Genomic DNA, 72,089 nt, shown 5'->3' on the forward strand with positions numbered 1-72,089 from the left:
GTGGAATCTGAAAATCAGAGAAAGCAAAAACTGTCAACAATAGGAAAAGGGGAGGGCCAGGGGTGGAGAGTGAGCACATTTGGGCTCCATTAAACTTTGTTTAGACTCAGTCAACACAAAGCAAGACAGGAAAAGCAACGTGGACACTGTCTGCTTCTGACAGAGTGAGTGAAGCTCAAAGAAACTACAAGGTCTGTAAGTCATCCGTTTCAAGCTGGTTCTGAATAGTTACTCAAATTATAATGTCCATGCCAAATGTTAACGTCTTAATTCGCTCTGAAACCTTCATTCAAGAAAAACAGCCTATCTGTGTGGGAAGACAGATGTGCTGAGGGCGGAAACAAAAAACTGAGTTTTGGAACATTTTTAGTTATAGGAAGGCGGCGGTGGGGTGGGGAGCAATTTCTTTGCTTAATGTTGCTCTAATTTAAACTAAGAATTGAGTTTCTTTTCTCTCTGGTGTCACTTTGCCCAAGATAAAGCGTTGATTCCACACGTTATCATTTCCCCAGTAAGAAAAACAGCGAGATCCTTCTTTAGGTGAGGATAAAAATGATTTCTCTCAAGTGTCTATCATAAAGGTAATAAATCTTTTCCATTAAATTAGTGGGAAAGTAGTTCAAAACCCAGCTGGGTGATTAATTATTTTAATGACTTCCTGCTTTGCTGCACGGCAGGCCCTCTCCTCATTTGGTGTTGGCAGTTAGAGGCTTTAGGCTCACAATGAACCTTCTATAAATTTCTGGATCTTTGTCCCGCTGGCATGTAGGTCATTCTCCCTGAGGAATGATGAGGAGGCTGGAAACCAGCGCCTCAGGGAGAAGGGGACTGTTTCAAACCTGAGCCGGCCCAGCCTCCGTGAGAAGCCCTGCGGACTGCTGACTCAGGAGCCCACAGAGGAAGCCCAGAAACTGGCGCAAATCTACAGACCCTCCTGCCAGGTCCACCCCGCCAGGTGTCACTAAAAGGCAATTTTCTGAGCCCGCTGAGGGGAGGGAAGGAGAAGAGGGAAAAAGGACCCAGTGCTCCATTCAAGGGACAGGCTGGGCTTTTCTCCACTGATTTTTCTCCCGACCCCTTTAACCTGGAATTACCAATCAGTATTTCTCTGAAGCTCTTGCTTTCTTGGCTCACATGTAATGTGCCGACTTGATTAGGATCTTTACGGTCCTAGCCAGACGGTGAAATCATGAAAGAGAGCAAAACTCAGAGACAATTGAAAAAGGAGACTCTGATCTAGGAACTAGGGAGGGTTTGGAGGGAAGGAAGATGCTGATCACATGGCAGTGTGGCAACATAGGAGGCCAGGCAAAAATGCTACAGAGACACTAATTTTCCTCATCACTCAGAGAAAGCCTCGCAGCGTTCTACAACTTGGGGTTTGTTTTCTTTGCAGTGGAGGGAAGCGAAGTGGAGGAGACTCTGATTTCAAACTTTAGGATGTTGTTCCCTTATACCTCAGGTTGTCTACCCCTCACCCCTCCAAGAATTTTAACACCCTTGTGCTTTGATTCAGTCCTTCTGCCGAATTTAAAAAATTGTTTTTCTTTATTTAAAAAAATATTTATTTATTTATTCCCTTTTGTTGCCCTTTTTTTATTGTTGTAGTTATTATTGCTGTTGTTATGTGATGTCCTTGTTGTTGGATAGGACAGAGAGAAAATGGAAAGAGGAGGGGAAGACAGAGAGGGGGAGAGAAAGACAGACACCTGCAGACCTGCTTCACTGCTTGCCAAGCGACCTCCTGCAGGTGGGGAGCCGGGGGCTCGAACCGGGATCCTTACGCCAGTCCTTGCACTTTGCACCATGTGCGCTTAACCCACTGCGCTATTGCTCCACTCCGCTGCCAATGTTATTTTAAAACAGAACGATTTGCTTTTTTGCTATTGATTTGGATGAGTTCTTTTTGTATGTTTTAAAGAGTTTTAAGCTATGCTTTATTTTTCTGTTCTTTTAAAAAATATTTTTCCCTTTTTGTTGTCCTTGTTGTTCCATCATTGTTATGGCTATTATTATTGTTGTTGCTGTCGTTGGATAGGACAGAGAGAAATGGAGAGAGGAGGAGAAGACAGAGGGGGAGAGAAAGACAGACACCTGCAGACCTGCTTCACCGCCTGTGAAGCGACTCCCCTGCAGGTTGGGAGCCGGGAGCTCCAACAGGGATCCTGAAATTGGTCTGTGCTCTTTCCACCATGTGCGCTTATCCCGCTGCGCCACCACCTGGCTCCCCATTTGTATTTTCTTTATTAACTCAATTTGCATAGAGACAGAGAGAAATTGAGAGGGAATGGGGAGATAGTGAGAGACGCCTATAACCAGCTTCACAGCTCATGCAAGCTCCCCGCCACCACCCTTGCGATTAGGAGCCAAGTACTTGAACCCAGGTCCTTGCACCTGGTAACAGGTGCACTCAGCCAGGTGGGCTACCACCCAGCCCCAGTGAGGTATTTGGCTAGTTATGTAATGTTGAAGTAAACCATGGTTGCCACAGGATTTGGAAGCAGTGCCCCGTATTAGTCTCGAATAGCTAACCTGCCAGTTGACCTTTCTTTCTTTGTACAGACACCTCTTCCTTGCTTTGGATATCAATCCTGCTCTTTACTTTTTTAGAGATTTTATTTTATTTTATTTTATTTTAACCTGCTGCGCTACGACCCGACTCCCTAGAGACTTTATTTTTATCTTTAGTATTGTGGGTATTTCTTAACATTCATTGTACTAGTCATTTCCCTCTGAGGCTGGTAGCTTTTTTAAAGAATTGAATTTGTGATTTAATATTGATTTACAAAATGACAAGTTAACAGGGATACAACTCAGCCACCAGAGTTCTGGACCCCCAACCCCTCCTTTGGAAGCTACAGCAGTTCTCCCAATGTTGCAAAGATGGGATAACTATTATTTCTACAATTATCTGTCTATATATTTGTCCATTTTTTTCCTATGGTTCTATCTTCTCTCCATTCCTAAGTCAAACATACACCTATTACTACATCCAAACGTCCCTCGCTTTTTCCTCTTCTCTCTGGGTCCTGATGGAATCAAGAGTCCAGAGGTTATCTTCCCCCCATCATTGCTTCCCTACTTGGAGTATGGACCAAAATTCTTTTTAGGGGTGCAGAAGGTGGGAGATATTTGTTGTTTTGGGAGAGATCCATTCTATTCCCTGTTATTCCATGGCCATGCCTCCCAGAAGTCCCTGGCATATATATATATATATATATATATATATATATATATATATATATATATATATATCTCTTTTTTTTTTTTTTCTAATTTTATGAAAGGAATGGGAAGAGAGAGAGAGTAAGAGAGCTCCAAGAGGATTGTACCGTCATATGTGATGTCTGGTCTCTAGCCTGGGGCCTCTGGCAGGCAAGGAATCTGCTCTACTGCCCAGTCACCTCCCTGGCTACAGAGAATGGTAGCTTTAACTGGGTCAAATTCAAGTCTTTGGCTTTCTCATTTAGTAAGTCACGTTACTGAGGAAATGTCACTTTACAGAATTGCTGTTGTCAGAGGCCCAGCTCCACCTCTCCCCAAGGTGGCTGGATGCTGAACACCTTCAAGGTCCCTCATTTCTTTGACCATTTCCTGTTCTCCTTTCCATCTGTTCTCTGTGCGATTCTTCCTAGTGAGGGATTCGAATTGCTAGGCCTAGTATCTTTGTGACTTGTCTTTTCTCTGATAACTTTGTTTAGCTATTTTTACTTTGCTCTCATGAACAATTTCCGTACTATCTTTCTTAAACCCACTTGATGGAGTGTGTTCCTTTTGGCATTCATCATCTCCTTAGCTCTTTCCTGCCTGGAGTTTCTTCCTTAGCTCATTTGCTTTTTATTTTCTGGCTGTAATAGCTGTTCAAATGTCTTGCTGATAACTTATTTATTTATTAAAGATTTTAAAAATATTTATTTCCTTTTTGTTGCCCTTGTTTTTTATTGTTGTTGTTATTGATGTCTTCGTTGTTGGACAGGACAGAGAGAAAAGGAGAAAAGAGGGGGAGAGAAAGACAGACACCTACAGACTTGCTTCACCCCTTCTGAAGCGACTCCCCTGCAGGTGGGGAGCCGAGGGCTCCAACCGGGGTCCTCACACTGGTCCTTGAGCTTTGCGCTACGTGCACTTAACCCGCTGTGCTACTGCCCGGCAACCTATTATTTTATTTTATTTTATTTTATTGCCCCCAGGGTTATTGCCAGGGCTCGGTGCCCACACCACGAAACCACTGCCCCTGGAGACCTTTTTCCCCCTTATTCTTCCATCATTGTTGTGGTTATTACTATTGTTATTGCTGTCGTTGGAAAGGACAGAGAGAAATGGAGAGAGGAGGGGAAGACAGAGGGGGAGAGAAAGATAGATACTTGCAGACCTGCTTCACCGCCTGTGAAGTGACTCCCCTGCAGGTGGGGAGCTGGGGGCTCAAACCGGGATCCTTATGCTGGTCCTTGAGCTTCCTGCCATGTGCGTTTAACCCGCTACACTACCACCCGACTCCTATTTTATTATTTTTTTATTTAAATTAAAAAATTTATTCCCTTTTTATGGCCCTTGTTGTTTTATTGTTGTAGTTATTATTGATGGTGTCATTGTTGGACAGGACAGAGAGAAATGGAGAGAGGAGGGAAAGGCAGAGAGGGGGAGAGAAAGACAAGACACCTGCAGACCTGCTTCACCACCTGTGAAGCTACTCCCCTGCAGGTGGGGAGCGGGGAGCTCAAACCCGGATCCTTATATAGGTCCTTGCGCTTCGAGCCATGTGTACTTAACCCACTGCGCTACCTCCCAACTCCCCCATTAATTTATTTTTAAGTTCCTTGAAATGTGTCAGTTGGCTCTGGAGACTTTCTTTCTCTCCGCCCCCACCCCCATTTATGTTACTCTATTTAACTTGACTCTATTGTTGTCATACACATTGTCTTCTTTCATATTTTAAGCACTGATTTTATTTTATTTTTTCCCTGCCAGGGTTATCATGGGGCTTGGTGCCAGCACTATGAATCCCCCATTTTCAGTGGCCTTTTTTTTTCTTTCTAATTTTTATTAGATAGGACAGAGAGAAATTAAGAGACGATGGGGGACATAGAGAGGGAGAGAAAGAGAGATCCCCTTGCAGGTGGGGAAGCAGGGACTCAAACCCTGGTCCTTGCCTTAGTGTTATGTGTGCCCAACCAGGTGCACCACTGCCCAGCCCCCAGCACCAATCTTTTCTTCAATAACTATGAGACAACGGCACCGGGGACAGTGAGCTTGTGTGCACCGCTGGACTGCCTCCCCACTCAAGATAGTTTGGAAGTGTCTTTTTGGGAGGTGTGTGGGGGGGTCAATAAATTTGAGAACACAACTGGCTTGGTCTCAAACATGGCTCTTACCCTGCCGTAGACCCTTGCAAAGACGTTACGGCATCCCTTTGGACAAGAATGCCTGCGTCCGTGCTTGCTGATAACTTGGAGTATAGACAGTCAAAGCCAGTCCACCATTTGCATTTGCAAACAGCTCAGCTCTGCAAACACAAGTCACTTCTCATTTTTTAAAAAATAATTATTAGTGATTTAATAACGATGAACAAAACTGTAAGATAACAGAGGCACGATTCCACACAGTTCCCACCACCAGAGTTCCGTGCTCCATCGTCTCCTCTGGAAACGTCCCTGTTCTTTATTCCCCTGGGAGGATGGACGAAAATTCTTTATGGGGAGCAGAAGGTGGGAGTTCTGGCTTCTGAAATTGTTTCTCCATTGGACATGGGTGTTGACGACCTGTCTCTGTCTTTCCCTAGTGGGGCAGGGTTCTGGGGAGATGAGGTTCCAGGACACATTGGTGAGGTCGTCCGCCCAGGGAAGTCAGGTTGAAATCATAGTAGTATCTGCAACTTGGTGGTTGAAAGGTGGTCAGAAATAAAACAGGACAATTTGTTTAATAGACAGGAACCTGAAAGTAGAAATAGAGCAGATGAAACTAGAGGTCTTTGGGTGGGAAGAAGCTAGGACGTCTATTTTGGCGTGAGCAGGAGCGAGAGCTTTGAGCAGGGACCTATCAGCCTGACCTCCCACCTTGCGCAGACTCTGGGCCCCTTGGGAAAAACACTTGTGCCCTTGAGAGGGGATGTGGAGAGGGGGGAAGCTGAACTGGGCTCCCTGGTATAGGGAGAGTACTGAGTGCATAGGTTTATGAGTTATTCTATTTGAAAGGACATTCAGAATAGAAAGAAGTTAAAAGGCAAGAAATTATATACTAACAATAGCAATCACTGGGAGAACATTTCCTTTTTTCTTTTTTTTTTAAATTACTTTCTTGGGGATTTAATGTTTTACATTCGACAGTAAATACAAGAGTTTGTACATGCATCACATTCCCCAGTTTCCCACACAACAATACAACCCCCACTAGGTCCTCTGTCATCCTTCTTGGACCTGTATTCCCCCCACCCACCCACCCCAGAGTCTTTTACTTTGGTGCAATACGCCAATTCCAGTTCAGGTTCTACTTGCGTTATCTCGGGAAGAACATTTTTCAAATATCTTCTGGAAGGTTAAAAAACTGAAAAGTGGGGGGGGGGGGGGCTGGGCAGTGGTACACCCGGTTAAATGTACTGTGTATAAAGTGCAAAGAGTCAGGTATGAACCCCGGGCTCCCCACTTGTGGCGCGGGGTGGGGGTGGAGGGAAGGTGTTTCATTGTGTAGGCACTGAGCTCCAGCAATCACCGTAGAGGCAAAATAAAAACAAAAATACAAAGATACGCCAGCATCTATGGAATGTATTTAATCGGCTTGCCCTCCCACCCTGCATGGACTTTGGGTCTCTTAAGACCTGAACCTGAGGTTTGGTACTCAGTGAGGTCTCATCATAATTGGGGAGAGCTATCTCCTGGAGCCCTTCAAGTTATTTTTAAAATGTCATGTCATAACCCCCAATATCTAGAAGTTAAAGATAAATAACAAAATAACGTGTCTGGGTTTTTTTTTTTTTTTTTTTTTTTTTTTTTTTCACCAGAGCACTGCTCAGCTCTGGCTTGTGGTGGTGAGGGTTGAACCTGGGCCTTTAGAGCCTCAGGCATCAGCGTCTCTTTGCATAACCATTATGCTATCGGCCTCCATTTTCTATGAGGAAATTGAAGAGAAAACTACCAGCATTGGGGTGTTCCCAAGAAAACAAACATGGGTCCTACGGACCCTTGACTTTAGTAATTTTTGCTCAAGTTTGACAGCTAACATGTAGGTGAACTAAAAAATACTGCCTGGAGAGACGGTGTCAGAGTTTTATAGGGCTAGAAAACTGAATTAGGGCAGAAAGTAGCTCCCAAACTTGAAAAAAGTCTATAAATACAATTAACTGTCTACCCCATCGATCTGACCCAGGGCCCATGTCTATTTCTATTTAGCACAGGGGCCTGTGTGGCCTCTGACTCCCTGTCAGTCTGAGCTCACAGTCCATGGTCACAGCTGAAACATTCTAGGCTGCTTTCCTTCAGGACCCGTCTTCCTCGAGGGGCAGAGGAGGCTGACCAGCCTCCCTTCAGAGAGTGCTTGTAGGTTTTGTCTTGTATTTATTTTATTTTATTTTATTTTATTTTGTCTTCAGGGTTATTGTTGCAGTTTGATGCCCTCAGTACAAATCCATTACTCCTGGCGGCCATTTTCCCCATTTTACTGGCTAGGACAGTGAGAAATTGAGAGAGGAGGGGGAGACAGAGAGGGAGAAAGAGAGACACCTGCAGACCTGCTTCACCGTTCATGAAACATGCCCCCCCCCCACATGTACGCACCACATGTGGGGAGCCTGGGGCTCGAACCTGGGTCTTTGCACTTCATACACGGTACACTTAACCAGACGCACCACTGCCCAGCCCCCCACTTTTCATTTTTTTAATCTTCCAGAAGACATTTGAAAATGTTCTTCTCCCAATGATTGTTGTTAGTATATAATTTCTTACCTTTTTACTTCTTTCTGTTCTGAATGTTATTTCAAATAGAATAAGACATAAGCCTATGTGCTCACAATACTAATACACACATACTGGTTGGAAGTTGTTTTGAATATGCCATGTATATTTTAACCTTATTCATGAATGTTCGCTTATTAAATACATTCCATAGATGCTGGTGTATCTTTCTATTTTTGTTTTGCCTCTAGAGTTATTGCTGGGGCTCAGTGCCTACACAATGAATCCACTGCTCCTGACAGCAATTCCCCCCACTATTTTTTAAAAAATTATGACAGAGGCAGAGAGAAATCGGGTGAGAGAAAGGGCTAGAAGCAGGTAGAGGAAAAGAGACATACCCACAGTAAGGCTTCACCACACAGGAAGCTTCTCCCTTGCCGGTGGGGACCAGGGGCTTGAACCTGGGTCCCCCATATGATGACTTGTGTGCTTTACTGGTTGCACCACCATCACCACCACCACCTCCTCAAATCTAGTTTTTAACTTAGAATTTTACATGACCCACAGAAATGTACCCTCCTCCCAATTTGGAATATCTACTTTAGCTATAATACAAATTTTCAGATTCTTAAAATCACTGTTTAAATGCTTCTTCTATAGGAGTCACATAAAGTGATTGTTCCTGTAGTGTTTTCTCTCCCTATCTGCCCTCCTCTCTCAATTTCTCTCTATCCTATCCAATAAAATGAGGGGGGGGGGAATGGCCACCAGAAGTAGTGGATATGTAGTGCCTGCATCTAGCCCCAGAGGTAATCCTAGAGGCAAAACAAACAAACAAACAAACAAAACCCAAAGAAACAGAAAGAGAGAGAGAGAGAGAGAGAGAGAGAGAGAAATAGAGACACTTGTAGCTCTGCTCCACTTTTTGCATAAGATCCTCCCTTTCTCAAAGGCCCAGGTGGAGACCAAGGCCTTGAACCTGCATCCTCTCACCTGTGTTCCCTACCAGGTGTCTTACCACCTGGTTCCATCACAACCATCCTAAGTCACGTCAGTAATGGTTTCTTAACATATATCTAATGTTGACTTAGAGGCCTGTGCCCTTATTACTGTTTTTTTATTTATGTTTTAATATTGATTTACAAAATTATAAGGTAGTATATAACTCCATAATATTCTTACCGCCAGAGTTCCCGCCCACTCCCACCCCCAGCGCCTCCACTGGGAACTGCAGTAGCTCTCCCAGGGTCACAGACATGGACTGACTTTATACCTGTAACTATTTCTATATCTAGACATACACTTTTTTTTTGGGGGGGGTCCATTTTTCTATGGTTGTTTCCGCCTTCTTGTCTCAGTCATAACTCCATGTATTACTACTTCTGAGTAGTAATAGGGAAGAGAAACAGTGACAGGCTCCTTTTGCTGTCATGTCTGGGGTGACTCACACCTCTGCCTGCCATGCCTGCTTCTGGATCAGGATACTCTAAACATGCAAATCTCTTAAAGGACAGGAATAAGAACCTCCTAAATGTTAGAATGGAGAACTATGGCACGATACAGTGTGTGTGTGTGTGTGGGGGGGGGATGCCGGGGGGATCAGAGACATCGGAGTCTCATCAGCCGCCTCTGTGCTCGCTTCTGCAATGACTGCCTTTCTCATTTCTCGAATTCATGGTTACAACTGTCCACATTTTATAAGCCGCTAATGTCAGCATTCTGACTGCTGAAGCCTCCTGCTTTTAACGGCTCTGACAGAGCCTGCTCACTGCCTGAGCACTAAACCGCACTCATCTGTGCGCTAGTCAGATGTGCTAAGTGGCACACAGCGTGACGGATTTGCATGACTCTTTGAAATTGTTCATGTCTCTTCAGAATCTTTGTGGGAAACTTCTCCTGCTCCCTAATGGGATTTTCCCAAGTCGGCTTGACACATTTGAGGACTGTAGCTTCCTTGGGAAGAAATTCAGGGCCCACTTTTCTGGAATCATAAGCCACACATTAACAAATAACTTCAGGAGGTCTGGGCAATGGCTCAACAGATTGGGAACACACGTTACCGTGCTCAGAGACACCTGTTCAAAGCCCGCTCCCCACCTGCAGTGGGGGAGGAAGCTTCACAAGCAAGTGGTGAAGCAGGTCTGCAGGTGTCTCTCTACCTCTTTCCCTCTTTACTTCTCCCTCCCCTCTCCATTTCTCTCTCTCCTATAAAGTAAAATACATTTTTTTTAATGGGAAATATGGCCACTCAGAGTGGTGGATTGATTCTTTGTGCAGACACCGAGCCATAGTGGTAACTGTGATGGCAAAAAACCAAAACCAGCCAACCAGATAAAAACAAGTAACAAAGGGAGTCGGGCTGTAGCGCAGCGGGTTAAGCGCAGGTGGCGCAAAGCACAAGGACCGGCATAAGGATCCCGGTTCGAACCCCGGCTCCCCACCTGCAGGGGAGTCGCTTCACAGGTGGTGAAGCAGGTCTGCAGGTGTCTATCTTTCTCTCCTCCTCTCTGTCTTCCCCTCCTCTCTCCATTTCTCTCTGTCCTATCCAACAACGACAACAACAATAATAACTACAACAATAAAAAACAACAAGGGCAACAAAAGGGAATAAATAAATAAAATAAATAAAATTTAAAAAAATTTAAAAAAACAAGTAACAAGTAATTTCAAGTATTTCTAAAAATAAGAATGGTTAGAGAAGATAGTTTACACAGTCTTTAGATGATCTCAATTCTACAGCTCAGGAGTCCTTGAATTTTATGACATCAAAATAAACAGATGTGAGAGACCCCACCAATGTGTCCTGGAGCTCAGCTTCCCCAGAGACACACCCTACTAGGGAAAGAGAGAGGCAGACTGGGAGTATGGACCGACCAGTCAACGCCCATGTTCAGCGGGGAAGCAATTACAGAAGCCAGACCGTCTACCTTCTGCAACCCTCAATGACCCTGGGTCCATGCTCCCAGAGGGCTAGAGAATGGGAAAGCTATCGGGGGAGGGGGTGGGATATGGAGATTGGGTGGTGGGAATTGTGTGGAGTTGTACCCCTCCTACCTTATGGTTTTGTTCATTAATCCTTTCTTAAATAAAAAATTAAAAAATAAATAAAAAAATAAACAGATGTGAGGCTTAAAAATATCTGTTTATTCATCGGGAAATGTGAGAAGGGGAGAAAGACATCTGGAGCAGAGCAGCATGCTGGAGTGCGCCGTGCTAGGGATCGAACTCCAGACCTCGGTGCTTGAGAGTTCAGAGTCTGATATCTTTGTTCATAGTACCACCTTTTGGGCACGAGACAGAAGGCTTTTTATGTCCAGTTCCTTTCTTCCTCTCTTTCTAATTTTTTAAATGTTTTATTTATTTATTATTGTATAGAGACAGAGAGAAATTGAGAGGAGTAGAGAGAGAGAAAGAGAGAGACCTGCAGCCCTGCTTCACCACTCATGAAGCTTGCCCCCTGCAGGTGGGAGCCACAGTTTGAACCTGGATCCTTGCACTATAATGTAAGCGCTTAACCAAGTGCGCCACCGCCTGGCCCCTCCCTTTCTTCCTTTCCCTCCCTCCCTCTCTCTCTTTCTCTCTCTCTCCTTCCTCTCTTTCTTCCTTCCTTCCTTCCTTCCTTCCTTCCTTCCTTCCTTCCTTCCTTCCTCCCTCCCTCCCTCCCTCCCTCCCTCCCTCCCTCCCTCCCTCTCTCTCTCTCTCTCTCTCTCTCTCTTTCTTTCTTTCTTTCTTTCTTTCTTTCTTTCTTTCTTTCTTTCTTTCTTTCTTTCTTTCTTCTATTAACCAGAGCACTGATCAGCTCTGGTTTATGGTGGTACAGGGGATTGATTGAACCTGGGACTTTAGAGCCTCAGGCATGAAAGTCTCTTTGCATAACCATTTTGCTGTCTACTCCTACCCTATCTCCAGTTTCTACATGGCCAGGCCTGCATTGCAATGAAAACACGAGTGCTTCTTTCTAAATTAAATGATTAATTAAACTTGAATTTAAACAGCTCATGCCTCTTGTCAAACCCAGAGTCAGGTAATTAACTCACTGGCTAGAGAGACCTGTCTTGCCATTAACAAGGCCTTGGGCTCTGGTCAGAGCACCACAGACAACAAGGGGAGCCTCATGTAGGGTGGAGCCGAGCTAATAATGTGTGTGTTCTCTCTCTTCTCTTCATTCTCTCAGATAAAGAACAGGACAGTGAGATAGAACAGAGGTAGTATGCCAGACTTGTATGTCTGAGGCCCCAGAGGTCCCAGGTTCAATCCCCCTGCTCCATCCTATGCCAGAAGTGGGCAATGTGTCCTCTCTCTCTCTCTCTCTCTCTCTCTCTGTTTCTCTCCCTCCAGGGGTAACACTGAGGCTTGGTTCTGGCACTACAAATCCACTGCTCCTGGAGGCCATTTATTTTCTTTCCATTTTTTTTTTTTTGGATAGAGACAGAGAGAAACTGAGAGAGGAGAGAAAGAAAGAGAGAGGGAGACAGAAAGACACGTGTAGATCTGTTTCACCTCTTGTGAAGTGATCCCCCGGAAGGAGGGGAGCCAGGGGTTTGAACTGGGATTCTTCCAGGGGTCCTTGAGCTTTGTACTATGTGCATTTAACCAAGTGCACCACTGCCCAACCCCCCCCCCCCAAGTCTTTAAAAAAAGAGGAAAAGGAAAAAACCTGCACCAGGGAAGCATCCCAGATTTGGTTTTATGCATGTTCTAGACATTTGGTTGAATCTCCCAGATGATTTTTGTGGTTGTGTGTGTGTGTGTTATTGTTATTTATTGAATAGAGACAGTCAGAAATTGAGAGGGGAGGGGGAAATAGAGAGGAAGAAAGACAGAGCGACACCTGAAGCCCCGTTTCACCACTTGTGAAACTTTTCCCCTGTGGGTGGGGACTGGGGGCTCGAACCCTGGTCCTTGTGCACTGTAACATGTGCGCTCAACCAGGTGCACCATAAACCGGCCCCTCTTGTATCTCTCTTTGTGCCATAACTTCTGTTCTGTAAATTGTTAACAGCTTTAGCAGTTAGTTTGTTAATTTAGCTGCTTAACGATTTTGGTAAAGACAAGACAGAAAGCCATTTGAACTTTGTGTCGCGTCCAATATTATTAACTTGTCAAGCAATTAGCAACGTTTAAGCATTAAGTGATGAATCCCTCTAGATGGTCATACATTGCTGAAAATTTATCATAGATCTGTATGGATTTGTAAGGTTAAGATTTCCCTTGCATGTACACATTACTGGCGACATGGTCAGGTTCCAATTTTTAATTAGTATCACAATCTAATGTAGCACCTTTTAAGCTTAGTATCTTAAAGCACACAAGTCATTAAAACGAATTATAAGTTAATTGGAACGCTTCATGAGAATCCAGCCCAAGAATGCTATATAAATGCCACTTCTCAAAAAAAAATTGCCATTGTTTTTTTATCAAACTTTATCTTCTTATAGTTTTATAACTACTTGAATAACATGAAAAATAAATACCGCCTTAGCCAGCATCTCAGGATCTGGGCTGGTAATCAAATAATCAAACATTTCATTTCATTATGCAAAGCACAGACCTTCATGAATACATCAAATGTATCTAAACTCACTGACCAGCATCTCAAACTTCTAATTTATTGTTAATCCTAAACAATGCCAAAGCACTAATATATATATTATGTGCATTTCCTTTATTGGGGGATTAATGGTTTATAGTCAACAGTCAAATACAGAAGTTGGTGCCTGTGTGACATTTCTCTGTTTTCCACAGAACACTCTAATCCCCCACCTAGGTTCTCCTCTGCCATCATGTTCCAGGACCTGGACACGGCCTCCCCCCTCCAAGTCCTTTACTTTGGTGCAATACTCCAAAGAGCTAGAAATATTTTCTCCTAGGAGAGGGACTTATCTCTGCATTTTTTAAGGCATTTGATTCATTTGTTTCCTTACCACATTGTTAGATGCCCTTTCTATTTACTTAATATGTGTGATGACTAGTGATAATTAACAACTGAACTCCCTTTTACCTAATTAATGTGTGTCAACTACCAGTCTGTCATGTTTTTTGTTTGTTTGTTTGTTTTTAAAGGTAGGGTGGGATTTAGTTAACTATCCCAAGCTCCCCACGTTTTTACAAATAAAATTTTATGGGGGCCGGGCAGTGGCGCACCCAGTTAAGCTCACAGTACTACCAGCAAGGACCTGCTCAAGGACCTGGGTTCGAGTCCATGCTCTCCATCTGCAGCAGGGGAGCTTCACAAGTGGTGAAGCACATCTGCAGGCATCTATCTCTCTCTTCCCCTCACTACCCCTCCTCTCTCAATTTCTCTTTGTCCTGTTGCATGAAAAGAAAAAGCGAAAAAGGACCACCAGAAGTGATGGATTCCTAGTGTGCTGAGCCCAAGTGACTGGGAGGAGGGGGAGGGGGAAAAGAAAGGGAAAGAAGGAAGGAGGAGGGAGGTGGGGAGGAGGAGGAAGGGAAGAAGGAGAGGGAGGAGGAAAAAGCCATTGACTTTAAGTATTGATTATAGCTGTTTTTTCCACTGAAATAGTAGTCCCTGCAGAGATCATCTGACCTACAAAGAATCAAATACTTGATCATGACTTACTGAAGGCTCTGTAGCAAATTCTGTTTGGGGGACCATGTTTACTTTACTGAAATCAATGAGGTTTTATAGAAGGCACTAGTTTATTTATTTTTGTCTTGCGTCCAGAGGTAGGGATATTATTAGAGTTGGGCTTGGCTAATTATTCTTGAACAATTTTCATTTTCTACTAGTAAGACTTGAACCAGGGCATAAGGAAAAGAAAAGAAAAGAGAGACAGAGAGAGAGAGAGAGAGAGAGAGAGAGATTAACTTCTGCTCAGTTCCAGGAGTTGCTTATTAGCGAGTAATTACATTTGCAAGCAGGGCTGGGTAGTGACACACCGGGTTAAGCAGACTTAGTGTGAAGCACAAGGACCCACTCAGGGATCCCAATTCAAGCTCCCGTTCCCACCTGCAGGGGCTGGTTGCTTTACAAGCAGGTGTCTCTCTCTCTTTAATAGTGTATTTATTAGATAGAGACAGAGAGAAATTGAGAAGGGAGGGGGAGATAGAGAGGGAAAGAGACAGAGACAGAGAGACACCTGCAGCCCTGCTTCACCACTCATGAAGCTTTGCCCCTGCGGGTGAGGGGGGCTTGCACACAGGTCTTTGCTCACTGTAATGGGTGAACTTAACCAAGCGCACCACCGCTGGGCCCTCAGGTGTCTTATCTTTCTCTTTTCTCTTTCTTCCCCTCCCCTCTCAATTTCACTATGTCCTATCAAGTGAAAAGTAAAAAAAGAAAAAAAGGCTGACAGAAATGGTGGATTTGTAGTGATGGTCCTCAGCCCCAACGAGAGGCAAAAAAAAAACCAAACCAAAACAAAGAGAAAAACCCCCATACAGAGTCTGTTTACAAGCATACATTTAACTTAAAAAAATAAGTAAAAGTCCCGTACAAAGGAATGCCCTGATTCAGATGTCTTTTGTATCAACTCTTTTTTTTTTTTTTTTTAAGATTTCATTTATTTACTAATGAGAAAGACAGGAGGAGAGAGAAAGAACCAGACATCACTCTGGCACATGTGCTGCCGGGGATCGAACTCGGGACCTCATGCTTGAGAGTCCAAAACTTTACCGCTGCACCACCTCTGGGACCATAGCTCTTCTTGTTTTAAAATACATATTTGTTTTAGTGACTTAATAATAATTTGCAAGATTGTCAGATAAGAGGGGTATAATTTCACACTAATCCCACCACCGGAAGTTCTGTGCATCCCCCCCAGGATAACCACTATAGTTCTCTCAAAACCATCGATAATGGGATATATATCTATATCTATCTATATTTATATCTCCTTTTCTTCTTTTCAAGTTCATGTGTTTCAATTTTCTCTTTTTTTAATTTTATGTTATTTTGATTTTATTCATGATTGGATGCAAACAGAGAGATTGAGAAGGGCAGGAGAGGGAGAGACTGACCACTTGTGAGGCTTTCCCCCCTGCAGGTGGGGACCAGGGGCTCGAACCCTTGAACTGTAGTGTGTGCTTCACCAGATGAGCCGTCTTGCTCCTGTTCCAGTTCTCTGCATCCTACTTCAGAGTGGAATCACCCTCTAGTTGCTCTTCACTAACCATAATCATGGTCAGTTCCTTCTATTTAGTCCCCAAAGATGCCTTCTAGTCTTATTTTTAACTGCTCAGTAGTACTCGACTGAGTCTATGTCCCATGGCTTTTTTTTTCTTCTTTTGCGTGTTTATGAGTCCAGTTAGTGATTTTTATTATTCCCTTGCTGAAAATCCCTTCCCCCTCCCGGAGCAGTACATGGGCCTTTGGGGCAAACATGGCTGACCCCATGCAGAAGCTGTTGCCCATTTTTATTTAAGTCTAAGGCCCCCACCTTCACTTCCTTTGTAAGCCACATCTACGACTATTACAACTTCCAGGTGTGCTTCCTTTTTCTTCTTCCCTCTCAGATAAGGGAAACAGTCCCTGATTTCCTTAGGTGTTCTCCAGATTCGCTTCCCTCTCAATGATGGTGCAAAAACAAAAGTTCCTATATACAAAAGTTCCGGGTCCCAGTGGAACTGGGGTTCAGAACCCTCTGGTCATCTTTCTTTAATATTTCCCCCTCAGGGGGTATGGACCAAAATTCTTTTTTTTGGGGGGTGGGGTGGGAGGAGTGTTGCAGAGGGAAGGAGTTGCAAAGCAAAACAATACTTGAACAGTGAGCCCTGTGTTCAGGGGCCCTGGTACTTGTCCACCTGACCACGTGCCCAGACTTCACGGGAAGGATGCTGGAGGAAGGTAAGGATAGGCACAGATAAACAGGCGAACGGTTCCTCTGCCTACCCGCTTCCTTTCTGATCACACAAGTTTTGAGGAAAAGTGTTGTCAACCACATATAATCTTACCTGGACATGGAGGTGAGACTTGGGTCAAACCAGATACAAGAAGAAAAAAAAAAACTCAATTAATGAATGAGTAAATGAGACACTGAAGATTTTATTTTTACTGGAATTATGGAAATATGACCGTGTCTTTCTTTACGTTTCAGCTTGGGAAAATTTTTGAAAATGTCAAGGTAGGTAAGGAGTTAAATGCTTCTAGTAATTACAATTTTACAACATAACCTATTTTTTAATAAAAAAAATTAAGGGTTCATCATATTCCCTGAAATGTAAGCAATGTATCTGTACACCAAATAAATGAAGAATAAAGCTGTGAAAATAGTATTCCGGTTATGCAAAAGACTACCAGGAGTTGGACTAAGAGTGTTGAACTAAGTGGAGAGGAGAGTGGGGAGGGAGGTCTTCATGAGCCCATGCTTATAAATACAGAGAAACAGGGTTGGGAGACAACATAATGGTTCTGCAAAAATACTTTCATGCCTGAGGCTCTGAGGCCACAGGTTCAAACCCCAGCACCACCATAAACCAGAGCTGAGATGGCCTCTCCCTCTCTTTGCCTCCCTCCCTCTGCCTTTCTGTCATTAAAATAAATATTAAAAAAAATTAAGAATAAACTCTATACTGATTAAAAACTGTGTTTTGTAGTTACATTAATGTATGGAACTATTTAGTATGTTGGGAAGCTTCCAAAGTAACAGTTTGGGTTCCAGAATACAATTGGGCCATTTGTTCTTTCATGCTCCATTTAAAAAAATGTAATATTCTTTTTCTTATTACTATTATTATTTTACTGGAACACTGGTCATCTCTGATTTATGGCGGTGGCAGGGTTGAACCTGGGAACTCAAAGCCCCAGGCATAAAAGGTTTTAGTGTAACCATTGTGCTAACTCCCTAACAATTCATTTCAAACTCTTAACTGGATTAAGAATAGTGTCTGCTTATCATTGATATACATTCTGAACATAGTTTCAGATGTGTTTACACTCTTACATAGAGTTTCAACAATCAAAGAAACTCCATCTTCATTCCAAACTGTAGTCAAATAATTACCTAAAAATTACTCCTCTGGTTTCCTCTTATCTGAAAATCTACCACATGGAAGAAGGTTTGAGAAATTCTAAGCTTTTAAAAAAATTTGGGAATCCAATGAGTACATAATTTATTTACTTTTAGAAGCGAAGATGTATTTGTTCTTATGACAAGAGAATTTTTTTCCCCCAACTTGTAGGGTATAATATTAGGTTTCTGATGACAGTATCCGATAGACTTAGTTTTAGTTTCAAATTGGCAATGTCGAAAATCTGAATTGTCAAAAGCAATCAACACCGATGGCCCAGCACATTGAGACTGTAGTTCACTCATTTACCCACAGTCTCTTGATTCTGGCAGAATCAGCTTTGACTTATGGTGATGTGGGGGACAGAACCTGGGACTATGGAGTCTCAGTCATGAGAATCTTCTGCATAACTATTATGCTATTCACCCCCGCCCTTACCTTCATTTTCTATCCTATGGTTGCAAAGCCAAAATAATAATTAGCTAAATTCTATTCTTGTTCTAAACTAGACATTTAATTTTATGTAAAAGACAAATGCTAGTTCTCATGTTTTTATTTTCCTTGGCTTGTAAACATCTTAACCTTGTACTTCTTTGCCACAACTTGGCCTCCAAGTTCTGTATTTAAAAAGCAAATAAAGAACACAAACTTGTTCAAACTCTTAGAATGTTTGAGCTTGCAACTCTAGGAGAGACTTTATCTGAAACCAGTGAACTTTTCAGGGCTGTTGAGAAATGACCAGAGGGGCCAATTAGCAGTTGCACAACTGGAATCTTCCTGACGCTTTGTCAATAATTTATAAAATGGAGAGGGTTGAGGGGTCACTGCTACGGAGGGGAAGTTAAAATTAAAATGTTTCCCTTACATACTGTGCTTTCAAAAGCAAAAGGACACACACACACACACACACACATATATATATTCCCCCAGAGAAAGTCCATTTTGATATGAAGTAGACAATGAATTGTATTTTATGGAATGCTAACAATTTTGCACCAGCCATAATCTATACTGTTTTTTCCATACTGACTTTCTTACCTTCCACATATTTCAAAAACCTTATAGCTAATGCAAATGTATTGCTTTAGTTTTTTTATTATTATTATTTCTATTGCCTTTTCTACAGATACTGGGGATCCTGCTAATTCCCACTGCTTCAGTTCCTGGAGAAATGTAATCAATTCTTGTTGTTTTTTCTTCATTCATTAATATGCTGAAGCTCTGTCAACTAAAGTGTTTTCCATTTTCCCTGGCTATCTGTCTACAAGTTCCATTTGAACCACAAAGGAACGAGGGAAGGATCCTTCACTCCACTCAAAGACAAGGCATGACCTGAAACTGAGATGACTTTCCGGCAGTACAATATTTGATTCTCAAAATGATTCTATGAGAAAAATCATATGAAGCTTTCATTGTTCAGTAAGTTCATAACAGGGCAGGAAAATTTAGGAATAACTAAAGAATACAAGCTAAGAGTAGATATGTGACAGTAAGACGCACTATGAAACTTTTGGATTTAAAATATTCTGATAGATAACAGCTTATGGTAATAAAAGAGAAATCCTGAGTTAACTAGAAACATAACTTAATGAAAAAAATAGAATAGAGTGGCCTGAGAATTGGTACAGTGGGTAGAATGTCCCAAAACAGAGATCAAACAAGAAATGATCCCCTAGAAATGACCAGATAGTTTCTCTTTGTCAAGGATACTTCACCAGTTACACTGTATGCATATGCCAAAAATTCACATTGGACACTTCAATTAACCTACAATTTTATACCTCAAATATGCCCATAATAAAGTTGGAAAGTTAAACAGCAAGGATGCTTTATCAAGCAGTCGAAACAAACATGGGAAAATTCAAATGCACATACCTTAAGTGAAATAAATTCAGTCTTAGCATCCTGAAGAACAAAAAAAAAAAAAATTGATTTCTTTCCCTGGCTTTTGAACAGAATTAACATTAATGATTTATTTCAGTCTTTGTCTTAAGTTTGATTGACTCTCCTATCTCCACTGGGACAAAAGAGCATAAAGAAAAAAAAAATTAGAAAGTAGCAAATATTAACACAAGTTTATTCAGTGACAATAATATTTAGACACCGAGAGAAACAGCATAACTCCTAAACTTTATCAAGTGGATTTGAACTTTGTAGGAATCACAGGGGCCCAGAAATGAAGACTGTTGTCAGGTATGCCTCTGAATCTAGTGCTTGTTGAGAAGTGAAGTCTCTAATTCACTCCTGAGCCTACACCCTTTCCATTAAGCCAGCTGACCAGGATTCTCTTTGGACTTCAGAATCTCTCTTTATGACTCAAAGTCATTACGGTTGACTCAATCAAATCTTTTTTTTTTTTTTTTTTTTTTTTTGTCTCCGGAGTGATCACTGGGGCTCAGTGCTGGCATTGCAGCTCCATTGCTCCTACTGACCCCTAGCATCTTCAGAGTAAAATATCCTATTTGAACACCGGCCTATGTGCTGGCAAAGCATGAACGTCTGTTGTCCAGGGAGGAAAACTTACCTTAGCTTTTGCCACCAGTTGAGAGATGCCAGATGACCTAGTTCTTGCTTCCTGAATACCGATTCTAGCACCACTCATTTCAAAAACAGAAAGAGGAGAGCCAGGTGGTGGCGCACATGTTATAATGTGCAAGGATGTAGGTTCGAGCCCCCAGTCCCCACCTGCAGGGGGAAGCTTCATAAGTGGTGAAGCAGGGCTGCGGGTGTCTCCCTGTCTCTCTCCCTCTCTATCCCTCCCTTCCCTCTTGATTTCTGACTGTCTCTATCCAATCAATAAATAAAAATTAAAAAAGTTTAAAAAGAAAGAAGCGCATGAAGAGAGGCCCCAGGCTCAACAACTCGACCATTTCTGCCCAAATGAACCACCGGCCTCTGTGTGTGTGTCCTTTCCATTTTCCTAAATAGAAATTTACAGTGCCTGTGACCATGGTTCTCTGAACTTCTCGGGGGAAAGAAATAGTGGCGAACAAGACACTGTCGGGAAAGAGACTCGGGTCTCATTTCCCTGCCAACTGTCGCGTTTTTATTTTTCCCCAGGGAAGCTGGTCACCAGCACAAAGCCTCCTCCACCAAACTGGCACCCTGCTCCACTCCACGGGAAGATCTGAGGTCCCCAAGCTCCTCTCCCTCCTTCTGAGTCCTCAGACACACTGCAATGAGCCACCAGTCACAGAGGTTCTCTGATATCCTAAGGTGGAAACTTCCATAATTAAGTTAAACTATTTCTTCTTTCCCATCATATACAGGTAATGTCATAAGTTTCCATAAATGATGCTTCCACAGACTTTCCTGGCATACTTGGATCTTTTTTATTTTAATCTGCTCACAGCTGAACCAAATGGAAGATCAAGTAGAGATCACTGACTGGCAGATGGCTTGGAAAGTGTCATCCTAAAGGCTATAAAACAAGAAGTCCATCTTCAGACAACACTGTGCCACATATCATAGAGTCAAATAGTCTTGATTCCTTCAGCCTTGTTTTGGCCTCCAAGGTTATCGCTGGGGTTGAGTACTGAAACTACGAATCCACTACTCCTAGTGGCTGTTTTTTGTTTTTTCCATTTTATTGGACAGGACAGAGAGAAACTGAGAGGGGACAGAGATGAAGAGCAAGAGAGACACCTGCAGCCCTGTTTCACTGCTCATGAAGCTTCCCCTGCAGGTGGGGAGCCGGGGCTCAAACCCAGACCAATTCATTCTTTATGCCTTCATTCATATCGCCCCAGAAACTTCCTGCTCAACAAATGCATTATTAAAGAATGGGATTTTGAGGGGCAGGGTGGTGGCATACTTGGCTAAGCTACTAAGTGCAAGGACCCAAGCAAGGATCTAGCACACCACTGGCAGGGGGACACTTCACAGGTGGTGAAGCAGGTCTGCAGATGTTTCTCTGTCTTTCTCCCTCTCTGTCTCCCCCACCTCTCTCAATTTCTCTTTGTCCTGTCCAGTAAAATGGAAAAAATGGCCACCAGGAGCAGTGGATTTATAATGCTGGCACTGAACCCCAGCAATAACCCTGGAGGCAAAAAAAAAAAGTGATACTGAGTTTCTAAGAATTGGGCTGTTGGAAAAGTTACATTTTAATATGCTTTTCAATGCAAAAACATGCATGTATCATGACTTTTCCAACAACCCAATATTTTGATTTTTTTTTTCCTACTTTAATCTCATTGATTTTGAGCAACTCACCATGTGGGCCTAGGTTACCTCCTCTAACAACCTGCATCAGGGAGCAAGGAGTGGTGCACCGGGTTGAACGCACAAGTTACAGTACACAAGGACCTGGGGTCAAGCCAAGGGAAAGAGAGACAGAGACACCTGCAGCCCTGCTTCACCCCTCGTGAAGCTTTACCCCTGAAGGTGGGGGTGAGGGTGGGCTCGAATCTGGGTCCTCAGCATTGTAACATGTGCACTCAACCAGGTGTGCCACCACCCAGCCCCTATCCTAAATTCCATAGCTAATCTGCTTCCCTTTAGCTTTAAGAGTTTTTTTGTGGGGGCTAGGCAGTAGCGCAGCGGGTTAAGTGCACAAGGCACAAAGTGCAAGGACCGGCCTAAGGTTCCCAGTTCGAGCCCCCGGCTCCCCACCTGCAGGGGAGTGGCTTCACAGGCAGTGAAGCAGGTCTGCAGGTGTCTGGTCTTTCTCTCCCTCTCTCTGTCTTCATTTCTCTCTGTCCTATCCAGCAACAACAGTTATAACCACAACAAGGGCATCAAAATGAGAAAAATAGCCTCCAGGATCAGTGGATTCCTAGTGCTGGCTGATAACCCTGGAGGCAAAAAATAAAGTTTTTGTTTTGCTTATATACAGTTTCCTGAGTCTTCATATGCATTTATTCGGAGTAACAGGGCACAGTATATCCATTGCATCTTTGCAGAAGCATGATATGAGCTTGTAATTGAGTGTCTCTTTCTCATCTGTTTTCCATCTACACCATGCCTCAGCCTCACGTGAGCTTAATGTGCAGCTTGACAATACGAGAATCCGGCACGAAGCCCAGCCAGTCTATCTTGGCGTTACTCTCGATCGCACCCTGTCATTTCACGAACATCTCATAAAAACTGCAGCAAAGGTGGGCGTGAGGAATCACATCATTGCCAGACTGGCCAGCTCCTCATGGGGCGCGAGCGCTTCCACACTACGATCATCATCTCTGGCATTATGCTATTCCGCTGCAGAATACTGTGCCCCAGTATGGTTCCGTAGCCCCCATGTCCACTTGGTCGATTCCAAATTATATTCCTCCATGAGGATAATTTCTGGAACCATCCGTTCCACCCCGGTTCCATGGCTGCCAGTTCTTAGCACCATCGCCCCGCCAGATATTCGTCCGGATGCGGCATCATCTAAGTTCATTTCCCACGTCTACGCTCGACCAGACCTGCCAATATACGCGGATATCTTTGCCCACCCTGTCCAACGCTTGACGTCTCGTCACCCAATCTGGTCCCCTATGCCTACACTGAACTTCTCTGTTCCAGACTCTTGGAAACAGAGTTGGCAGTCAGCTGAGGTCAAGAACAAACACCTCATCACAGACCCCTGCGAGTGTCAACCCGGCTTTGACCTAGCACGTTATGATCGGGCCCTCCTCAATCGCTATTGAACAGGCCATGGCCAGTGCGCCGCTATGTTCCATCGCTGGGGAGCCAGAGATGACCCGAACTGCCCCTGTGGCTCCAGACAGACTATGGCCCACATAGTCAAGGACTGCCACCTCTCCAGATTCAAAGGAGGTCTCGAAACTTGACATCAGGCTCAACCTGACACTGTTGACTGGCTGCGGAAGAAGGGCAAACGCTGGAAGAAGTGAAAATAGGAAGGCCTAGAGGGTGAAGAAAGCCTTCCTCTCAAAGGAATAGGAAAGCTTGGCAAAGTATTCTGCCTCTGGCGGAGGGACCTTCCTGTTAGGCTTTTTTTTTTCAGAGTCGGGTTATTCCTCCCCACCTAGACTCAACCTGGATGCCTTCCTGACTCCTCAGGGATACCCAGGGGCTATGAAAATGTGGGTGGGTGTGACTTTTAAACTATGGTTCCTACTACACACCTATAGGACCTCTGGCAGTTCTTCAAAATGACCTTTTAATTGCTCTGACTGGTTTCCAGAGGCATGGTACCTTCTGTTCTCAGGTCGCTCTCTCCTGGGAAGTTGGAGAAGTTCCTGTTTCTCCAGATTTCAAGGTGGGAGTCAGTCTGCCTGCTGCCCTGCTTTCTGACAGGTCCAGGAGAACTGGTTACGTTAAGCTAAATAGTTAATGAACTGCTTTGTTACTGTGGCTTAAAGAAGGCTTCCATGGACTTTACCTGCTGGAACAATCCTGGAAGTCCCTTGAATTTTCTGGACTTTCCTGATTTTGTTTTGTTTTGTTTTTAAAAAATATTTATTTATTTATTCTCTTTTGTTGCCCTTGTAGTTTTATTGTTGTAGTTATTACTGATGTCGTTGTTGTTGGATAGGACGGGGAGAAATGGAGAGAGGAGAGGAAGACGGGGGTGGGGAGAGAAAGACAGACACCTGCAGATCTGCTTCACCGCTTGTGAAGCGACTCCCCTGCAGGTGGGGAGCCGGGGGCTCAAACTGGGATCCTTATGCCGGTCCTTGAGCTTTGCGCCACATGCGCTTAATCCACTGCGCTACTGCCCGACTCCCCTTTTTTTTTTTTTTTTTTAAATCTCATGCCGCTTCCTTTAATCAGGTTTTCAAGCGGTATTTTGAGTTATTGATTGAATTTCTCCTCCCAACAGTTGCTGATCTCTAATGACTTCATCTCTTAAGACTTTTCAGATTCCAGGGCTGGGGAGACAGTGTCATGTTTCTGCGGAAGCCTCTCATGTCTGAGGCCCTGAGGTCCCAGGTTCAATCTCTAACACCACCATAAACCAGAGCAGAGCAGGGCTCTGGCCTCTCCCTCTCTGTATCTTTTTCTCTATCTTTCTCATTTTTTTTTTTTTAAGGAGTTTTCAAATTCCTAACTCAGGGGAAAAATGACCAAAGAGAATGAAGAAGCAGTCATGGAGAATCAACTCTTGAGTTAGGATGTAATAAAGCAGTGCTCACTTTTCAGCCTCCAGGTCTGGAAAATGGCATCATAAACCACCCCCCCTTAACACAATGGAGGGTGACTGACAGGTGAGAAGACAGCCCGAGGCCTCTGGACACCTGGAAAGACGATAGATGACTCACAGGAAAGGACTCGGTTGACTGGAAATGGACACTTGCAAGAGAGAACTACAGGACCTCCTTCTCTGGCCGGCCCCGCCAGCCCCGCCAGCCATGTCCATGGTTCCAGGTATTAGTTTGACTTCCATTTTGCCAGAGAAGGCAGTGCTGGGCCCAGTCCTAGCGGCATGTGGATTTTTTTTTTTCTTTATCAGTGGCACACGTGCTGCTGTTAGAGATGCCTGAAGTTTTGCGTCTCCATCGGAGGCCTCCCACACCGAGACTGGGCCGTGACACTCAAGAATGGGACTTGATGTTCAAGTATCACCGAGTTTTCAGGAGATGTGGATTTTACACAATTCACAAGGTGAATGTTTCCCTTTCTATTAACATGAGAAAGGCACAGGCAAAAGAATGAAGGAGAGAGGGAGTATTGCAGCAGGTTAAGCGCACATGGTGCAAAGCGCAAGGATGGGCGTGAGGATCCCAGTTCGAGCCCCCGGCTCCCCACCTGCAGGGGAGTTGCTTCACAGGCGGTGTCTGCAGGTCTGCAGGTGTCTGTCTTTCTTTTCCCCTTCTTGTCTCCCCCCCATTTCTCTCTGTCCTATCCAGCAACAACGACAACAATAATAACTACAACAATAAAACAACAAGGGCAACAAAAGAGAATAAATAAATAATGAAGGAGGGAAGACAGCTGTGAGTGGTGGACTCTCACATCTGCATGGCAGGATCCTAGGGAACCTTGGTGGGTTTTGACAGTAGCCAACCTGCTCTCACTTTTGATACCATCAGCACCTTGGTGGACTCTTTAACCAATCAGCTTGTGCTGTGCCCAGCTTGACAAGGCTGGGTGCTGAGAAAGAAAGGTCTTCAGGCCTGTTGGGAATCGACCTGACACCCACTGAGGAGACATAAGCATAACTTCCTGTCCTCCACACAGCCTTGGTCTCATTCTTTGGTTATTTTTGAGCTGTAACAATAGCGAGCTGTATGACAGATTTTTTTTTTTTCTCCCTGTAATACTATCAGTCATCTAGAGAGGTTCTGCAGTGACAATAATTCTGCTCCTGCTTGTAACAGTTTCAGTAATTCTGTTTGCCATGTTCCCCAAAACAATATTCTGTTTGCTATGTTTTGTTTTGTTTTGTTTTGACCAGTCCACTATTCAGCTCTGGCTTATGGTGGTACAGGGGATTGAACCTGGCATCTGGGACACAAGAGTCTGTTTGCATAACCATTATGCTGTCTCCCCTACCCAAGACAATATTCTCATACGTCCAAGTTTCTCACTCTTGGGAATCACTTTAGTTTTATCCACTGTGCCACCTCCCAGGTCTGGAATCATTTTAGTTTTAAAGCAGTTAAATCTAATTTTTCATGATCATTTTATGAATATTTTAAAATGTACTTTTATTTATTTAGGTAAACCCTAGAAATCATAAATCCAGCCTTAATGTAAATCACATCATTATGAATTACCTTATGTTTTGAAATGTTTAGGAGCTCAATTTTACCCTTAAAAAAGCACACACATAGGGCTGGGTGGTGCAGCACCTAATTGAATTCACACGCTACCATATACAAGGCCCCAGGTTCAAGTCCCCACTCCCCACCTGGTGAAACAGATCTGCAGGTGTCTCTCTCCCTGTTTCTCTCTCTCCCTCTCTACCCCCTTTCCTCCTCAATTTCTCTCTGTCTTATCAAATAAAAAATACAAGAATTATTTTTAAAAAATCACACACACCTTATGAGGGAAGGTAAGTGAGAGAGAGAAACAGACCATCATGCCAGTGTCTGTGCTGCAGGGTCCTCCCTCACGTGGAAGTCCTACCTCCCCGGTCTCCTGTTTTACTTTGCTGTGCTTTGTTTCACCAGGGCTGTTGTCTGCATGACTCCGCCACTCCGAGCAATCTTTTCTCTTTTTTCTGGAGGATGTCAGAGAGATGTTGAAGGACGGTGAGTCAGCTGCCACACTGCTCCACCATTCTTGAGGCTTCTTCCTTCGGGTGGGGACTGGAGACTTGAGCCGGGGCCTTTGGTAATGTGTGGTTACTCGGCCCCTGCCACAGATCTTCCTAAAAGAATGAAAATAAAATAAAAGCTCCTTGGGAATGTCTACTCACAGAATTAGCGGCTTAAAGAAGAGATTTTCCCAGGAGTTGGTACAATGGTTACAGCACTGTTAGCGAGCATAAATCAAACCACCATCCACTGCAAGGAAGTAAAGATGTTTATTGACGAATTGCAATCCGGGCCAAGATGGAGACTGGCAGCAGTCTACCAAGCTCGACCCTGAACAGGGCTCAAACCACACAATTTATAGAAATCCAGCACACTCAGGGAGGGGACACACTCCATTTTAACAATCTATACCCAATTATATGTCATAGAAAACGTGGAATCCAATAATTTCAAACCTAGCAAAAAGCGGGACCCATTCAAAGCAAAGCGCGGGCTAATTTCAAACATTGCAAGATCACACAACCAATAAGACTTAACCAGGTATTAGGCCCTTTCATCCCCCTTCCATCTCACCAGGCCATCTGGTGACCCGCATACTGCTAGGGCTATGCAGAGGTCTTGATAAAACCAGTCTCTAGGCAGGGCCTCCAGCCCTCCTACAGAACTTCTGCAAAATACCTGATGGCCTTCACTGATTAGTTCTGTTTCTCAAGGAGAGAGAGCAAGGGGCTCTCCACTTCACTCAGCAAAACAGCTCAACTCTAAAGAAAAAGGAACTTAACACTAAAACCTAAAAAGAAACTTAACCAAGAAATATATTAATAAATCATTAATATTGAAGAGGGGGTTCCAATGTAACAGCATGTTATTGCCTGTCACATTCCCCACTAGTCTTAGCCGCGAATCAAATCCTTGATTCTTCTTTACTTTTCCTTTCCTCTTCTGAGTCATAATCTGTGTCATAATAAATATGACCTCCATTAGCCTCTAGATAGGTCTCTAAGTTCATAACTTTTCCAGTCTGTTGCTGGATCATAGACACCAAGGTTCTCCACAGGCAGGGACCCAGGGTGACTATGAGCAACAAAGTAATCAGGGGCCCAGCTATGGTGGCAACCAGAGTTTTAAGCCAAGAAGGCCAGCTGGAGAAAATGTTTGAAAACCAGTTAGAGAACCAATTGCCTTTAAACCAATTGCCCTCACTCAGCTCCTTCCATTTCTGGGCCCGATCTCCTATCCTCCTCTTGACCTCACTTAGGCTTCTCCTCACCAATCTGGAGTGGTTGGCATAAAAACAGCAAGCTTCATTAAGGGCAACGCATAATCCTCCCTGTCTTAAAAAAAGCAAGTCAAGTCCTCTTTGATTCTGGAGGACCACCTCAGCAAGGGAGGACAGTGACCCTTCAAGAGCTTCCATTGAGTCCTCTAATGTCCTTAAGTCTTGGTCTACCTGTTGGTCTAATTCAACTATGGTTTCCTCCTTGGCCAGGGCCGTTGCTCCCTGTCATATGCTTTACATTGGTTTGTCCTAGCCCTCCCCCCGCCAAGAGAATTGGATCAGTCCTGTTAATTTCGCGGGCCTGCTTGGCCCCGCCCCAAGGAACCCCTAGAGAGGGTTCCTGAGTCCGAGGGTTCCTGAGTGCCAGAGTTCAAGAGTGACAGAGTTCCTGAGTTCGAGAGTTTCAGGGTTTCAGAGTAAGAGAGAGTGCCAGAGAGACAGAGTTCCTGGGTTCCTGAGTTCCAGAGTAAGAGATGGTTCCTGAGTTCAAGAGTTCCCAAGTTACAGAGTAAGAGGGAGTGCTTGTGCCGCCGCAAAGAGACAGCAGAGTTCTGTTTGGTGATTAGTTTGTCTTAGTTTATGAATCGTTGTTCCTGAATAAAGAAATACAGCTTCCCTGCCCAGCCATTGTCTCCGCGTCTCTGTTATCCGCCGTGAAGCTAGCCCGGCCAGCCAGAGCCTTCCCGAATTTTAACAACAGCTCCCACAGCTATTGATCCTGCAATCGCTACTCCTACAAGTAGGGGAACTATTACCGGAGCACGCTTGTGTCTATGGTGAGCCTCCTCCTGATTCCTCAGGTGAGCCCATCCTGTCCTGCCATGTGCATAATACAGGCAGGGCAGGATGTGAGTTAGGATACAAAGCTCTTCCTGATCCACCCCCCAAAAAGTAACGCAGGGGGCCATTCTTGAGGTGCAGACCCACCAGGTTCTCTCTGGAGCATTTAGGAGGACAGACCACTCTTGGGTCCTGCTGGCCTTTATGGTGTGGGAGCAATGGACCCGATAGGGGGAAGCATCCAGCTTATAATATGCTGTGACAAAACAGGTTCCCTTTCCTTGGACGTCCCTTAAAGTTACTGGATGGAGCTGTGTTCCCCATTTACATCCTGGGCTATTCAAGCCTCCTGAATAATTCCTCCCTATCTTCTTAATGTCCCCCTTACCAGGCCCTATCTTGGCTACAACCGCTACTCCTAAGTAGTAAGGGGGTTCAGGGTGTAGGCACAACCAACAGTCCTGGGTGACATTTGGGGCAGAGTCATTTAAAAGGTTATACATCAGTTCCGCAGACCTCACCAGTGGCTCCACTTGGGGATGTACATCAAATGAGGCATTTGTACCCTGTCTTCTCATCCTGGTGAAATTCGGGCTGACATCCGCCACATCTGCCACAGCTGGTGGGGGAGGAGCGTCCCGGGGGTTCTGTCCCAAATGAATGGGTTGCAGGGGCCCGACCGGAGCCTGGGACCACGGCTTCTGCTGGATGGTGAAGAGCGCCCCTGGGTCCTCTCCGATAAACATCCGGATGCCCCACATCCTTCCCCTTGTCCAGGCGTCAGTCTCATGCCAGGTCTTGACCTTCATTTCCACAGGGTTGCAGTCCCCAAGGTTGCAGGTGCCTTGCTCAGTCAGGACACCAGACCTAGTCACTTTGGTAAACTGCAAGTCCCTGTCATCGTCTTTCAATGAAGAGAGAGTCTTGCAGTCCCCCCAAAGGCCACAGAAAAAATATCTCTCTCCTCTGCAGCTGTCGCCAGGTGAGGACGTCCTTCCCTAGGACAGACGTAGTAGTCCCGGTCCCGAAGGCGATTTTCCAGGCTTGTGGAGCCACACCCTCCATCAGCGGTAGTTGAACCAGTCCAGTTTTTTCCAAACAAATCACACAGGTCAAGAGAGAAAATCAGCTGACCAGCAGTGGACAGGCTTTTGATTACCGTCCCCTTTGGGTCTCTCAGCTCCCATGTGCGTATCGGGGCTACTTTGGGGAACTCAGCCTGGAAGCTCCGGCTGAAACAAAGCAAAAACAGTAGCATTAGGAGGAAACCAGTCGAACCTTCATGGGGTCCGACGTGGGCACTGCACGCCATTTCTTCTGCTCGTCAGCTTCTGGAGGGTCAGTGGGGTCTGGAACAAACTTCTTCAAGCGAGTGTGGTGGATCCAATGCCGTCTCCCGGCGACTTTCGCCGCTGTCGGTGTGCTCAGGATGACAGTAAATGGTCCTTCCCACCAGGCCTCCAGGTGATCTGGGTGCAGCTTCTTCACCAGCACAGAGTCCCCAGGCTCGAACAGGGGTGCGATCCGGTCTCGGCCTTCCTCCTTCCAGGTTCCCGGTTTAACAGTTTGGACAGCGAGTCTGGCCTTTCCCTGCACTACCTGAAGAGCCTGCAGAGATTCTAATAGGTTACCTCGAGCTACTTCAGCCAGTTTCTCAGCCCCTATCCGGGGCACAATTTCAAATGGGGTGAATCCAGAAACATAAGGGGTATTTCTACTTTTTAACAAAGCAAAAGGTAAAAGAGTAACCCAGTTCCCGCCAGTCTCTATCTTTAGCTTAGTCAAAGTTTCCTTAAGTGTCCTATTCATTCTTTCTACCTGCCCTGAGCTCTGAGGGCGATAAATGCAGTGCAGCTTCCATTTAATTTGCAAAGTTTCAGTCAATTGATGGGTGACCTTGGCAATAAATGCCGGACCATTATCCGACCCCAGGGAATAAGGGAGACCAAACCTTGGAATAATTTCGAAGACCAATTGTTTCACCACTACCTGGGAAGTCTCTTTCCTAGTAGGGAAAGCTTCAGCCCAACCCGAGAAGGTGTCTATCATCACTAAGAGATACTTGTAACCTCCCGGAGCTGTGGGCATTTCAGTAAAGTCCACTTCCCAGTGTTCACCAGGCTCTTCTCCTCTCCATCGGGTTCCAGGCCGCTTGGCCTGGATGGGGTTGGCGTTTACTCTGGCACATGTGATGCAGCGGCTTGCCACGCTCCTGGAAATCCTGTGTAAACCTGCTATTAGATAGAATTTGTTTATTAGTTCAGCTAACTTCTCTCCCCCCCAGGTGAGTGCTTCCATGAGCTAGGGTCACAACCTGTCTTCCCAACTGTTGGGGCAGCAGTATCCTTTGATCTGGGAGGATGATCCATCCGTCTTCACTTGGCTTTCCTCCAAGTCTCTTTCCAAATTCCTTCTCTTGCTTTGAATAGCTTGGTCGTCTGTCTGGTGATAACTCTGTAGGTGGGGCTACTACTAATTGGGCCTGAGTCCCCACTGGTCTTCTGGCAGCCTTCCGGGCGGTGTCATCAGCAAACCGGTTACCCTGCGCCACATCCGAGTCATCCCTTTGGTGGCCCTTGCAGTGTATTACAGCTACCTTCTCAGGCTCCCATATAGCTGCCAACAAGGCTAGGATTTCTGGTGCATGCTTGATGGCTTGACCTCCTGCAGTTAGCAGTCCTCTCTCTTGGTACAATGCCCCATGAACATGGACAGTGGCAAAAGCGTATCTGCTGTCAGTGTACACGTTTATCTTCTTCCCTGCTCCCCACTTGAGTGCTTGTGTCAGTGCTATTAACTCAGCCTTCTGAGCTGAAGTCCCTTGAGGTAGTGAAGCTGCCTATAGGACCTCTTGGTTAGTGACCACGGCTGCCCCCGCATACCTCACACCGTCCTCCACAAAGCTGCTTCCATCCGTGTAGAGGGTTACCAGTGCATCAGGCAGGGGGACGTCTGTCAGATCAACTCTCAGTGAGGTCAGGGCTTCCAGGATTTCTCCACAGTCATGGTTGACTTCGTCCTCCGGATTGGGGAGCAGGGTGGCAGGATTCAAAGCGGCTGTCTGCTTGAAAGTGACACGGGGTGGATCGAGCAATAGTACCTGATAATGCGTGATCCGGGCGTTGGTCATCCACCGGTCTGGAGGAGAGTGGAGCAAGCTAGCCAGATTGTGGGAAGTAACAATTTCTAGAGTCTGTCCAAATGTCAGTTTAGTAGCCTCCTTTACCAGTAAAGCGGCGGCAGCCACTGTTCTCAGGCACCCCGGCCACCCAGCTGCCACAGGATCCAGGCGCTTAGACAGATAGGCTACTGGTTTCTTCCAGGGTCCCAGGGTCTGGGTGAGCACCCCCTTGGCCACCCCAACACTTTCTGCGACGAACAGCTGAAAAGGTTTATTGAGGTCAGGGAGGCTCAGGGCAGGGGCACTGACCAAGGCTGTTTTCAGTGCCTGGAAGGCCTTCTCCTCCATCTCTGTCCATTTTAACGATGCATCACTTCCTCCAGTGGCAACGTAGAGGGGTTTGGCCAGTTCTGCGAATCCTGGGATCCATAACCTACAGTAGCCCACTGCCCCCAGGAATTCCCTGACCTGTCTTTTTGTGGACGGGGTCGGGATCTTCAAGACAGTCTGGATCCTTGCCTGGGACAGCGCCCGCTGGCCTTCCTTTATTTGGTAGCCCAGGTAGGTTACTTCTTGGGCACACAATTGGGCTTTCTTGGCAGACACTCTGTACCCCAGAGCCCCCAGTACCTTCAACAGGTTCAACGAGTAGCCTCTTCGCAATCTCTCCAGGAGGAGGCAGCAATTAAAAAATCATCCACGTACTGTAGAAGGCTGCACCCTGGGTGTTCGCCTTGAAAACTAAATAAGTCCTTACTCAAGGCTTCATCGAACAGAGTTGGGGAGTTCTTGAACCCCTGTGGCAGGCGGGTCCAAGTTAACTGTCCAGTCTCCCCTTCTTCAGGGTCTGTCCACTCAAAAGCAAATATGGGCTGGCTCTGGGGGGCCAGAGGGATGCTGAAGAAAGCGTCCTTCAAGTCCAAGACACTATACCAAGTCCGTTCCGGTGGCAGGAGGCTGAGAAGAGTGTAAGGGTTAGAACTGTGGGGTGAACAGTTTCTACTCTCTTATTTACCTCTCGCAGGTCTTGCACTGGCCTGTAGTCGTTCATTCCAGGCTTCTGAACTGGGAGGAGAGGTGTGTTCCATGCCGATTTGCAGGGCACCAAAATACCAGCCTTCTTCAGGCGTTAGATATGTATCCTGATGCCTTGCTGGGCTTCTCGGCTCATGGGATACTGGCGCACGCGGGCTGGGGTGGCAGAGCTGATCAATTGCACCACTATGGGGATCACATGTTTAGCTAACCCGGGGGGGTTAGTTTCGGCCCAAACATTAGGGATCTCCTGCCTCCACTTCTCTAACAGGTCCTAATCATTTGCCTGCCTCATGTCCTCATACAGTCAGTATTCTTCACTGGCTGGCATAGTAAGCAGGATGCGCCCACCAAGTTGCACTGTGGGTCCCTTATCTACCTCAAATGAAATGGTTGCCTGTAGCTTGTGGAGGTGGTCTCTTCCCAGGAGTGGTTCCGGGCATTCGGGGATTACCAGGAAGGAATGGGTGATAGTCTGTAGGCCAGGGCCAGCAATCCTCCCAGTAGATTTTGGGTAACTTCTTACTTCCCCCGTAGCTCCCACAATTCTAACTTTTTCCCTTCCAGTGGGTCCTACTGGTTGCTGGATTACTGAATATGTGGCCCCGGTATCCACTAAAAAATTAACTAACTTTCCCCCTACCAAGAGTTTTACCCTGGGCTCCCGGGGGCTGAGGGAGCCCTGACCTTCCTAATCAAAGGTTAATAGAGGTGCTTCTTCTTCAGGCTTCCTCCTCTTCCCTTTTTCCGGACAGTCCACTTGCCAGTGCCCTTCCTTCTTGCAGAATGCACACTGATCCTTTCCTAAAGGCTTTGCTTTTCCCGGGTTCCTCCGCTGTCCCCCACTCCTTTCTCCCCTATTATTCTTCCTAAAACTTTCTCCCTTCTCTACCCTTTGTCTCTCTCATCATAAGTACCTGGGTCATCTTCTTACTGAGCTCCACTGTAGCCTTAGCCGGATCTTCCCTATTCTCGAAGACCTTCTGGGCTATGGCCAATAACTCAGAAAGAGACTTCCCCTGAAAACCTTCCAGCTTCTGCAATTTCTTTCTGATATCTGGGGCGGATTGGGCTACGAACTGGAGAATGACGGCCTGCACATTTTCGGGGGCTTTAGGGTCTATGGGGATCCAGGTCCGATAGACCTGGTAAAGCCTCTCTAGGAAAGCCGTCAGGCTCTCGCTCGCACCCTGGATACACTCGGTCACCTTAGATAAATTAGTGGGCTTTCGGCCAGCTGCTCGAATGCCCTTTAATAGAGTCTGGCGATACCTGGAAAGGGCTTCAAATCCGGCGCGTGTGTTCGGGTCCCATTCTGGCCGACTGCGTGGGAACACCTCCTCCGCCTCAGCATCTGTGAGCGCCTCCCCCTGCCCATTCTGAGCCTGCTTCTTTCCCTCCAGTCTAATCCTTTCCCTCTCCTCTACAGTGAACAAGGTATTTAACAGCTGCTGAGAGTCATCCCATGTAGGTTGGTGAGTGTAAAAGACTGATTCAAGCAGGGTTGCTACACCTTCTGGGTCCACGGAGAAGGGAGGGTTTTGATTTTTCCAATTATACAAATCAGAGGTTGTGAAGGGGATATATATCCTTAGAGGTTTCCCCCCTGCCTCTCGCTCCCCAGCCTCCCTTAAGGGGAAAACCCCAGCCGGTACCACCTCCCCATGGGTCTCCCCGGGTCCAAAAGTCGTTCCCGCTCTGGTGTGGGATGGACTAAAGAACCCGGGAGGGGCCCCTGAGGTGGAGTCAGGCTCTGGAGCAGTGGGCCTAAGGGAGCTGGAATATGGGGGAGGACCATCACCTCTCCCTCTACCTGGCCTCGGTGGAGACTCAGGGGAGCTCGGGAGGACGGGATAGCTGGGGCGCTGGGGCAACCCCGCTTTCCTGCCCCCCCGTGCCACATACATCCCAGATTTTTCTTTTGACTCTCCCTTTTCCTTGGAACCCTTCTGACATTTTAGCAAATACTTAGGTTTATCATAAATGATACCAGCCCAGACTTCAATGTACGGCATCTGGTCAGGGTGCCCTGGTTCACCAAAAATTACATCCTGCACTGCCGCGCAAGTGCCAGGGTCCAGGCTCCCCTCCTCTGGCCAGCCCACTCCAAACGTGGGCCATTCTCTGGCGCAAAATTTTTGTAGAGTGAAGGCATCTACCTGGACTCCAAATCCGGCTGCCCTGCGAGAGAAATCTGAGAAATCCTTAATCAAACATTCCAAGGGGGAGAGTGGGGAGGGTTTTGATGAGGCCTGTCCCATCTTCCTGTCAAAATGAAATAATAAGGAAACAAACAAGGCAACAATTGTCACTGCAATCGCACCTAGGATTACCTTCTTTCTTCCACTCACGTGCTGGCCAGCACACAGAAGGTTCTCATACGTTCTCTCACTCACACACCTTTTCTCTTTTTCCAATAACCCAAAAGGTGTCCACTTGGGACCTTCTCCCGTGTCAGGGTTATGGACTTCTTTTATTAGTGGTGACTCCAGTTTCCTAATTTTTAACCTCTTTGTGGTACCGTAACACAGCACAAGGGGAGGAGACAAACGAAGAGACAACCAGCTAAGACTACAAGGCCGACAAGACAGATTGTTAGTGGGGAAAATGGAACTGACATCCGAAGGACGTCAGACACTCAGCTGTTCCCGCCTGGCCGGGCCCCTAGCGGGACCTTAAGGAGTCTTAGCTTTAGGGGTAGCCGTATAATCCCCGGCCCTGGTCTCAACTGAGTTGAGAATCCCCGTTTAGCTGAGACGACTCCACGGACACGCAGGTTAGGGCCCACTCAGGCCCTGTAGCCTTAAGGCCGTGAGGCAAGCGGCATTCACACACACACACACAACGCATGCAGCAGATCACTCATTCAGTCAAGATTGGGCAATTACCATTCCGGCCGCCGCTACTAAGGATTTTTGCCAGTTAGGCCTTCAGGAGTCACCGGAGAGTAGCTCCGGCCAGACCCACTCAATTGCACTAACAAACTCAGCCTTTTCGCGAATTGCCAAAGTGAGGAAAAACAAAAGAGACAGACAAAGAGTGGCCACAAAAGACAGTTCGGAGGCGGACCCTGTTTCAGATCCTTACCCTAGCAGCCTGGGAGTCCTCACTCTCCAGCACTGCGGTCTGGGATTTTAGCGAGGCATCCCGCAATCCACAGACCCCCAGGCCCTGCGGGGACTTACACAAAAATCAAGCTTGACTCACTGGTCCTCCGGAGGCACAGAGCTAGAAAAGAAATGGTACCATACAAAATTCAGGCCTGACTTACGGGCGCCGGGCAGGGCTTCCAAGGCCTCCGAGGGTCCGTACCCAGGATGGGGTGTCCTCAGGAATACCTGTCTGAGGTATCTCGCTGGGGCCTCCAAATGTTAGCGAGCATAAATCAAACCACCATCCACTGCAAGGAAGTAAAGATGTTTATTGACGAATTGCAATCCGGGCCGAGATGGAGACTGGCAGCAGTCTACCAAGCTCGACCCTGAACAGGGCTCAAACCACACAATTTATAGAAATCCAGCACACTCAGGGAGGGGACACACTCCATTTTAACAATCTATACCCAATTATATGTCATAGAAAACGTGGAATCCAATAATTTCAAACCTAGCAAAAAGCGGGACCCATTCAAAGCAAAGCGCGGGCTAATTTCAAACATTGCAAGATCACACAACCAATAAGACTTAACCAGGTATTAGGCCCTTTCATCCCCCTTCCATCTCACCAGGCCATCTGGTGACCCGCATACTGCTAGGGCTATGCAGAAGTCTTGATAAAACCAGTCTCTAGGCAGGGCCTCCAGCCCTCCTATAGAACTTCTGCGAAACACCTGATGGCCTTCACTGATTAGTTCTGTTTCTCAAGGAGAGAGAGCAAGAGGCTCTCCACTTCACTCAGCAAAACAGCTCAACTCTAAAGAAAAAAAGGAACTTAACACTAAAACCTAAAAAGAAACTTAACCAAGAAATATATTAATAAATCATTAATATTGAAGAGGGGGTTCCAATGTAACAGCATGTTATTGCCTGTCACAAGCACCAAACTCTTGAGTTTGATCCTCAGCACCACATGTGGCCAAGTGCTTCTGCTTTGGTATTTTGTGCCTCTCTCTCTCTCTCTCATAAGTACATTTGTAAATCTTTGGGCCTGTTTATGTAATAGATCTTCACACTTGAGGGGCATAAGTAGTCTTAGGTTTGATCCCAGGCACTACCAGAAGCCAAAGCTGGCGGGGAAGACGAGAGCAGGAAGTAGGGAAGGGAGGAAGGAAAGAAAAGGAAAAAGAAAGAAGATCAGAGAGGCAATTCAAGCAAGATGGGAAATACATGAGCAGGGATTACTGGATGAGCCTTATGATTGTATTTCCTTTACCAAATGACATTGGGCCTTTGGAGAGTATCTGACTATGATTTCAGATTGAAATATGTGAGTGCTTCCTGGAAAAATTGGGGATTTAATGTGAGTCATCATTGAGAATTCTGTAGAACGTTCTGGACAACCTGTGGTATCTGTGAACATGGCTATTTAGCAGGCAGTCGCAATGTCAGCTGCTCCAGGAAATGGCAGCTGTAGCTGGGACCACCCCCCCTTCAGAGAGGAGAAAAGGCACCAGTCACATGGCCTTACCTGTGGATCCTTCAGGCAAAATACATTCTTCCTTGGCACTGTCAAGGACCGGAATAAATCAGAGATAAGTGGGTTAAAATGTCAATACCCACCGGGACAGAGAAAAGTCCATTTTTCCCCCCCAGAATTCAGTAAAAAAAAACTTTACCACAGTGCCTCCCCACCCCCCTTTCCTTTGTGTGTTGAATAGGAGGAAGAAAATGATACCTTCATAATCACTGGAAGAGATTGTCAAGTTGCCAGAGATGAAAACTATTGTCATAAAAGCTTAAGCTGGATGACTTGGATGATCTTGCTAAAAGGTCTTAAGTCTCTGTTTATTTATAGAAATAATCCCTTTTCCCTCCTGGCTTCCACCAGGGCCTTTTTCTAAAATACCAACCCCTTTGGATTTGGATGGCTACCACTGTTTTGAAATCACTGAAATGTGATTTGGTGAATTTCAATAGGAAATTATTTTTTAAGATATGTAATGAAACCTGTTTTAAAAGCAGGGGAAACTTGCTAAACCCAGCAAGATAGCCTCCAGCTAAAGACACTTGCTGGGTCATTGATCAAGGGTGACAGCAAACAGTGACCTCACACCAACAGAATGTAAACTCCAAACCCATTGATAGCATGCCTGACTTGGGGTTAGAATTTATGATCTTGTTCCATAAACTGTTTGACTTAGATGATGAATTATGGGCAAGGTAGAGGGAGCAGGGCTCTGACGGAAAGGCAGTTGGGTTCAGGTTGTTTTAAGTGTGACTTTCTCTGAAGGTCAGTGTAAGTGCCTTGATAGACTATAAAATAAAAAGGACTGGAATTACCTTGTTGTGTGTGTGTGTGTGTACGTATGTCTTTCGAAAAATTCATTTTAACCAGTGTGACTTTTTTGAGTCATTTAGTGAAAATGATGGTTAGCTTCCAATTTTGTTTTTTTACCTTTGAGATAAAAAATAATTAGCTCCCTATTTCTTTATTTAAGATGGTTAAGATTTAATTCCTATAGCACTCTTTATTGTTACGTAAGTTGAGTGATTTTAAAAAGATGTGAAGTGAGCTCCTACTCATGCATGAAACTCTGAGCAGTTTATGACAGTGATTTTACCTGCCCTCTCTTTTTTCTTTATTGGATATAACATGAGTAATTCCAAATTGCTGAGGCTTCCAAAAATTTCCTAGTAATTTTTCATTTTAAAAAATACATTTCTTTTTACCTTAAAGTACTCTTTATTTTTAATTTGCCTAAAAATGTGAAAGCTTGTGTATCTTATTAAATCATATAACCAGATTGCTTCTTGCAGATCTTATAGTGAGGAAAATAAGAGTTGCAAACACACGGAGAAGTAAATAATAATAATAATAATAATCGTGTGCACACATTTACAACTTCATGGAATACCTGGTAGTTGTGAGCATACTTCTCGCTTACTCCACAGCACAAGTCACACTTCTGCAAGACCGAGTGGCCTAGAGACGGAGCCCATATGATGGGCTTCTTCATGGCTGACAACACTAAGGCTAAAAGATGAGCTACCGAAAGACACCAGCAAGTCAGGTCATGAATCCGAGATTCATGCACAAGCCCTAGGAGAGGCGGGAAGGAGTAAATACAGGCTTACATGACAGACGACTGAGAAGGTCCTAGGAGAATGTGACTGTCTAACAAGGCGGGAGGGGGATTTTAGACAGTGAACTGGAGAAGGAGCCTGCGGGGGGAGAGAGGGCAGGGCTGGTGCAGTCACACACTGTTGCTGAGGACTTATTCTGATGCAGTCTCCGCCCCCAGGTTTTTCTATGCCCCGCTAAATCCTAGAGTGCCCCCTTTCAACCAATCCTGGCTCCGCCCCCAGGTTTTCCTATGCCCCGCTAAATCCTAGAGTGCCCCCTTTCAACCAATCCTGGCCCTACACGGCACCCCTGGTTGTCGCCCAATAAAAAGCCCCCTCACCCCTCCCCCCCTCTCTCTCTGGGCTCTCGGCTCTCCCTCTCTGAGGTCTCGCTCCCTGCTCTCCCCCCGTGGTCGGCCATTGCTGGCTGGCTCCACGTGGTCTGAACCAAACCTCCCCCCCATCCTATAATAAAGATCTGTGTACCCCTTTGCTCTGGACGTCCGCTCTCTTCTCCGCGGTGCAGCCCGACACCAGACCACCTCAACAACAACACACTCCACATGTGGGTGTTTCAGCGCTTGCCTTACCTCTAGAAGAAGAGGAGGCTCTCTTGGAAGGCACTAGAAAGCCCACTACTTTTCATGGTCTCTCACTTGAGTTCCACCCTTGGTAGAATCATCTATTTTTTAAAAATATTTATTAATTGATTTACTCCCTTTTGTTGCCCTTGTTGTAGTTATTATTGTTGTTGGATAGGACAGAGAGAAATGGAGAGAGGAGGGGAAGACAGAGAGAGGGAGAGAAAGACAGACACCTGCAGACCTGCTTCACCGCCTGTGAAGTGACTCCTCTGCAGGTGGGGTGCCGGGGGCTCGAACCGGGACCCTTACGCTGGTCCTTGCACTTTGTGCCATGTGCGCTTAACCCGCTGCGCTACTGCCCAACTCCTGGTAGAATCATATTATGTAACCAGAAGGCAAACGAGATGCCTAGAAAAGTCACCTCCTTGGAATACGTTGAGGAAGTCACCTCCTTGGGATTTTCAAGCAATACTTAGTGCAGGTGAAGCCAGCTCTGGTTGGTAGGAAAAAGTTATGATTTATTTATTATTATTTTTTTAAGAATGAGTTGTTGAGGGCCGGGCACTGATGCATCTGGTTCAATACACACATAACCACATACAAAGGCCTGGGCTCAAACCCCTGCTCCCACCTGAGGGTGGGGGGAGCTTCAGAAGCAGTGAAGCAAGTGTTGCAGGTGTCTCTCTCTTCCTCTCAATCTCCTCTTCCCCTCATAATTTCTCTCTGTCTTATCAAATAAAGAAAAATAAAGAAGTGACCACCAGAAGCAGTGGATTCTTCATGCAGACACGGAACCTCAGTGATAACCCTGGTGGCAGTTTAAAAAAAAAGATTTATTTTGTATAGTAAGAGAAATTGAGAGGGAAGGGGGAGGTAGAGAGGGAGAGAACAAAAGAGAGACACCTGCAGTCCTGCTTCACCACTTGGGAAGCTCTCCTTCTGCAGGTGGGGACTGGGGGCTTGAACCCTGTTCCTTAGGCATGGTAATGTGTGTGTCACCACCCTGCCCCAGTGTTATTATTTGTAGCGTGATCTGAGTGTCCACAGAGGTATCTCAATGCAGCATTTTCCAAACCAAGCTCCATTTCCCTCTCACAAGACCTGCTTCTCACCCCTATTCTCAGTGACTTACCCTCAAGCCTGGACTTTCTGGACTCCTCTTGAATTTCGAGATTATTTATTTATTTATTTATTTATTTATTTTCCAGGGTTACCACTGGGGCTCTTTATGGAGACTTTTATTTTTTCCTTCTATTGTTATTGGGTAGGACAGAGAGAAGTTGAGAGAGAGGAGGAAGATAGAGAGGGAGAGAGAAAGAGAGACACTTGCAGGTGGGGAGCCAGGGGCTCGAACCCAGATCCTTGCACGCATCCTTGTGCTTGTATACAATGTGCGCTTAACCAGATGCCCCGTCACCTGGCCCTCCTGAATTCTGAGATTCTTTAGCTGAATAATTTAATAAGGAAAGACAGAATTTAAATAAATCCCTCAGACCTTATTCAGACTGCTTGTCGTCAATCCCTCCAACACCTCCATCGGCACTGTTGCCTTCCACCTGGGTTGTGGCCATAGCCTCCCCAAGGGTCTCTTTCTCCCTGTCACCCTCCACCCTCGACCCTCCATTCTCTCTGCATTAGCTCAGTGGGACCTTCTCAAAAAAAAAAAAAAAAAACATCCCTCTGCCAAAAATACGTCTATGACTTTCCACTTCACTTAAAATATAATCCAGAGATATTTTTCCCCTTTATTGTGAGGGATTAATGGTTTACAGTCAACAATAAAATACAGTTGTTGGTATGTGTTTTATCATTTCTCCGTTTTCCACATAACACACTAACACCCCCCCCCCCCCAGGTCCTCCTCTGCTGTCATGTTCCAGGACCTGAATCCCCCACCCCCACCCCACCCCAGAGTCCCTTCCTTTGCTGCAATTCACCAACTCCACTCCGAGTTCTGCTTTGGGCTCTCCCTTCTGATCTTCGTTTTCAAGGTCTGTCTATGAGTGAGCTCATCCCAGATTCACCCTTCTCTTTCTAATCCAGAGTTACTTTTTCAGGATCTCTTCTTGACTTGAATTCCCTCCTTGCAGCACCCTCACTAAAGTCTAGCCTGGACTTGGCAGATTCCTTCTCTTCCAAACACCCCTGCAGACCTCTCCAGGGCCTCCTTCCTCATTCTGTTTAGAACTCTACTGAGGGAGTTGGGCAGTAGCACTGTGGGTTAAGCACAGGTGGCACAAAGCGCAAGGACTGGCTTAAGAATCCCAGTTCAAGCCCTGGCTCCCCACCTGCAAGGGAGTCACTTCACAGGCGGGTGAAGCAGGTCTGCAGGTGTCTATCTTTCTCTCCTTCTCTCTCCATTTCTCTCTGTCTTATCCAACAACGACTACAACAATAAAAAAAATTTTTTTTTAAAGAACTCTACAGAAATCTCATCTGTTAGAGTCCCTCTCAGATCAGCCCTGTATAAAGTAGTACTTCTCCCTTCTACCTTTATTTATTTATGAGAGGGATAGGAGGAGGAGGAGATAGAGGGAGGGAGGAAGGGAGGGAGAGGGAGAACCTGACAGACATCACTTTGGTACATATACTACTGGGGATTGAACTCAGGACCTCTTGCTCCACAGTGGTGCCCGCTGTGTTTGCCTGCCGGTTCTGCTGGAGCCTTGCCCTCCAGCTCTGTGATGACTCGGCGGGGTGGAGTGTGCACACCCTGCCATCTTTATTTACTTATTTTTTGATTTCCCCAGAAGGGGAGCTCTTCAAGGCTCCGCTAAGAAGCGCTCCAGGGAGGGTGCGTGCCTTACCTTGCGGGTGGTCCCGGGCTCAGTCCAGACACTGCAGGAGAGGCCAGGACCCCAGCGGAACAGCAAGTGCATCCCTCCTCCTCTCCAAGTGTCTAGATTCCAAAGGGGTCTGCAGTCATGAGGCCTCAGCTCTGCGATCAGTCAGTCAACCGACCGACCAATCAGTCAATTCATCAGTGATGTAAGATCAGATCTGTGGCGAGTGCAAGTTTAATTTAGCTACCGGATCAAGTTAGAGGGGGGTTGTGTGTTTGGGGGTTACTGCATGTGACTGAAGACGAGAGGCTCTAGCTTTTGCCAGCCTGTTCGTGCTGGCTCAAGCTAGTCACTTGAATACATGTCCCCATGAGGCGTATTATAAAAATGGTTGATTTTGTTGATTTTTAATTTAACAAAATTTTTTTCTATTGCCCTAAGGGTTATCACTGGGACTTGGTGGCTGAAACCACCAGTCCTTTCTTTTTCCTTCTTACTTTTTTTTTTTTTTTTGATAGAGACAGACATTGAGAGGGAAAGGATAGAGATGGAGAGAGAAAGAGAGTCACCTGCAGCCCTGCTTCTCCACTCTCCCTGCTCCCCCTGCAGTGCTGGGCAGGGGGCGGTTCAGAGGCTTGAACCCAGGTCCTCCAGCATGGTAACGTGTGCCCTAGTGGGTGTGCCACCATGCAGTCTTGGTTGATTTGACTTAAAAAATTTTTTTTCAGCGAATTCTAAAGGAAGGGACTCTTTTCTGGGGTCCAGGAAACGACTCAGCAAATAAGCTAAATGTTTAACCACACAAAAGAACCCTGGGCACAATTCCCGCCACCACCTGGGAGCTCCGTGAGCAACACAAAGGAACTCCAGAACTCCACAGCTGGTAGAACAGTGCTTCAGTCTCTGTCTCTCCTCCCCTTTCTCTAAACGTATAGAACTAAAAACTGAACCCAAAGAGGCAGATCATCTTCTCACCTGCAGAGTATCCTGGGTCCATCTCCAGGCAAGAGGAATGGGACTTTTTTTTTTTTCTCTCATAGTGAATTTTAATAAAGAGATTCCATTAGTTTCTCTCAAAACCATGATTCGCAGTGCAGCAAAGCCTCTCCCCCCAAAAGTATTCCTTTTCTTGACAACCTGAGCTTCTGCCTCAAGTTACCGGTCTAAAGAATGACATCATAGGTAGTAAAACAGAAATGCAAACAGTTGGAGAGCCTTGCCAAATTTCCATCAAGTGAACTGGAGCTTCACTAGAATTTATCTCTCTCCACTGACTCGGTTGTCCTTTTGACCACAGCTCCACATTTTTCTCGAGTGGAATAAACACTCCCACTCACTGCACAAAATGTTCAACAACAACTCTAGCGGACCAGACTGGCCACAGGCTTCCTGTGCTCCTCCCCTCCCTCCCTTCCTCCCTCCGTCCCTCTCTCTCCCTCACTCCTGAGCCACTTGGAGAAGCAAACACTCGTGACAAAGCTCCCAGTCCATGCTTAACCATCCTGGTGCTGACAGTTCCAAGCAAAGCTGTTTTTCTTTTCTATAGCTTATTTCTTGGTTTTTCCACACTCATTAAAATCCAATCTTGACTGCCCGCTTTCCTTTCCTGCTGTGTAGTGCAAACTACTGTTCTAGCATGGGCCAAATCCGGAAGCCCAGAGTTCCTCATCTCCATCAGTGGTATCATCTTTCAAACTGGAATAGAGCCCTGCGGAGCTAATCTAACCTTCCCTCACCAGTGAGACACATGGACAGATGGATGGACACACACACACACACACACACACACACACACCACTCAGTAGCGTCTGGTGAACGCAAAGTTTAACTGCACCCTTATTAGGTTTTATCACGGCCAGAGCAAGCTTGGCTACACTAGGTCTTCCTAATCTGGTTTTAATTCGTAAGAAAACACACTCTGGCCAGTCATGAATGCCCAGCTTCATGTTACAAGGAGAAACACTTCCTGGAGCTCTGGCTTCTTCGAGGTGCTGAGAGCAGTAGCCACAAGATAGGTGGCGCCTGTGAATGCTTTTCCCGCAGTCACCTGCAGCTGCTGAAGACTGCAGAGTTTATCGTTCTATTAGCCGCGCAATTAACCCTCATTAGATGGTCCGCCTGGCGCAGGTGCAGCCCCAGGGCGTGTGCAGTGCAGTCGTGGTGAATCCCATTACACAGAGAGACATTATCACAGCCGGAGGAGACACACTCATCACATGTGTTTGCGGTTTAGAGGAACAGGCGATTGCCAAATGCATTTGAGCGGCAGTGTCTTCAGCTATGGAAGACGAACAACAGACATGCACTGCACGCAATTGAAGTAGTCGCCAGCCCCGTTTTTTTTTTTTTTTCCACTACCCCGTACTAACTCACAGCTGCAAGTACTTAACCAAAGTACCTACAGAATCCCGGGCCAGATCCCACCCCACCCTGTCCCCCCCCAAATCCTGATCATAGGCAGAAAGAACGCAGATGTTCTTTCTAGGTGAATTGGTCCAGCGATACAGCTTTTCTGATGCCACCTCGTACCGCCTTCTGCCAAAGGCCTTCATATACTGTCAGCATGTCTTCAGAGTGGCTCTCAGCATAACAACTGTGACCTTTTATGAAAAGAAAAAAAAAATTATACAGGGTCCTAATAATGGTGTTGTCATTACAACAGCTACTGCATCTCCGATTCCCTTTGAGCTCTGTGTTGCCTGACTTCTAGAAGAGACAGACAGTCGTTGACCCCACCCAGTTTAAGCTATGAGACAAAGTTAAAGTGTATTTGTGGTGTTCTAAAAGAGAGTCCCCCCCCCTCAACTCCACTTTCCTGCCAGATTGAATTTGTGTATTTTGCAGGCTGAGAGGGAAACACATTCCTCACTCGACCACATCCACACCCCTCACCCCAGAAGGTCAGTTGAGGCTGACAGGAGGTGACACTGGATCCTCTGCTGGCTTGAGAAATGGGCCCAGTGAGCTTGAAAGGAGCTCGTCCCCCTGGAAGAAATCAGAGGCAGTGGCCAGTGAGTCAGACTTTGGTTTACCAAGATTCCTCTCACTTCTACCAACTTTGCTGGAGTGGATATGTGAATCAGGGCAACGTGTTCCTTCCTGACTTATTTTAGACGTTCTGATCTTAGCAAATGAAAAACACTCATTCTGTCACTGTCCGTTCTGGGGGCCGGTGTAGATCGGTGTCCATGATGACTACAGAGTGGTGACTGCAAGCCATGTCCAGTTAGCAGGACTATACTCGGCCGTGGAATCTATATGTGCACACGGGAAATGTATGGAGTAGGGGTGCAGTAAGACAGGCAACACTGAGAGCTGGGAAATCTGTCCTTGCTCACCCACAAAACTCTGATCTTATCAAGTCAACCTAACTCTTCTGGATTTCAATTTTCTCATCTGTCATGTGAAGGAAATGTCTTGAATCTATGTCTCGGAAGAACTGGGTACATGACACATGGATGATGATGATGATGATGATAGAGAGAAAGAGTTCTGTTGCAACTTACAAGGCAGTGCACAGTCGGGAACAAAGCAGAAGTGTACCGCATTTGAATGGTCCAAAATCTAAACAGACTAGCCAAAAAAATTGTGTCTATAGATAATAGTGTTAGAAACAAAATAATTTTATGTTTTATTTTTTTCCAATTATCTTTATTTATTTATTGGATAGAGACAGTCAGAAATTGACAGGGAAAAAGGGGGATGATAGAGAGGAAGAGAGACAGAGCCTGAAGTCCTAGAGGCTACAGGTTCAATACCCAGCACTACTTTATGCCTGAAATGAGTAGTGGCCTTGCTCTCCTCTCTCTCTCCCTCTCCTCCCCCTTCTCCTGATAAATGAACAAATGAAAAAGATCACTTCCAGCTTTACAGAACTTTAGTAGTGTTAAGGATATACAACTATAGAAGGCCTGGAGTCTACTAACTGTAGTTCTAGACGAGGCTTGTGGCATATATAACCAAATGGCTGAACTGAATGAATTCTAAAAAATTCTCTCAGCATCTGTCTATACGCAACCCGCCTTCAATGCTTTGGAAGCCTTTATCCCGACAGAATAGACCCACACTGACTTGCTAAATAGAGCTTTGCTTCCAAAAGGTACTGCATATGATTATCTTACCTGTGCATAGGGATTTGTAGCATTAAAGGTCAAGTCTACATTTGACACGTCTCACATCACAATAATCCCATCTTCAAGACTGTTCTGTGGTCTTGTAAATTATTCCCTGGCTATTAAAAAAAAAATTCTGGTAACAAGTCATTTTCCTTAGTCTGATGTGCAAATTGGACTCTGCAAAACAAGGAGCTGTAGCATCCTGTTAGTGGTTGAGTAGGGTTTTCTTTTTTTTTGGCAGGTCACTACATTCTTGTTCCCATTTAAGTCTCTGTTGTTTAGCTTTTGCAATAGTGGGGCCCTTAACTGTTCCTGCAGTGCCAGACAATAGCTGGGCATAAATATAGGCCACACAAAATGGCTGCCCACTGCCCAGGTCACTTTCTGTGGCAACGCTCAGACGCAGAAAGGGTCAAGTAAGCTGATTACTCAGGTCCGTCATAATTGAGAAGCAGGTTTACCAGCTACAGGCTCTGCTTGCCCACTTACTTTTGCAATATTTCACTTCATAATTGCAAGTTTCGTTGGGCCAGTGGTTGTGGCTTGAGACTGGATTTATTAGTCCAGCAGTTACACCAACTAGTCTGTTGACTGAGCCACTGAGTATAAACAATATATATGCCTTCCAAAGCATTTTCCTAATGCACAAAACATTTTATATTTTTAGAGGATTTATGAAACCAAAGAGAAGCTCATGGAATATGAGAGGAAATGGACATCAATTTGTGTTTTTCCTTACTTCCCCCACAAAACCTTTTGGACTGCAAAGTTTCAAAATAAAATGTTGTGAAAGTTCTTGTAAGGAATACTAGTTAAATATAGTAAGAAGAAGTTAGGACCCACCCAATTTTTATGGGTGAGTTAAAAGCCACAAAAACAGCTTCTGTTGATTGGCTCCAGACAAAATCTCTTCTGATTTATTCTACTGTGTGTGTGGAAAAGAAGAAAGATGTAATTCTCTATTTCATTTAAGATCTTAATGAAGTTCGATTAACAGAAAAATGTACGTTTTAGCAAAGTCTGCAGTTCAATTATGTTAAAAGCTTCTGGTTTTCTGATAGCAGGGTATTATACAAAACTGTTACAGAAACCAGAATCAATCTCTCTCTCTGCCTCTCTCATTCTCTCTCTCTCTCTCTCTCTCTCTCTCTCACACACACACAGAAAAAATGATTCAGGTTTCTTTTGCATTTCTTATGAGCCAGGAGCTCCACTTCTGAGTTTATTTGTTCTTCTAAATGTTGGAATATAACCATGGTCAAGCCAGACTGAGTGGCTCTGCTGTGAGTTACTCAAGCCTGAGCGAGGAGAGTTTATACCAGATGAGCCCTATGGGCTATCCCGCAGCCTGTCTATAGTCTTTAGTCTTTGAATGAAAAACAAAACAAAACAGACAACAAAAAATCTATGTATTCTACTTCTCCCAGCACTGTCAAGGTGCCACTTCCAGAAACATGAAATGAGAACAGATCAGATTAACTTGCTTGAATTTCAGTTGTTTAGGAAATCAAGAGGCTCATCCCACTGTTACTATGCCTACCCTTCACAAGACCTCTGAGATGCATTCACCCTAGCTCGTTCACTTGCCTTTCCGGATCATGGTAGTGAAGAGACGGCAGAAAGACGAGTTGGACCCGTCAATTGCGAGTCAATGAAGCCCGATTCCCCAGGTCCAAACACTGATGTTGACCAGTACATTCTATGACAGAGCATATGACAAGGGGGAGCAGTGAAAAGCAAAATGAAGATGAGAGGGTAAGGACCAGAAGTTTCCTCAGTCAAGAACTTCTGTTCTTGTGGAGTTGTTCTTGTGGTGTCATCTTCCTACCGTGTGGATGTGTTTGCTAAGACCCAGTGCCGGCAGAGCTCCACCACACCTCGCATCATTTTCTTTTCTTCTTCTTAGATAGAAGGTGAGAGACAGAGAGGCAGGGAGAGAAAGATAAAGGAGTGACAGCATAGCACCACTCCACCACCGCCTCCCCACCCCTGCCGGTGTTCCCACATAGAATCTGCTGCTCCAACCTGGGGCATCACACTGGCCACTCTAGAGGCGAACAACTTGCCCATCCCTCCACACGCTTTATTATTCTGGTTTCTCAAAGTATGTATTTTAACAAGCTACACAGAGAGTGGGAGAGAGGTGAGAGCACTGCTTAGTTCTGACTTAAGATGTTGCTGAGGAGGAAGCTGGAACCCCAGATATGGCAGGCAGTCTCCCTAGCTCACTATTCTGTCTTTTTCATTTTTTAATGAAGTCTTGCAGGCATCATCAATCATTAATTCCATTCCCAACCTCCTTCCCCTCCAGACATATGAGAAAGTATGTTTAGTTCTGTGGTTAAGCCCACCCAGTTTGTTATCTATGGATATAGCAGGCTGGATTAACTAATAAAAGCTAAAAGATTATGGCTTTGAAACTTCAGAATCAGATGAAAAAAATCAGTTGCATAGTTTAATAAGTCTGGCATCTATTCCAAGCAGCTTTGGACTTTGCACAATTCATTTCTTATTGGGAGGATTAACAGTTTGCAGCAAATACGGTTGTTGGCACATGTGTAAAATTTCTCAGATTTCTGCAAAACACTCATTCCCAGCCTCAGTCTTCCTCCACTATCAGCACCAGGACTTGAAGCCCACCCCTCCCTCCAGAGTCCTTGACTTCGGTGCAGTCCACCAAACCCAGTCCACGTTCCACTTTGTGTTACCCTTCTGTTCATATTTCTCAGCTTCTGTCCATGAGTGAGATCATCCCATCTTCATCCTCTTTCTGACTTATCTCACTTAACAGAATTCCTTCTAGCTCCATCCAAGATGAGGCGAAGAAGGTGAAGTCATTACTCCACCTACTGTGTATCTAGACCACAATTTTCTCAGCCACTCACTCACTGGTTCTTGGGCACTTAGGCTGCTTCCAGATTTTGGCTATTACAGATTGTGCTGCTAAGAACATAAGTGTACACAGATCTTCACCTCTAGGAAACTCAAATATACATCCTTTTTGAATATACATGGGACATTCTCAAGGACAGACCGTATGGTAGGCCACAAATGCAATGTCATCAAATTCAGTGGCATTGAAATTGTCTCCAGCATCTTCTCTGATGACCAAGGAATTAAAATGACACTTCACAACAAACAGAAAATTTGTGAAGGTCCCAAAATATGGAAACTCAATAGTACACTGCTTTATAACTACTGAGTCAAAGAGGAGATTAAGGAAGAAATTAAAATGATTCTAGAATCAAATGAAAAGTAAGATACAAGTTCTCAAATATTTGGGACACAGATAAAGCAGTGAGAGGGAAATTTATAGCCATAAAGGCATACATTAAGAAATAAGAGAAAACTCAAGTAAACAACTTTACTACACACCTCAAGGACTTAGAGAAGAATAAAGAAACCCTAAAGCAACCAGAAGGACTGAAATAATTAAATTTAGGGCAGAAATAAATAATATAGGAAGACTCATGACTCCTTTCTATTGACTGGAGATTTGGGGGGGACCGCAGATGTCAAGACTAACCAAACAGGTTTACAATGGTGTGGTTCAGTCGGTAGTCACTGCCTTTTGTTGCCATCATTATTACTTCATCTTATCTCAGAAGCTTTTAGTTCCTCTAAAAGAACCATTTCCCTCTGAAATGACTGCAGATGAAATTGTAAAATAACTTAATCCCAAGCTTTATGTGGCCTTAATGCTGTAATATTCCCATGTGGTGTACCACAGACTTGAACCTGTGTTTTACACACATGGTGAAGCAGGCATCTTCCCAGGAGAGCTAGCTTTCTTTTTAAAAAATTTATTTATTTATTTATTCCCTTTTATTACCCTTGTTGTTTTATTATTGTAGTAATTGTTGTTGTTGTTAATGTCGTCGTTGTTGGATAGGATGGAGAGAAATGTTGTTGTTAATGTCGTCATTGTTGGATAGGATGGAGAGAAATGTTGTTGTTAATGTCATCGTTGTTGGATAGGATGGAGACAAATGGATGGAGAGAATGGAGAGAGATGGAGAGAAATGGAGAATTGATGTTGTTGGATAGGACAGAGAGAAATGGAGAGAGGAGGGGAAGACAGAGAGGAGGAGAGAAAGACAGGCACCTGCAGACCTGCTTCACAGATGGTGATCTGTGAAGCGACTCCCCTGTAGGTGGGGAGCTGGGGGCTCCAACCAGGATCCTTACACCGGTCCCTGCACTTTACTCCATGTGTGCTTAACCCGCTGCAATATCACCTGACTCCCAGGTGAGCTTTCTTTCTAATAACATCAATAACTACAACAATATAAAAAAAAAAAAAGGGCCACATAAGGGAATAAATAAAAAGAAAAAAGAAAAAAAGAAACTGCCATGCTGTGGTCTATTTCACTTTCTGTCTGTCTCTATTAAAAAATACATGACACAACAGACACGGCAAAAATTAAACATATCATGCGAGGCTTCTATGAACAACTATATGCCACCAAGCTAGAGAACCTGGAAGAAATGAATGATTTCCTAGATACCTACCAACTTCCAAAACTAAGTAAAGAGGAAGTGGATAACATGAACAGGCCCATCACAGCTAATGAAATTGAAACAGTTATCAAAAATCTTCCCAAAAATAAAAGTCCTGGACCAGATGGTTTTACAAATGAATTCTACAAAACTTTCAAAGAAGAACTAATACCTCTACTTTTAAAAGTCTTCCAGAAGATTGAAGACACTGGAATATTCCCTGCTAGCTTCTATGAAGCCAACATCACCCTGATACCAAAAGCAGACAGGGACACAACCAAAAAAGAAAACTACAGACCAATATCTCTGATGAACATAGATGCTAAAATATTGAACAAAATTCTAGCCAACCGGATACAGCAGTATATCAAAAAGATTGTTCATCATGACCAAGTGGGTTTTATCCCAGGCATGCAAGGTTGGTTTAATATACGTAAATCAATCAATGTGATCCACCACATCAACAAAAGCAAGACCAAAAACCACATGGTCATATCAACAGATGCAGAGAAAGCCTTTGACAAAATACAACATCCCTTTATGATCAAAACACTACAAAAAATGGGAATAGATGGAAAATTCCTGAAGATAGTGGAGTCTATATATAGCAAACCTACAGCCAACATCATACTCAATGGTGAAAAACTGGAAGCATTTCCACTCAGATCAGGTACTAGACAGGGCTGCCCACTATCACCATTACTATTCAACATAGTGTTGGAAGTTCTTGCCATAGCAATCAGGCAGGAGCAAGGAATTAAAGGCATACAAATTGGAAGAGAAGAAGTGAAACTCTCCTTATTTGCAGATGACATGATAGTATACATGGAAAAACCTAAGGAATCCAGCAAGAAGCTTTTGGAAATCATCAGGCAATACAGTAATGTGTCAGGCTATAAAATTAACATTCAAAAGTCAGTGGCATTCCTCTATGCAAACACTAAGTTAGAAGAAATTGAAATCCAGAAATCAGTTCCTTTTTCTATAGCAACAAAAACAATAAAATATCTAGGAGTAAACCTAACCACAGAAGTGAAAGCCTTGTATACTGAAAATTATGAGTCACTACTCAAAGAAATTGAAAAAGACACAAAGAAGTGGAAAGATATTCCATGTTCATGGGTTGGAAGAATTAACATCATCAAAATGAATATATTACCCAGAGCCATCTACAAATTTAATGCTATCCCCATCAAGATCCCAAGCACATTTTTTAGGAGAATAGAAAAAATGTTACAAATGTTTATCTGGAACCAGAAAAGACCTAGAATTGCCAAAACAATCTTGAGAAAAAAGAACAGAACTGGAGGCATCACACTGCCAGATCTCAAACTGTATTATAGGGCCATTGTCATCAAAACTGCTTGGTACTGGAACATGAACAGACACACTGACCAGTGGAATAGAATTGAGAGCCCAGAAATGAGGCCCCACACGTATGGACATCTAATCTTTGACAAAGGGGCCCAGACTATTCAATGGGGAAAGCAGAGTCTCTTCAACGAATGGTGTTGGAAACAATGGGTTGAAACATGCAGAAGAATGAAACTGAATCACTGTATTTCACCGAATACAAAAGTAAATTCCAAGTGGATCAAGGACTTGGATGTTAGACCACAAACTATCAGATACTTAGAGGAAAATATTGGAAGAACTTTTTTCTGCATAAATTTTAAAGACATTTTCAATGAAACGAATCCAATTACAAGGAAGACTAAGGCAAGTATAAACCTATGGGACTACATCAAATTAAAAAGCTTCTTCACAGCAAAAGAAACCACTACCCAAATCAAGAGACCCCTCACAGAATGGGAGAAGATCTTTACATGCCATACATCAGATAAGAGTTTAATAACCAACATATATAAAGAGCTTGCCAGACTCAACAACAAGACAACAAATAACCCCATCCAAAAATGGGGGGAGGACTTGGACAGAATATTCATCACAGAAGAGATCCAAAAGGCCGAGAAACACATGAAAAAATGCTCCAAGTCTCTGATTGTCAGAGAAATGCAAATCAAGACAACAATGAGATATCACTTCACTCCTGTGAGAATGTCACACATCAGAAAAGGTAACAGCAGCAAATGCTGGAGAGGGTGTGGGGTCAAAGGAACCCTCCTGCACTGCTGGTGGGAATGTCAATTGGTCCAACCTCTGTGGAGAACAGTCTGAAGAACTCTCAGAAGGCTAGAAATGGACCTACCCTATGACCCTGCAATTCCCCTCCTGGGGATATATCCTAAGGAACCCAACACATCCATCCAAAAAGATCTGTGCACACATATGTTCTTGGCAGCACAATTTGTAATAGCCAAAACCTGGAAGCAACCCAGGTGTCCAACAACAGATGAGTGGCTGAGCAAGTTGTGGTATATATGCACAATGGAATACTACTCAGCTGTAAAAAATGGTGACTTCACCGTTTTCAGCCAATCTTGGATGGACCTTGAAAAAATCATGTTGAGTGAAATAAGTCAGAAACAGAAGGATGAATACGGGATGATCTCACTCTCAGGCCGAAGTTGAAAAACAAGATTAGAAAAGAAAACACAAGTCGAACCTGAAATGGAATTGGAGTATTACACCAAAGTAAAAGACTCTGGGGTGGGGAGAATACAGGTCCATGAAAAATGATGAATGAAATAGTGGGGGTTGTATTGTTAAATGGGAATCTGGGGAATGTTATGCATATATAAAAAAAAAGAAGTAGAAATGCAAAGCAGAAATTGACTGAGTTTGGAGTATGGCACCAAAGTAAGAAAGCAGAAGTACACTAGAGTTTGCAGTGAGTACCCCCCTAACACTTCCTCTCCACTATTCCAAGCTTTGGGTCCATGATTGCTCAACAATTTGTTTGGCTTTGTATGTTAACTCTCTTTTCAGTCACCAGGTTCCAGATGCCATCAGGATGCTAGCCAGGCTTCCCTGGATTGAAGACCCCACCAATGTGTCCTGGAGCTCAGCTTCCCCAGAGCCCCACCCTACTAGGGAAAGAGAGAGGCAGACTGGGAGTATGGACCAACCAGTCAACGCCCATGTTCAGCGGGGAAGCAATTACGGAAGCCAGACCTTCTACCTTCTGCAACCCTCAATGACCCTGGGTCCATGCTCCCAGAGGGATAGAGAATGGGAAAGCTACTGGGGAGGGGGTGGGATATGGAGATTGGGTGGTGGGAATTGTGTGGAGTTGTACCCCTCCTACCCTATGGTTTTGTTAATTAATCCTTTCTTAAATAAAAAAAATAAAAAAAAATAATAAAAAAATACATGAAAAAATTTTTTAATAAGAACTTAGTTGCTCAGGGAATTAGAAGCAGAGGATAGTGGAGCATTTAACACAACACCCCAGCACTCACCATCCCCCCTTCCCAGAAAGACATGAACCAGAATATCCCCATCTATTACTACTTTCCCTGACAAATCCTTCCTTGTCACATCTTGAGAGACAAACTGTCAAACAAACAAACAGAAAAAGCCGGTGTTCAAATTGCATTGGTTTAACCACCAATTATATTATTGTTTGTTTATACTTAGTTAACTGTGGGTGTTGTCCATTCTTACTAGAAAAAGACCGTTTCAAGTAAACAATACACATTGTGGTCTTTCTCTAGTGTGTTCTTTCAATGTCTAAGTATATTCAGTCTCAAATCAAGTATGATTTGGAAGTTACAACCAAGGTGGTTTCTTCTCCTCTTTCACTGCCTTAATATGTTACCTTTAATGCTTTAAGTTTCTGGGTTTCCCCTGAATCACTTTCAAAGTTATCTTTTGGCTAGGTCTGCAAAGCAGCACTCACTAGTGGTTTTGCATGGTTCAGTAAATACTCTGTTGATTGTTCCTCCTTGGTAGGTTTGTGTTATATAAGGACTTTACTCAAGACAGCGGTAATTCCAGGAAAAGCTGTTGCATACAATCCCTTTTCTTTAACACACTTAGAGAATACAGGTACTAGAGAATGTCCCTGCTTTGGGGGAACTCCGAATCCACCCCAAGTCATTGTATTTTCCAGATGGAAAAGTGAACACAAAATAGCCACTGAAAAACTACTAACGATGGGGGGAAGGGGGGGGGAGAGTTTGAATCCCAATCAAAATGCTTGGGTTCAGTTGTTTGAATAAGTACCTTCTCTCCCACTCTGTTCTCTGCCTGTGCAGTCACAGAGAGAGCATCCTTCCCACTCTAAGCCTTGACCTCTACACACGGGAAGTGTGAAAAATCTAGCTAATCAACACAATCGTGGGTGGCTAATTATTAAGCCTAATAGTGTGTATATGTTTTTGAAAGGCTCTTTTGTGTGTGAAATGTGTTATCTCATAACTGAAAAATGATTGGGGGAAAAAAGAGCGAATATAATTAAAAGGCATATATATATATTTCAGACAAATCTTTGATTTGAACATAATCCGCAAAGGGAAGCTTCCTGTTTGGAACCCGGTTGTTTTTATGAGGTGTTGCTGTGTAGGCAGAGCGTTTTAGCTAATGCGTGGTCTTTAGAAACAAAGGCCAAAAAAAAAGTAAGAAAACACTGGGGTCATAAAATTCAAGCTGAAAGCAACCATTTATTTTTCTATCTCTTTATAAAACATTTCAAACTTTACTCGAATTTGTCATGTTACTGAATGGTTTAAAATAGCCCAAGTTCTAAAGTAGCGCAGGATTGGAAACATTTGCTTTTGCCTCAAATTTCTCACTTGTCTGTAAAATTTCCCTGATGCTAAATGTTCCTATTCTTTACTGAGAAAAAGCATCTAAGCTATGCAAATCCCTTTAAACATGTATAAGGTTAAGACTTGAAAAGTTACATCGTTATCAAATATTGGAGACCAAGTGGGTCATCAAGGATTTTTTCCTACCAGGAGCTCAGTTCTATTAAGGGTTATTTCGTTATTTATTGGGGGCGGGGGGGTGCTCACAGGGTATGACAATGTGCTTTGACGCTAGAGACCCAATTTCAAGCTCTGGCAACACATGAGATTGACACACGTCATGGGACGTTCCTGGGCAATAGTGCCTTTCCTTCTCTCTGTAGGTCTCTCTTCCTCTCTCTCTGAATTAAGATGCAGATTGATGTGGTCAACTCATGCATGCATAAGTCCTTGCTCTGAAAAGAAAAAAAAATTGGTGAAATTAATCTCCGTGTAGGGAATACCCATGATTCGTATGGGTGAGCCAGCCATGATGAAGTATCCGTATGCAATATGTGAGATAAGAATCAGTGAAAAGATAACAGGACAAAGAAGCTACAGTGGTAAGCTGAGAATGACCAGAGCCCGTCGGTCTGGTCTTTGTGTTGTAGGTTTAGACTCGGAGGTGTGGGAGGTACAGTGGGCAGCAAGTTATCATATTCCATGATGAAGATGAACTCAACTAGTGGGGATGAGATAGTAAACAGAACTGAGGGACATGAACATCCTACTGATTGTGTCTCCTCCTGAAAAGGGGGATTGAGAGAGAAAACTGAAGGGGATGGTCAAACAGCAATAGGAATACGTAGCAGTGAGCACTTGGTCTGATCAGGTGTTGTCTCAGGTGTTAGAGTTGTTATAGTTTGCAAAGCTTTCCCCCTGAAGGTGGGCATTGGGGGCTTGAACCCAAGTTCTTGTGCATTGTAACATGCATGTCTAACCAGGTGTGCTACCTACCGCCCGGCCCTGTGCTCTTCCTTTTTCTTCCCTCTCAGTGATGGAACCAAACACAACGGGTCCTGATCACAAAAGGTCTGGGTCTCAGGTAGTCTCTGTGGAACTGGGGTTCAGGGCCCTCTGGCCCTCATCTCTCCTTAACAGTGTACCATAAAGACAGAGGATGGAGTGGCGTGACCACAAACCAGGAAATGCAAACAGCCACTAGAAACTAGATAACACACCTAACCAATTTCCTTCCAGGTCCTCTAGAAGGGACCTGGCATCTTGATTCTGATGCTGTGATATATTTTGGACTTCTGACCTCCAGACTTATGAGGAAATAGAGTTCTGCAAGTTGAAGCTACCAAGTTTAGGACAACTTGAATTTGCAATAGAAAACTGATACATGTTAGGTCCTCACAACAAGAAGGTAAATGTTGGGACAGCAAGTTTGCTCACAAGGGGCTGACTGTTTTGAGTTTCACAACTATGTCACACTTCTTCAGTGCCTCTCAGCAGGGGTTATGCTAGCTCCCTCTGAATCATGGAATCACCTTCTCCAACATTTGCTATGGACTTCACTCCAGGATTTTGTTGCTCTGGTTAGTTCTCTTTCACTCACACATTTTAAACTCCCATTTCACAAATGCATCTGAGCAGTTAATGAAAACGTCAGTGACTTGTCCACACTTGTCCCTGTTGCTCCTCCTTCTTTGACTTCTGTCTTTATCTTAGGACATTTGGAATTTATTTTTTCACTTGCAGGACCCTAAAAAATCTTAACTTTGTTACTGAGTAGATGTGAAACCTTGACTAATAACGTGATTGTTTCCTTTTGTTGTTTTCCTTTACTTCCAGGGTTTCAAGGCTCAGAGACAGAGAGAAACACCACGGCACCAAAACTCCCCCAGTGCGGTGGGCAGTCAGGATTAAGCCTGGGTCTCACACATGGCAAAGCAGTTCACCCCCATGTGAACTAACTTGCCATCCCAAGGTTTACTTTCTTGTCATGAGGACCCAAGTTCTTGTGCACTGTAACATGTGCATTCAGCCAGGTGTGCCACCACCTGGTCATGTGTTCCAGCCCTGGGTCCCCACCAGCAGGGGGAAAGCTTCACGAATGGTGGAGCAGGGCTGCAGGTATCACTCTGTTTCTCTCCCTCTCTACCTCCCCCTTCCCTCTCTATTGCTCTCTGTCTTTATCTAATAATAAGTAAATAGAAAAATAAGAATAAAACAGAAGGAAGCCGAGCGTTTAGTAGAGAGGATGATTCTTCTCCATGGGGTAATGAAAAAATAAAAGTTCCTTAAACTTGATATTGGTACCGGATGTCCTAGATATCCTAAGTGCTTTCTGTAAACAGTATTTCAAACAAACAAACAAAGGACAACTAAACTCTTCTTCATAAAGCTACAGAAAACGCATTAAAGAAGGGTTTGCTTTGGATACCTGGGGGGTAGAGGTGCTTTGTAAATATACAAGATGATATTTCATTCATATGTTCATTTGTCCCAGTAAACAAATGCCTTCCCCTTCATGTAATAGCTTACTATTATTATTATTTTTTTTTACAAGCTGAGTTTTCTTTTTATCACCTACCTTGTACGCAGTTCAGGATTCTATTGTTCTCAAAATGTTCACAAATAGCCTGTTAATATGTGTTTTATTATTTCAAAAAGTATTAATGTCTGATTTGTAAGACAGTAATTTGCAAGTTCACTGTTCTGTGCCATTTTAAAGCTTAATTCAAGACTTTATTGTTTTTCTAGCTTCTTTTGCCCCACTAGGCCAATTTGCGTTTCAAAACAGTGGTAGGTGGCAAGTGAGTTTACTTTCTTTGTGCTCTCAGGTTGTCAAATCTTCCTTGTTACCGGTAGATTTGTCTATTTACTTTTAAAATTTTAACCTTTAATCGTTCAATTCTTATTTTTATGGCGAGAATGTGCACAGTTACCTGACTTTTATATGGGCAATTTTATTGTAATACCCTCCAACACTATTACCTGCATTTAAAATGTTAATTTTAATTATATCTTTCTTTTCATTTTTAAGAAGATCATGATTCTTATAGCATAAGTATAAAAGTCTAGGGAAGATTTCAGTTGGACAAATATACACAAAAATTAATTTTCTACTTATGAGGGGAAAAAATCAGAGGGGGGATTCTCGGGTAAATTTAATCTGTCTGTAGAATATCTTGACTCATGAACACGTCTTACTTTCTCTGTTTCTTTTACTTTCTTTCCTTTTCCTCTCTCCTCCCTCTCTTTCTCTTTACCCTCTAGCTTATCAGACAATGGCTGAAATAAATTCCATTAAGAATTTATCAATTAGGAATCTGTCACAAAAAACTAAAAATTTTGGAGTTACTGTAACAAGTTATTTGATTTCAGGAAAATCAACATCCAATTTAAATGAGGACAGCGCTCTTTAAGTGTGGCCATAGCTTCTGCTCTTGTAGTTAATAATTATTAATGAAACCCCAAATGGTGCTTCTGATGTTGTAAAGAATCAGTGGGGAAGGAAGAGAAGAAGTCAAACTCTCCCTATTTGCAGATGACATGATAGTAGACATAGAAAAACCTAAGGAATCCAGCAAGAAGCTTTTGGAAATCATCAGGCAATATGATAAGGTGTCAGGCTACAAAATGAACATTCAAAAGTCAGTGGCATTCCTCTATGCAAACACTAAGTTAGAAGAAGGTGAAATCCAGAAATCAATTCCTTTTACTATAGCAACAAAAACAATAAAATATCTAGGAGTAAACTTAACCAAAGAAGTGAAAGACTTGTATACTGAAAATTAGGAGTCACTACTCAAGGAAATTGAAAAAGACACAAAGAAGTGGAAAGATATTCCATGTTCATGGGTTGGAAGAATTAACATCATCAAAATGAATATACTGCTCAGAGCCATCTACAAATTTAATGCTATCCCCATCAAGATCCCAACCACATTTCTAAAAAAAAAATTATTTATTTATTTATTTATTCCCTTTTGTTGCCCTTGTTGTTTTATTGTTGTAGTTATTATTAGTGTTGATGTCATCATTGTTGGGATAGGACAGAGAGAAATGGAGGAAGGAGGGGAAGACAGAGAGGGGGAGAGAAAGGTAAGACACCTGCAGACCTGCTTCACAGCCTGTGAAGTGAATCCCCTGCAGGTGGGGAGCCGGGGGCTCGAACAGGGATCATTACGCTGTTCCTTGCACTTTGCTCCAGGTGCGCTTAACCTGCTGCACTACCGCCCGACTCACCCAACCACATTTTTTAGGAGAATAGAACAAATGCTACAAATGTTTATCTGGAACCAGAAAAGACCTAGAATTGCCAAAACAATCTTGAGAAAAAAGGACAGAACCAGAGGCATCACACTCCCAGATATCAAATTGCATTATAGGGCCACTGTCATCAAAACTGCTTGGTACTGGAACATGAATAGACACACTGACCAGTGGAATAGAATTGAGAGCCCAGAAGTAAGCCCCCACACCTATGGACATCTAACCTTTTACAAAGTTGCCCAGACTATTAAATGGGGAAAGCAGAGTCTCTTCAACAAATGGTGTTGGAAAAAATGGGTTGAAATATGCAGAAGAATGAATCTGAACCAGTATATTTCACCAAATACAAAAGTAAATTCCAAGTGGATCAAGGACTTGGATATTGGGCCACAAAATATCAGATGCTTAGAGGAAAATATTGGCTGAACTCTTTTCCGCATAAATTTTAAAGACATCTTCAATGAAACGAATCCAATTACAAAGAAGACTAAGGCAAGCATAAACCTATGGGACTACATCAAATTAATAAAGCTTCTGCACAGCTAAAGAAACCACTACCCAAACCAAGAGATCCCTCACAGAATGGGAGAAGATCTTTACATGCCATACATCAGATAAGAGGCTAATAACCAGAATATATAAAGAACTTGCAAATCTCAACAACAAGACAACAAATAACCCCATCCAAAAATGGGGGGAGGACATGGACAGAATATTCACCACAGAAGAGTTCCAAAAGGCTGAGAAACACATGAATAAATACTCCAAGTCTCTGATTGTCAGAGAAATGCAAATAAAGATAACAGTGAGATACCACTCCACTCCTGTGAGAATGTCATACATCAGAAAATGGAACAGCAGCAAATGCTGGAGAGGTTGTGGGGTCAAAGGAACCCTCCTACACTGCTGGTGGGAATGTAAATGGGTCCAGCCTCTGTGGAGAATAGTCTGGAGAACTCTCAGAAGGCTATAAACGGATCCTGCAATTCCTTTCCTGGGGATATATCCTAAGGAACCCAACACACCCATCCAAAAAGATCTGTGTACATATATGTTCTTAGCAGCACAATTTATAATAGCCAAAACCTGGAAGCAACCCAGGTGTCCAACAACAGATGAGTGGCTGAGTAAGTTATGGTATATATACACAATGGAATATTACTCAGCTGTAAAAAAAAGGTGACGTCACCATTTTCAGCCGATCTTGGATGGACCTTGAAATATTCATGTTAAGTGAAATAAGTCAGAAACAGAGGGATGAATATGAAATTATCTCACTCTCAGGCAGAAGTTGAAAAACAAGATCAGAAAAGAAAACACAAGTAGAACCTGAACTAGAATTGGCATATTGCAAATACAGATCCAAGAAGGATGACAGAGGACCTAGTGGGGGTTGTATTGTTATATGGAAAACTGGGAAATGTTATGCATGTACAAACTATTTACTGTCGAATGTAAAACATTAATTCCCCAATAAAGAAATTTAAAAAAAGAATCAATGGTAAAGGAATGATCAAATTTTCAAAAATGAGACTGGGAACTAGACATGCATTAGCACAGTAACAGACTAGAAGGAAGAAAGTCTTAGATATTCAACATGGATACACCACCGAGATGTCAGCAGTGCTAGTCCATCAATGCTTCAAAGTGTCCAGAGCTGTGTATTCTTAATCGTTTCCTTTTATCATGTACAGAAAAGACACTACTACCAGTCCCTTGTGGTCCCATGAATATGAACAGATTTTCTACATTCAAATAGATTTTGCAAGGAAGCAAACACCACTATGTAATAATTTTAACTCCTATACCTAGTGGTCATTTGTCAGCAGTGCACTCACAAATAAAATATGGAAAATGTTTCACCATGGTGAAAGTACTCTTAAAGCTCTAACACAGCTCTACATGTTTCTTTAAAAAAAAAGCAGTAAACATTGGTCTTGGAGGAGAGGGAAGGGAGATTTTTCTTTCTGCAGGTTCCTGCCTTTTTCGAGATGAGACTAATTCTTGAAGAATATGGAAAAAAATATTTTTCTAGAAGAGAAAGAAAGAAGACAATTGCTCATGATAAATGAACTTTCTTACATAAAGGAGAACAAAGTCTCGGGAATTATGGAAGACTACCGTGGTTACCCCTAGGGTATGCCCAGGGAGTTGTGAATGAGGAAATAAAATAAATAATAATGAAGATTATGATGTTTTTGATACAAACATATTATGTGAATAGACTCTTAAAGATTACACATAATGTAATCTGAGATTTTGGGGCTTTTGCTTGACACTAGTTAAATTCTAACATTCCTCTAAGATTTTGGTTAAAGTCTTTTGGTACTGATAAATGCATGTCTTTTTCTAGTTCTCTTGGTTTGGAACTTGAGGGAAAACTGAAGGTCAACCTCCTAGTCATTACAGTTACATCTTTTCCCATTCATCTCTTACTTTATCTTGAAATCAGTCAGTATAGAGGCACTCAAGTCTACTGATATGCTTATGAGAATTATTGGAGGAAATCACCATGATTCACTCTGCATTTAGCCTGTTTTAAGGAATATAACCCTGCGGTGTGTATTTAATTCCAGCATATGATGCTGGGTGGTTTAAAACACAGAAGGAGGTGGTGATAACCTTTCAAAACAACACACGGTCCTATTTGCCTTGCCTGTCATGAGGAAGGAGTAGCGTGAGGAAGAAGAAAGGTCACGGGCCTGGGAACTGCAGGGAAAGAAGAAAAAGGACTTAGCAGCTGGAAACAAACCAGCAGAGTAGATGGTGTCTTTGCTGTGTTGGCTGCTAGCTAGTGATTTCCCAGGAACAAAAGCCAAGTGTCTAGCTTATTCATACTGAATGTTCAGTGAGTGATAAGCAGAATGCAGGGTTTGTTCGGGGGAAGAGCCAGAAACAGGTCACAAGGAGTTGTAAGTATCAAATGAGTTAAAGAAAGAGAGAAAGACAGCAAGAAGAATGCACCTGCTCTGTATGGCTACCAAATGTCCACTTCTGAATGACTAGCTGCTCATTTATAACTCTTCTCCAGTTCAGTCCTATCTATCTATCTATCTATCTATCTATCTATCTATCTATCTATCTATCATCTACCTACCTACCAACCTACCTACCTACCTATTTTTTTTTTTTCCTATCTGTATGTCTATCAAGGTGCCAGGCTAGCTTCATGGGTGGGAGACAGACGACCAGGGACTCATGGCTGAGCTGGGAAGCAGTATCTCCTTTATTAATCAGATACATCGCCTTTTATGCATCTCTTCACCGGAAGTGGCAAGGGAAAGGAAATGACTAGCAGAGGGGGCGGAGCAAAAAAAAAAAGAACCAGAAAAGAACATAGAAAGCTTCCATCTAACCAGTGGGGATTAAACCAATACCCTGCAGGCAGGGTGGTTCTAGTGGTTATGTAAATAGACCACAGCAATTAAGCAGTACAACAGAAGGGGTCTTAGAAGCAAAATTTAGAAGCAGACCAACATCAAGGTACATTTTTAAGACACTTCAAGGTTTTCTAGAAAACAATCCTATGTTTAAAATAAGCTAATGAGGATGGGGATAGATAGCATAATGGTTATGCAAACACGCTCATGCCTGAGGCTCCAAAGTCACAGGTTCAGTCCCCTGCACCACCATGCACCAGAGCTGAGCAGTGCTCTGGCTTAAAATAATGATAATAGTAATAATAATAAATAAACTAATGAGAATTCCCAGAATTAATCATGGAAAAAAGTGTCAAGGAGGGGAGATGGAGTGATTTGAGTCATATGTGGGCAGATGGAACCCACAGGTTGCCAAGCAAGAAACCAAGCAGTGAAAGTCATGACTCATTCAGAGAGCAGGCCAGGAAGGCAAGTAAAGAACAGACGGAGACCAGAGGCTGTAGACAGACTGCATTTCTCCTTCTATGGAAGCTCCAAGTAATCTATCAATCATGGCCTTAATTTCAACCTAGTCCTGTAATCAAGGACATAGCAAGCCTGACCTCACCCTGGCCTGCCAGCTGAAGAATGGCTTGTTATTTTTTACACATACTTATGGAAGTTAAAAAATTTTAAAATTAAAAGTCCAAGTATCCTTATGCTTCCTAATCCAATATTTGCTTGCTAACTATTTGAAGAATAAGAAAGCCCTAAAAGTGGTTTTTTTCCATTACAATTGTTTTAAATTAGTCAGTCAATGTTTGCTTGGCTCAAAGTTGATGTCCTTGATCAAGGGGAGGTAAAGCAAAATCTGGTTTTAAACCGCACACTTGATATGCCAGGGTTCTTGTCCTCATTTACTTTGTGATTTTCTCTACCGTTTCTTTCCAAAGGATCAGTCAGGAAACTGGGATGCATTGGATCGACCTTCTCGTGGTGCATCCCGTGAGTACCCATTCATTGGGGAAACTGACGATCCTTCCTAGCCGACTGAATCCATATGGATCCCAGTCACTTTCAAAGCCAGCAACAAGCAGCTCCTGACAGCTTTCAACCTGACGCTGTTGACTGGCTACGGAAGAAGGGCAAACGCTAGAAGAAGAAGTCAGGAAACTGTAGGTTCTGAATATTTAGGCTTTAACATCTAAGTATCATACTTGTTTTCCTGAATAAGATTTCAGAATCTTTTCCTATTTTTTGGTTATTTATTTATTTATTTATTTTAGTAATGACAATCTTTCTCTATTGTATTGTAACATGTCAAATTACGGGAAAACTTTCAACTTGTCCTACTGTTTCGTTCTTCATTTTTCACTGTTAATAAGTCAGCCTCTTTCCACTCACTGTCTTCACACCTGTGAAGCAGCTTCTGCTGCTATCTTAATTTAGGGCAAAGAGATACAAAGGCAGGCACTTTGATCAGATGTGTGAACCAGCTAGATCAGAGATATGGAGCCTTTCCTGAGACTGGAAAAAGAGTAGGAACAAGAGTGCAGAGACAGATATTTAACTGAGATGACAGTGCTGATCTTTAAGGCAGTTTTATATCAGTGATTTAATAATAGTTTGTAAGCTTACAGGATCACAGGTGTACAGCTCCGGATTACAACCCCCCCATCACAATTCTGTGCCCCCACTCATAAACCACCATGGTTTCTGTAGTCTTAGAGATAGTTTCCTCTTCTTCCTCCCCCCTCTTGCTTTGTTTTATTTTGTTATAGAAGTTCATGTGTTTCAGTTCTCTGTCTCCCACATATGAGTAGTGAAACTTCCTTTCACTTCCTCCCTTACTTCACTAACTATTGAATATATACCAGGTAATTAAAAAAAATTAAATTATCTATTTATTTGATAGAGACAGGCAGAAATCCAGAGGGAAGGGTGGGATAGGGAGACAGAGAGACACCTACAGCACTGCTTCACCACTTGGGAAGCTTTTCCCCTGCTAGTGGGGACCGGGGACTGGAACCTGGGTCATTGCACATTGTAACATGTGCACTCAACCAGGTGCGCCACCACCCGCCCCCCTTTTGCCCTTTTCTCATAAGTGATTTATAAGATCATCAAATACACCTGGATAGGAGCACGCGTCACCATATACCAGGACCCTTATTAAGCCCCCACTCCTCTCCTAAAGGGTGTCAGCTTCACATGTGGTGAAACAGTGTTGTAGGTTTCTTTCCTTCCTTCTCTCTCTCTCTTTCTTCCCTTCTTTCTTTCTGTCTATCCTCCTCTCCCTTCTCATTTTTTATCTGCCCTATCAAATAAATAAAGTGAAGAAATAAATGACCACCAGAAGGAGTGCATATGCAATGCAAGACCTAGAGAAAACCCTGGAGGGGTGGGGGAGGTAATAGGTGTATTTCCATACCAGACCCACCATCAAGATTCTGTGCCCTTACCTGCCAGGAACAACCACAGCAGTTCCAGCTCTCATGTCTTTTCTCCAGGGCCCCAAGGACAGAGAGCCCTGCCAGCACTCTCCCACCACAAGACAGAACCCCTCCCACTGCTCCTGAGGACACATCCTCTTCCAAACTCCACTTCAAACCAGCCTGCATACCTGAGTTTACTCTACAGGGAATAAGGAAAACCAGATACTGAGTTTACCACACATCTTGCTATATCAAGACCTAGAGAAAAGAATATTCAGCTCAGAGTTCTATAGAAATGGGGCTTTTTTTTTTTCCAAAGCACATTAATGTGATCAAATTTTATACATTCTACCTTTAGAACAATATGTATATTAGATACTTGAATATATATATATATATATATATATATATATATATAAAATCACATATAAACTACTTAGCTAGGCATACTTCTTTATTTTGAGGATAAAATTAATACTTAAATATAACTCTTTCTCCCCAGGGACAGTGAAATGATTCTTTTTTATTTTTAATTTTTTAAAAATATTTATTTATTTATTTTATTTCCCGTTTGTTGCCCTTGTTTAACATTGTTGTGGTTATTGATGTCATTGTTGTTGGATAGGACTGAGAGAAATGGAGAGAGGAGGGGAAGACAGAAAGGGGGAGAGAAAGACAGACACCTGCAGACCTGCTTCACCACCTGTGAAGCAACTCCCCTGCAGGTGGGGAGCCAGGGGCTCGAACTGGGATCCTTAGGCTGGTCCTTGTACTTTGCACCATGTGCGCTTAACCTGCTGTGCCACCGCCTGACTCCCAGTGAAATGATTCTTAAACTGGATATGAAAACTGAACTGTAACAGGGCAACTTTGATAACCTGTTGACAAATTCTGCTTAACAAACAGCATTATGAGGATGATAAAAGTATCAGCTAGAGACTATAGTGCTACATTGTATTCCTGTGTCCTTAGATAGCTAAGGAATTCAATGTGTGAACATGAGAGCCAAAGGTTTGAAGAGGCATTTCTTGGTTGGAGATTCAAATAACATTCTTACAAAAAAAATGTTAAATTTCATGAGTTACTAGAACAAAGCAAAGTCAGATCTACTGTAAGCACTCATCAAAATGGAAAATGTTTTAAAATGAACTATATAATCTATTGCTTTGGAGTTGGAGGGAATCAAACTGATATACATTATTAGTAGGGAATTACATCCTAAGGAAAATGTTGGGAATGTGGCTGGCATATGCACTGTGATCCAGCAATTCCAGCTAAGCGTTATGCCCAAGAGACATGTGCACATGTTTTTGGTTTTATTTATTTTTTGTCTCCAGTCACTGGAGCTTGATGCTGGCACTACAAATCCATCACTCCTGGAGACCTTTTTTTTTTTTTCTTTCCATATTTTCTTTGATTGGACAGAGAGAAATTGAGAAGGGAGACAGAAAGGGAGAAAGATAGACACCTGCAGACCTGCTTCGTTGCTTGTGAAGCGTCCTAGCTACAGGTGGGAGCGGGGCAGTTCCTTGTTCATATTTTTACAAAGGACAGTTGCTGGATAACTACTCATATAAATCCCAAGCCAGAAACTTCCTGAATGTCCATTCCTAGGATGATGAATCAACTCTGCTTGAGTCATATAGAGCAACTACAAAAATTAGTCAACTTATCCTATGTGGTAACAGAGGTGAATTTTACAAAGAAAGGATGATGACAACTGTGGGGTCTCGTTTCTAAAAAATGTTCAAAAGCAGGCTCAATGAACCTCTGGTTTTGTCAGGCCATAGCCTTGAAGTGAGGCAAAGACTGAAAGGGGGCTGTCGACGGAGCGGGATTAGTCCAGTTTCTTGATCTATCAGTAATGCTTGCACAGGTGCTGGTCACTTTGTAAAGATTTTTGGAGTCCTTCACTTCTAATCCACGCACTTTCTTGTGTTGAGGTTTGGCTTGACTTTAAAACATTTACTTGAAAATATAGTCGTGGTTTTACAGAGTCATTTCTGCTTCTGTCTGTCCCCCATGTCTTTCTTAGTCTGCGTCCTTACAAGAGGAAATTTATTTCAGATCAATCTTTCTAAATTACATATGAATGTAGACCTTTTTATTCCCACTTTGGATATTCTACAATATTGCCACCTGCAATACCTTTACGTATATTTCAGGACTGTACATTTAGATATTGGGTAATTATGGAAAATTAAAAATAAGGGAAACAACTAGCGACTATTTTCCAGTAAACTAGCTAGTTGGGCACTAAAAATTGATACTCTCACTAAAGAAAGTGAAAATATTAAGAACTCTACTTTGCATTGAAGTCTCTACTAGTCACATTCAAGTTTGATTTGGTGTACTCTTGGCATTACTGAATTGAATTGTGCTGAGGGAGTAGAGGGCTTAGTGTGGGGGGAGGCACAGTGTGACTGTGAATACACGTGGCCATCTCTGCCACAAGAAAACATTTTAAATCTGCCACCTTCACAGAACTTCTTTTCTCTGTTTTGTTTTTTCCAGATGTAGAAGATAAATTCTAGCTAGGATAGCCATCTGCAGGCAATTCGAACACAGCCAGGGAGAGGAGGGAGGGAAAACTTGATGTTTGTTTTTAGACATGATTCCATTAAGTAGATTTTGACAACTTCTTACTACTCTGAAAGCCTTCTCCCCGCCCCCTGTCTCTCTCTCTACCTCTCTCTCTATCCCCCTCTTCTCTCTCTCCCTCTTCTTTACTTTTTCCCCTCTCCCTTTCCCTCTCTCTCCTTCCTCCTCTTTTTCTTCTTCTTCTTTTTCCTTTTTTTTTTTTTTTTTCTTTTTCAATGTAAGGTAACGCGCCACAGGAATTGTTTAGAAATCAGGGGCTACTTTACTCGGAAAAAAATTACAGATCTACACTCTTAAGTAAACACTTCCTTAGCCCTCTCAGTATGTGAACAGAGCAAAGGAAAATAGATAAACATTTCTTAAAAGCTCTATCAAAGTATAAAATGCCTTAAATCTCTCTCAGGCATCTGACTCCTCAAGGACTGCATTCCCCCCCCCCCCCCAATAGTGTGGCTGCCTCTTTAGGTAAGCTTTGTCACATGCACCCAATAGAGAGCTTTGTGACTAGCCCAGGGCCATTGAGTTTACAGATTACAATTACCTTTCTAATAATAAAGCACCGTACCTTCTTTTCCTTTGCCTTCAAACTAATCTTTCATGTTTTTATATTTGAAAAAAAAATTGATATGTGAAAAAAAAACAGGGCAGGTTAGGAATGGGTGGGAAGAATGACTATGTCCCTATATAAATAAAAAGCATCTTTGATGCTACAAATAACTTCCAAGCTCCTAGCAGTTTTTTTTTTTTTCCTTAGTGCCTAGATTTACAAATGAAAAGAAGGCTGCTTAAGATGAGAAATCTTGACATCTGTGCTTCCCTTTTTTTTTTTTTTTTTTTTTTTTTTACTTTAGGACAGGCATATGTCAGCACGCTCAAGAAATACAGACACACAGAAACAGTCCCTTGATATTTAGATATAGGCCTAGCGGTAGCGATGTGACTGGGATTAAAATTCAGTTTCGCTAATGCCTCCTCAGTCAGTCGTGAATACCTCCCCAGAAGCAGCTGTAAGAGAGGAGATAAATCATGAAAACGCAGCTCTATACAGCTGTTTTTGTTTTTTAAACAAACTTTATTCTTATGTCTGCAAAGATTAACTGAGGAGCATACAGATGGCATGAAGCACAGTGACTTTGCATCTTGTATTAATTTGTGTAGCTTTTATAAAAATAGCCACGAGCTACTAGAACACAAAAGTGGCATAACCATTGTACATGGTGGGTCATTGGCCGCAGATCTCGAGTTTGGAAAGCACTCTTGCAGACCACAGTGGGAGTTTTACTGTCAGATGGAGCTTGGCTTTGGCATCTCGGTTTTGGAGCTGGGCAGTCAGCATCTCTGCCGAAAAGGCAGCTAGGACCCATTTCTCACTGTGACGGGATGTCTGAAATATCGAGGACATTCATAATAAATTAAAAGTCTCTCTGCTTCCACATGCAGCACAGCCTAGATGAGAATCAGGGACACCACTGAGCAAGAAACAAGGCACTGGCCACAGGGATTACTTTTTACTAGGGAAACAGTTGCCGAGGACTGAGAGTTCCTTGGGGACATGACAAGTATTTATGGCAAGATAAACTGGAGAAGGGACTTCCACTTGGAAACCATCAGAGAGAAGAAACTGGCCACTGAAGTTTCAAAAATACCTGAACCCGGCTCAACCTCCTGTCTACAAAGTCCGTTTCTCCTCCACTTGAAACCACCTGACTTCTAAATTGTAACGACATGGTGTTGACTACAAGGACCCCCCTCTTGCCCAATACAATTCAGTTTTCCTTTTTTTTTTTTTTCTTTTTGCCTCCAGGGTTATTGCGGGGGCTCAGTGCCTGCACCATGAATCCACTGTTCCTGAAGGCCATTTTTCCCCCTTTTTGTTGCCCTTGTTGTTGTAGCCTTGTGGTGGTTATTATTGTTATTGCTGATGTCGTTCGTTGTTGGATAGGACAGAGAGAAATGGAGAGAGGAGGGGAAGACAGAGAGGGGGAGAGAAAGACAGACACTTGCAGACTTGCTTCACTGCTTGCCTGTGAAGTGACTCCCCCGCAGGTGGGGAGCCGGGGGCTTGAACCTGGATCCTTACGCCAGTCCTTGAGGTTTGCACCACGTGCGCTTAACCCACTGCGCTACCGCCCGACTCCCCACTGCTAAGTTTTTCATGATGGTGTTCAGCTTGCTTTTCTACCTTTGCCAGCCAACAGATTTTATTTATTTCTTTATTAATTTTGTAAGAGTTAGAGAACTGATTTGCATGCAGGTTTGTTCCTCACAGTATTTCAATCTAGAGGTAAAATTTAGGAATGAAAAAAGTGGTTAGGCATTATGTTCTGAATAGCCTTTTTTTATCTTTATGTATTTGGTAGAGATGGCCAGAGAGGAAACTGAGAGGAAGGGGGAGACAGAGAGGAAGAGGGACAGAGAGACACTTGCATCTCTGTTTCTCTAGGATAAGCAGGTGGACTGGGGGCTTGAGCTTGTGTCCTCGTGCACTGGCCCCTGGCCCCTGTTCTGAATATCTTGAAAGAAGAGTATTACCCAAATTAAAGAGAAGGAGATGGAGGATGGAGGGGGAGGAGAAAAACAGTTATTCTTGGCAATTTTACCAGAGCCTTCCTGTGGCATGTTATGATTAACTTCCTTGAGGATCTCAGGATGTTAATATCATCCGTCACTGACACTTAAGTATAATAGAATAGTTCCTTTAGAATCCCCGCCAGAGGAAGTTGGTGGTATCTTCAGGGTTCTGTTCATTTCCTAAATCCAGGTGAAGAATGACAGGATCCCAAGGGTCAGTTCCTCATATACTACTGCTTCTTGCATCAACATTTCCATCCAGGGATTATTTCTGGCCTCTACACTATCAAGGGAAACAATAAATTCCGCACAAAGGTTCTCGGGGCACTTGGCACTTAGCACACGGTTAACTACAGTACACGCCAAAACAGCGCAAGACAGTCTTGTTTGTGCCCAACTCAAAGCTATCAGGAGGAGGACAGGATGCAAGTAAATGAACTGGCTGAGAAAGCCAAGCCCAAACTAATTAAATGCTAAAAGTGTATGATTCCAATGAGAAACATCCGTGGATCTTCAGGAAGGAGAAAGGTCACTGTAGACTAGAGTTTGTGTTTTGTAGTTGAATTACTCCATTAGGCTTAATTTGGGAATATGATGTCTCCTGGTGGTATATTTTGACCTCCTTCCCTTTATCTTCCATGTACCTGTGCATTAATTTTGTTATGTGACTGTTCTGAAGAATACTTCAAATATCATTTGCTATATAGCAGTCTATTTTTAATAACGTGAAAGCCATCATATGTGAGTACTCTATAAAACATTCCTAACAATTTGAGCGAATGTTCA

The 72,089-nt window shown here is 43.7% G+C and overlaps 1 long non-coding RNA gene across 1 annotated transcript; it reads right to left on the minus strand.

Moving 5' to 3' along the window:
* Positions 1-26,795: 26,795 nt before the first annotated feature.
* Positions 26,796-40,101, minus strand: LOC132539034 (uncharacterized). Its single transcript, XR_009550342.1, has 4 exons — positions 40,004-40,101; positions 39,233-39,584; positions 37,846-37,883; positions 26,796-27,117 (listed from the first exon to the last, which is right to left on the minus strand). It is a non-coding gene; the product is annotated as an uncharacterized LOC132539034 (long non-coding RNA).
* Between the last annotated feature and the right edge of the window lie 31,988 nt (positions 40,102-72,089).

The sequence above is a fragment of the Erinaceus europaeus genome, chromosome 6, assembly GCF_950295315.1.
Source record: "Erinaceus europaeus chromosome 6, mEriEur2.1, whole genome shotgun sequence".
In the NCBI taxonomy this organism is placed as follows: Eukaryota; Metazoa; Chordata; class Mammalia; order Eulipotyphla; family Erinaceidae; genus Erinaceus; species Erinaceus europaeus.